This window comes from Juglans microcarpa x Juglans regia, chromosome 8S (genome assembly GCF_004785595.1).
Source record: "Juglans microcarpa x Juglans regia isolate MS1-56 chromosome 8S, Jm3101_v1.0, whole genome shotgun sequence".
Taxonomy (NCBI): domain Eukaryota; kingdom Viridiplantae; phylum Streptophyta; class Magnoliopsida; order Fagales; family Juglandaceae; genus Juglans; species Juglans microcarpa x Juglans regia.
In genome coordinates this window covers 4,005,988-4,066,935 of record NC_054609.1, presented here as the reverse complement: position 1 = coordinate 4,066,935, position 60,948 = coordinate 4,005,988, and the positions used below count along the sequence as shown (strand labels likewise).

General features: G+C 35.1%; 6 protein-coding genes and 1 long non-coding RNA gene across 8 annotated transcripts; 2 read left to right on the top strand and 5 right to left on the bottom strand.

Moving 5' to 3' along the window:
* Positions 1 to 1,626: 1,626 nt before the first annotated feature.
* LOC121244089 lies at positions 1,627 to 20,505 on the top strand. Its single transcript, XR_005936376.1, has 3 exons — positions 1,627 to 1,637; positions 14,940 to 14,947; positions 20,094 to 20,505. It is a non-coding gene; the product is annotated as an uncharacterized LOC121244089 (long non-coding RNA).
* On the top strand, positions 3,801 to 4,661 carry LOC121244088 (peamaclein-like). Its single transcript, XM_041142132.1, has 2 exons — positions 3,801 to 3,994; positions 4,161 to 4,661. Exons 1-2 carry the CDS (start codon positions 3,910 to 3,912, stop codon positions 4,343 to 4,345), a joined length of 270 nt encoding a protein of 89 aa, XP_040998066.1. The 5' UTR covers positions 3,801 to 3,909; the 3' UTR covers positions 4,346 to 4,661.
* On the bottom strand, positions 7,250 to 14,725 carry LOC121244086 (aspartic proteinase 36-like). Of its 2 annotated transcripts, none has more exons than XM_041142129.1 (12): positions 14,342 to 14,725; positions 14,112 to 14,232; positions 13,154 to 13,581; positions 12,901 to 13,057; positions 11,765 to 11,847; positions 11,534 to 11,630; positions 11,318 to 11,390; positions 10,874 to 11,107; positions 10,369 to 10,496; positions 9,729 to 9,830; positions 9,538 to 9,635; positions 7,250 to 7,720 (listed from the first exon to the last, which is right to left on the bottom strand). In XM_041142129.1, exons 1-12 carry the CDS (start codon positions 14,584 to 14,586, stop codon positions 7,525 to 7,527), a joined length of 1,962 nt encoding a protein of 653 aa, XP_040998063.1. In that variant the 5' UTR covers positions 14,587 to 14,725; the 3' UTR covers positions 7,250 to 7,524. The 2 variants fall into 2 exon arrangements, with proteins under 2 accessions (XP_040998063.1, XP_040998064.1); XM_041142130.1 differs by having other exon boundaries at positions 10,369 to 10,493.
* LOC121244087 (thylakoid lumenal 29 kDa protein, chloroplastic) lies at positions 16,454 to 22,950 on the bottom strand. The gene is made up of 11 exons (XM_041142131.1): positions 22,711 to 22,950; positions 22,419 to 22,529; positions 21,681 to 21,765; positions 21,573 to 21,607; positions 21,370 to 21,435; positions 21,218 to 21,258; positions 18,862 to 18,992; positions 18,594 to 18,700; positions 17,546 to 17,683; positions 16,918 to 17,052; positions 16,454 to 16,737 (listed from the first exon to the last, which is right to left on the bottom strand). Exons 1-11 carry the CDS (start codon positions 22,819 to 22,821, stop codon positions 16,627 to 16,629), a joined length of 1,071 nt encoding a protein of 356 aa, XP_040998065.1. The 5' UTR covers positions 22,822 to 22,950; the 3' UTR covers positions 16,454 to 16,626.
* Positions 22,951 to 24,000: 1,050 nt separating this feature from the next.
* On the bottom strand, positions 24,001 to 29,910 carry LOC121244924 (O-fucosyltransferase 7-like). The gene is made up of 12 exons (XM_041143170.1): positions 29,405 to 29,910; positions 28,878 to 28,976; positions 28,291 to 28,390; positions 28,138 to 28,205; positions 27,523 to 27,611; positions 27,227 to 27,407; positions 26,965 to 27,093; positions 26,731 to 26,864; positions 26,389 to 26,602; positions 24,991 to 25,175; positions 24,781 to 24,876; positions 24,001 to 24,559 (listed from the first exon to the last, which is right to left on the bottom strand). Exons 1-12 carry the CDS (start codon positions 29,561 to 29,563, stop codon positions 24,406 to 24,408), a joined length of 1,608 nt encoding a protein of 535 aa, XP_040999104.1. The 5' UTR covers positions 29,564 to 29,910; the 3' UTR covers positions 24,001 to 24,405.
* Positions 29,911 to 43,525: 13,615 nt separating this feature from the next.
* LOC121244056 lies at positions 43,526 to 44,637 on the bottom strand. Its single transcript, XM_041142099.1, has one exon. It carries the CDS (start codon positions 44,406 to 44,408, stop codon positions 43,782 to 43,784), a length of 627 nt encoding a protein of 208 aa, XP_040998033.1. The 5' UTR covers positions 44,409 to 44,637; the 3' UTR covers positions 43,526 to 43,781.
* A 6,485-nt stretch (positions 44,638 to 51,122) lies between these two features.
* Positions 51,123 to 52,744, bottom strand: LOC121243843 (homeobox-leucine zipper protein ATHB-6-like). Its single transcript, XM_041141910.1, has 3 exons — positions 52,489 to 52,744; positions 51,783 to 52,156; positions 51,123 to 51,677 (listed from the first exon to the last, which is right to left on the bottom strand). The coding sequence occupies exons 1-3, from the start codon at positions 52,550 to 52,552 to the stop codon at positions 51,327 to 51,329; spliced, it is 789 nt and encodes a 262-aa protein (XP_040997844.1). The 5' UTR covers positions 52,553 to 52,744; the 3' UTR covers positions 51,123 to 51,326.
* Between the last annotated feature and the right edge of the window lie 8,204 nt (positions 52,745 to 60,948).

Here is a 60,948-nt window from a genome sequence, read left to right as displayed (position 1 = left end):
CAAACGGGATACAACCGGTTTGTAAGTGGCAAAACTTATGTGAAAAAAAATTAATAAAGAAAAAAACAAAAAGTTAAAAAGCTGCAAAAGAGTAAAAAAGAAAAAGCAAATGGACATGAAGAAAAGTCTTCGTGGGTCTTCTTTGTGGGACTTGTATTAAAAAGCTGCTAATTTCTTAGAAGACCAACGGATGCCCAAATGAAATTAGCAGAGGGGTCATCTTCGTGGGTCTCAACTCCGTGCTTGTTCGTGGGTAGGAGAAAAATCAGAGCTTTGGGACTTCTTTTGATTCTTATTCTGAGATTCTACTAGGTTCTTGAGATTCCCACTCGGTTCTTGAGATTCTACTGTCAGATTCGGTGCTTCAAGAAGGGTGGAGGTGGAGGTTCATGGATCTCGTTGGTGCTGAGGATTTTTCCCGTTTTATTTTTTTTTCTCTGCCATATACACACAAGAAAAGAAAAATAAAAATCAATTTACTTCCAAAAACTTAGCCTTCTTCACTACCGTTGCTCATAGTTTTCTTCGAAGTGGAGTTTTTTGCAGAGTTCATCTTCCATTGTCCACTGGGAGTTAGCTCAAATCCGAGCTCAAACTTTCACCGAATTGAACTTCGAGGAGATGTGAATACAGGTGTCGAATTGCGGTGATTTTTTGTGTTCTTGGTAGAGGCAACGTGTGGAGGAGTTAGGGTATGGACAATCTGGAGAAAAGCCTCATACGTCATCGGTGGAGAAGACGATAGCAACTAGAGAGAAGCCTCAAACGTCCTCGTCTTTGGCAAACGTGGGGGCGTTGCATTCGTCGATGGAGAAGACTTGGGAATTTCAGAAATAGCATAGACGAAGACTCATGGGATGGAGGCATCTGCACTTTCAAACAAAACCGAAACGGCATCTTTTTTTTTAATGCCACGTCGGACGCGATGCTGTGGGGTTTCCCCAGGCCGGTTGCATCCATTATTTTTTTATTTATAAAGAACTCAACTTATCTAAACTGAGTTCATCCAGAACAAACTCCTCTTACAAAGACATGGCAGATGTAAAATCCATTTCTTGGTTGGAAATTCGGATTTTGCGAGACTGAGCCTAGTTCTGTTGCTAAATCGGGCCCATGAAGAGATACTGTATGCCTAGTCCATGTGTAAGGCATGCATGCAGAAGGGCCCATGAAGAAATAGTACTGTCCAGTCCATATATACGTTGGCCTACTTCATGATCCTCTAATTGTTTTATTCTCGTTCTTTCTAGTGTTGTCGTCTCTTGGTATTCCATACATGAAATTTTGTTGGAAGATCGGGAGGTATATAAACTGTATAGTGTATACATATATATATATATATATATATATATATACATACTTCTGCTATATGAAAAGGGGGAAGTTTAATTAATTCAGCATTTTGATAAGCAGTAGTTTTTCTTTGTTAATGATAATTGTTTGAAGTCAAATCGATGGGAGCATGCAGGTAGGTGAGACTCATGGAATTCGAATGCAGTGCTGTCTTAGGTAGAGATCGATTTCCTGGAAAGTGTGTTTTGGTTAATTAACGACTTTTTCCTTTGTTTTTTTGGGTAAAAGCGATCGAAGGTCCCCTCCAACGACGACGTTAGTGCATGCCACTTGACTTCATCAACGTTGAATTAATAGTGAATGGTGACTCAGATTACTGTAATGAAATGAAACATACATGCATGCATTATATGCTTCCTTTGAGGTCGAGAAACCTAAATTAAAGAAGCAGATTCCCTCCAAATTTCCCACCAAAAACACATGACCTAGCTTGCTTGCTCTTACCAACTAATCGTCCCTACGGTAGTACTGCAAGTTGGCAGATATTGGATTTTCAATTCTTTTTTTTCTTTTTTTTAATGGTGCATTTGACCATTAATGGATCAAGTTGCAAGTTATAAAAAGCTGGAACGCAAGATTCCGGTTTTGGAAGAGCGTTTTCTAGCTAGCTCGCTTCCTTCACAATATAATTGCCTGCAAGTTGCAACTTATATTTATTAATACATCTTTTTTTTATGACATTGTCAACAAGATTCGCAAGTGACTGAGGGTGGTCTTACTTGCATAAATTATAACCAATATAATTAAATATCCTTCAAAAAGATATTGTGAAATTTGTGTTAAATGAATAAATTGATGCATGATCTAACTCATTTCATAAAACTAGTTCTATAAAAGATGATGATTCATTCTTTATAAACATATTTAAAATATTATCTACAGGCAATGTAAAATTATTCCTTAACATTAAACACGACTCCCGGCCGGCAAACCCCTCTATCGGTAAAGTGGAAGTTAGCAATACTTGCTGCTGTCATCCATACCCAGTTTGGAATTAATAGCATCATGATTGAAGGAGACAGCTGATCTCTCAATGTCACCACCTAATTAATTTGCACTCTTGCTCTCACAAAGGATTTCATCACTCTTTCACGAGATGACTTCTCCTCTAGTTGAGCTTCAACTCACATGCAAATTTATAAGTACCCGAAAGTGTCAGCTATTCAAACACTTCCCACACAGTTTTCAACCTAGCTCTCTTCGAACATTTCACGTGCACTCCCTTAATCTCAAGGTAAAAAGGACAAAAAATAAAAAATAAAAGGAACCAGTGCCAACACAAGACCAATTCATCTTTTTAAAAGGGTCGGGGTATATCGAGGCCGAGAGTTAACAGAGGCCATGCCAGGAAGGTGCTTTGCACCACAACAGGAGAGATGGCCTCTATTATTTTTTTAATCACCCTTAGTATATCTATATATATTGGAGGACAGGTCATGTGAGCCAGCACGTACACTTTATTAGGCAAAACGACAGATTAACGTCACAGCAATATCCATGCAAAAGCTGTATAGCCTGGCCTCCTTTCTTGTCTTCCTTAAGTGAATTCCAGATCATGCTTAAAATGAATCCAATGAACTAACAACTAAACAAAGGCCCCCATGCCTACTTAATTACGAACAGCTAGCTAGCTAGCAATCAGCCCTATGGCCGGTGGTCAATGGTCATGAGTGTAGTGGTCTAGGAGTCCAGTAAAAATTAGATCGACGTACTTGATTCGAAATTTTGCATTCGCATTTTTGCGATCCTGATAATTTTTATTAAATCTGAAGTGAAAATCTTTACCTAGAACATGTTATGGGCTCCTGAAATTAGTCGAGAGTCCAGATATTTTATGAAGAAATTTATAGATCTAATTTATCTTATAAAATTATAAAATTATTTTTATAAGAGAGAATTATTTATTCCTCATAAATATATTTAAGATTTTATCTACGGATAATGTGATATTATTCTTCAATACCGATGTGATATTATTCTTCAATACCTTTTTTCAACTATATGCCAATATTTTTTCTAATCCTTGTCACAAGATAAGTAGTGTGAGCCTCATTTGTTTTGTGGTAGATTCTGATATTATGAAGAAATTTATGAATCTAACTCATCTTGTAAAATTAGTTCTACAAGAGAAGACTGTCCATTCTTTATAAACGTGCTTAAGACTTTATCTATAGATAATGTGAGATTATTTCTCAACATTATGTGCCAATGACGGAAAAAAAAAAAAAAAAAACCAACTAGCAATTGCTGTCGGAGTTGCTGGACATGTCATCAAAAGTTTACCAAATGTCATTGCTAAAAGATGCATGTCTAGGCCGGTGCGGATTGTGAAAACCGAGTGTAATCCAGAAGAAGGTGATATTTTTTTTTTTATTTAGCTTTCCTAATGACACCCTCCTAACACTTCACCTAGAATTCCTAGTTTTTCCACTATAAATACCCCCAACACTCCCAACTCTCTCCACCATCCTTGTAAACACTCTCTTGCTAAACTATCTTTCCAGACATCTCTCTACTCCATTTTGTTGCTGTACATTCTCCCAAAACCGTCAGAAAATGAAGCTCGTCTTTGCAACTTTCCTGCTTGTGTGTTTTGCCCTCATCAGCTCCTCTTTCTTTCAGACCACAGAAGCTGGTTCAAGTAAGAAGCCTTGATCAACTTCTCATCCACGCTTTCTTTCTTTTGCAGCACTCTTTCTTCCAAAAAACAAAAAAAACAAATTTTTTCTATAAAATTTGCTGGGTTTAGTTTGATAATGTGCTATGCTAACTGATAATATTTTTATCATTCTTCTTAAAAATAAAAGGCTTCTGTGACTCAAAGTGCGGGGATCGGTGCGCAAAGGCAGGAGTGCAGGATCGGTGCTTGAAATACTGCGGGATTTGCTGTGAGAAGTGCCAGTGCGTGCCATCTGGGACATATGGCAACAAGCATGAGTGCGCTTGCTACAAAGACCTCAAGAACTCCAAGGGCAAGTCCAAGTGCCCTTGAAATCGATCTCTCTGCAATGTCTGCATGCATGCACCCCCTGCTATATAGCTTGATTATTAATGTTTATTTCTTGGTGGGATTTTGAGTGATGGAACCGTTCGTTCAAACCATTAATCACTGTTAATATCCAGAGCCAGAGGGAGAGAAAAATGCAGTACTGTTTTTACAGAGATTTAGGTCATAGAAATTGGAATAATATGGAAGGAATTAAATAAATATAGGGTCCCATGCATGCAGCTTGGTCATTTGTGTCTTTGTTAATTAACGTGATTTGTCCCATTATGCTTGTTGGAATATTATCATGTATTTTGTGCTACTTTTCCCATTAGATTTTTAATATAAATAAATTGATTTCAATTTGCTAAAAATAGTAAGCAATTACCATATATTTATATATATATATATATATATATATATATATATGCAGATATATGATCTCTGCTAGATCAATATATATATATATATACATATGAGAAAAGATATTTGCAACAGTGAATTGTGCAACCGCCGCGTAATCGTTTTAAAAAAAATGAATAAAATATATGACTTATATGAAAAAAAGTAATTTTTTAATAGTAGACTGTACTATTTTTCAAAACGATTACGCGGCGTTTATCCGCTTCATGCGGGTTATATGTAGAATTTCTCTCTCTCTCTATATATATATATATAAAATATAATAGAAAAGAATATGAACAAAAGAAAGTGAGAGGAAAGATAGACAATTTGAGGATTACATTTTTATTATTCTCAAATACTGTTGTTGAATACAAGGTCACATAAATTACATTGATCAAATGGGATAAGATAAATATTTCATTATGAAAATCAAATCACTAAAGTGATTTGATAGTTGTGAAAATCAAATCAAGATCATAATATCGAATTAAATTCGTGATTGGATATTACCTCCTATTGAGGAGTCCCACGCAGTTTAGGGACGAACTCATCTCGAATTTTATAAGGAGTTACCACACTTCTCCTATTAGGCCTTTTATGAGAAAAAATAAGTATTTCTATATGATATCAGAGCAGGTTAACTTATGACTGATGATAGACTCTTACGACTTACCCACGATGATGGTACTAGAAAAACTGATCCACACGTGAGGGGACGTAATTGAGAAGTCACACACAGCTTATGGACAAACTCATCGTGGGTTTTATAAGGAGTTATCCCACTCTTCCTATTAGGTCTTTTATGGAGAGAAATTAATGTTTTTATATCTCCAACAATTTGAAGTGAGCCATCATGTAAACCTTATAATTATTTACATGTACATGATCAATACCTTCAAAAGTGATCAATTTTTACGTACCTGCTACATACATTAATTCAATAAATCTTGCGATAAACTTTATAAAAAAAATAAAGGTTTTTAATTGCAACTTAGTCAAGGTCCATTAGATCAATTGATAACACTTTGATTTTTCAATAAGAGAATTAAGGATTGAATCCCCTCCTTCGTGTATAAAAAAAATAACATTAATTAAGGTGAATCCATGGCTGGCTGGCTGGCTGGCTACCCCCAGGGCAAAGAGAGACATTTTTTCCTCCTTTTTTTTCCTCTTCTTTTTTTTTTTTTTTTTTTTTTTTTTTTTTCAAGGTTTTAAGCAAGCGGGATTAATTGCGTTTCATTCATCAGGGTACAAGCTGGTAGCTAGCTCAGCGTCTTAAATGTTTTTCATCAATTCATGTAGGTGGAAAGAGTTATGGAGTTGACAATTATCCGGCGGTAATTAACAATAGAGTAATGTTAGGTTGGTCTCAAATAGAGAAGTTTTGTATAAAAATGCAAGTCTTGTTAATAAAAAAATAATTTTTACACTTTTTAAATTGGAATCCACTTTTTATAAAGACTTGTGACTTGTCTATTTAAAATTTATACAAATAATTTCTTAATAATATATAAGAGAGCCCAGCTTATTATAATATTATTTCTTTTATAAAAATTACGTCTCAAATTATTATTCTCATGACAAATTATATTTGCAATCTGTAAAGCTCACGCACCTCTTTTAAAAAAAATGAATAAATATGAAATTCAAGTAAAAAATTAATTTTTTAATAGTAAACTTCACTCTTTTTAAAAAAGAGTATACAAGATCACTTGCATACTCTAAGACTGTATCTAACGTTACTCTATTATCATTGTTATAGTTTATCCATCATTAAAATTTAACCGTTAAAATGAATTTAAAAAAATGGATGACTTGACATGAAGCACTATATATGTCTGTGATCTAAACATTTAGGGCTTGTTTGTTTTCGGATATGAGATGAGATGAGTTAAGATTAAAGTTAAAAAGTTGAATAAAATGTTATTAGAATATATGTTTTAATATTATTTTTATTTTAGAATTTAAAAAAATTGAATTGTTCATTTTATTTTGTATTGGAAGTTGGAAAGTTGTAATGATTAGGTGAGATGAGATGAGATGTTTTTTGAAAACAAACTAAATCTTAATTAATTGTAAAAGACTTGAGAGTTGGGTCTTTTCCCCAGTTTTTTAGGTTCTATTTAGTTTAAATTCAATAAACTAAGCAGCATGCCTAAAATATTAGAACCTAAATTTAATTAATTAATTAGATTAGATTAGTGATACCTTCGTACAAATCATCATGTCCCTGAACTTGGAAGGGCACATAATATAAAGTTCTGAATGGATTGTTTTGTCACAAGGGGAAATGACAAAATACTAACTAATCATTATAACTTGTAAGAGCCCCTCACGGCCAGCTTCGAATCATTCGACCACAAAATAAAAAGTTAGCTTGAAATCATATGATTACAATCTCATTCAGAATGTGTGGAATGTATCACATGCATGCAGCAAATGAGTTCGAGGTTGGTGCTTGACCTCAGAGATAAAGAGGGGATAGTAAATATCACATGGCAAAGATGCATGGGAAGGCTCAATAGTTACCATATGTTGTAATGTTTTGGCCAATGAAAATGTAGCTTTCTAGGTACATTGATATCTAATACTATGGGTATTCCATACACTTTCTACATTTTCTTTCTGCTTTTTCGTTTTTCATTTTCGTCGTACATGGACGGAGGGATTGCAGATTTCATCCTCTCAAAATCATTAGGCTGAAGGGTGATTATTCAGATTTGAAGGTACATACCACACGATTTCCTCATAAATCAACTAAAATTTAAGAAAACTTTACGCTATAAATCGTCAGGCCCTGGTGAAGTTTGAAGTGGTTGAAGCTCTTGCTCTGGAACAACAGCATCAACAGGTTCATATGATACATTCTCTTGTCTAGATCTCCAAATCAACCATGCCCCAGAAATTGATAGTCCAAGAACTAGGGTAGCCAAAACTCCAACAGCCAATACCCAATAATTTTGTTTCCACCATGTTCTGCAATGCTCCAAAGGATTCCAATTGTGAATATGAAAGGAAAATGCAGGAAAGATTTATTAAAACGCAAACTCGTCAAAAGAAAGGGGAACGAACATAGTATTCCAGAAAGAATGTCAATATAATTGCAAATATGGATAAGTAAATAGAAGACTAGTTACCAAAAGCTTGATTAAACAAATTACTATATACTTAAAAAATATAAGACTACTCAAGAAATACACATCAACATACAACAAGTTAAGCTAGATCAGGGCGCTTGGCCTGGAGAGTACTTCCACATTTTAAGTATATGACAACCACAGACAGATTTTTTTATTGATAAGTGACATTCACATATAGATATTTGCAGAGAAGAACAATGTTTGTGTGGGTGGCCAGGGTGGGTGCATGCGTGTGTGAAGCAGAAGGAAATCTAGAAGATTTGTGAAGCCAGCATTGGGGTGGAAGACCAAAGGAAAAAAACATATATTTTACGGATAGTACTCACAACCCTGGACAGCACCTTAGAGAAGGCAATCTTGAAGATATGTGACACAACATTGAGGAAGGAGCCAAAATTTGGGTAGCAACCTAAAGAACACAAAATTACAATTCAACAAATAGTACTCACAACTATGGAGAGCACCTAAGAATCTTGCTTCCATCATTATTTCAATCAATACAGCCTCTGATCCAAGTAACCGGTTTCAGTCCCCACCTATATTGGGAACCTATGCTGCTTCCCCATCTTCAAGTTCAAGGACTGACCGATATCACTCTCTGACCTTCCCTTCTCTTCTCTTCTACCACAAACCCAAAGGCTATTTCCTTTGTTTCTACATAAACCCGCATTATAGTTTACAATTTGGCCTCATCAACTTCGTTTAGGCTACAACGTCCCAATCTTCAAGTTCAAGGACTGACCGATATCACTCTCTATCACTCCCTTCTCCTCTTCTCTTCTACCACAAACCCAAAGGCTACTTCCTTTGTTTCTACATAAATCATTAAAGTTTACTACTTGGCCTCATCAACTTTGTTCAGGCTACAAAACTTTCAGTGATGATAGTATTACAAAATTAAAAGAAACTAGATGAGGAAAAAGAAAAAGCAAATAACGCGAGCCATCTGTATTCCTTTCTCGGTATTGACTTTCCTAGGACAGGTCATGGAATGGGAATGAATGGGAGAATGTCATAAGGGTCTAAATTGTTCTCAGAGGATTTATAATTTCCCTGAAAGTTCTCTTGGATTTCAACTTGATAGGATAAAGCTGCAAATAACTTACCCAAAAAAAGAAAAGGGTGAAGTGGGAAATCTAGGAGGAGCCTTAAATCCCTTCCATACGGATTGTTATTCCTGGCTTGAACTATAAAGTGGCTGATATTGAATATGCTTTTTATACAGATAGAAGTACTTGAAGGACTTCGATTTACTTTGCTCGACTGTCAAGAGGTGTTCCTAGAAAGATGAGAGCCATAATAATACAGGAATCTTGAGGGACTTTTGATTTAATTTGCATGAATGTTAGAGGCATTACTAGAAAGATAAGAGGCATAATAACATGCACACACAAACTCAGTATGATTTAGGTTCATTCGCCAAATAATTTTCTCAGGGAAGACACACACACACAGTGCCATTTCAGGTTAACTCACATAATGATTTTCTCAGAGGAAAAGCTTCTATCTTTTTTCAATGTCGCTCCATCTTACTAAGAAGTATATATCTTAACATTTTGTTAACATATAAATCTGGGTCCAGCAGAGTGTGAAAAAAACCCATGTATACAAGTCAAGAGAAAATAATACGTAGAGAGAAGGAAAAGTACATACAACTTCACTGGAGGCTTGACATTCAACTCAACTAACTGATAACTTCCAAATTTCTCAGGAAGCTGCAGACGATGATCTCTTAAACGATGAATTATGCTCTGCACAAAAGCAAATAATTATTAGGTCAAGCAAAATATTAATTGATGGAATGGCTCCAGTATAACATACTTCAGCATCATGAATAGCATTACCGTTGCCATGGCATTAGAAATGTAATCAGCAGATTCATCTGGGAAGATTGCCCACTTGATAAGGGAAGCATTTGCTGTATAACTGAAGTTCAAGAAATGAACCTGAAATTAAACAGTCAGCATTACTAATTGATCAATTTATTTGACTTAATAACTGCCAAAGCAGTGAAACATTAACTGATACTGACACACTGCATTAGTGGCATTAGTGGCTTTAGAAGCACAAATGGTGAAACTGAGGTAGCAATAGGTTTGGTTAGATCAGGTTGAGCACCTACCTTAATGCTATCACCCCAGATCCATTGCATTTTTTTATTATTATTTATAAGTAGATCCAGAGCATTTATTAAGAATAAAAGCTGTAAACCACAGAATCAATACTAAATACATTCCCAACAAACCAGGCCTGTATTTTCCTAGCACATTCAATTGATTTTCCTTCTGCAAGTATAACATATATACAGATTTTTAACTTGCAAATCATTCATATATTCTCCATAAAATATTTACAACAACTTAATGATGGCATAGATACAAACTTATACTTGAGGGTCTGTTAAGCTAACTGTCACCAACTGCTAACCTAAACTGAGATACGGTAAAATCTTAAACCATTAAAGCAAAAATAGCTCAACTATACCTGAGAAACTTTAACATCCAGCGCATGAGCAATAAACTCTGTAAGCTCAGTGAAATTGGGCTTCATAGAAGAGTTGTTGATGATAAGCATCATGTCAAATGTTATTAGTCCAATCTGAAATTCACCTACTACAATATATGGTAAACATAACATCAGAGATAACAGTCCAAGCAGCAACACAATCGACTGCATAATAACAGCAAGAATTTCAAAAACACATTCAACAACCAAAACGAAATTCTTGCTCAAAATTTTTTGATAAGTGATTCTTGCTCATAATAACAGAAGAGAAGTACTAACATACATGCAGAAGAATCTTCTCTTCAACATTCTAAAAATAAATGTGTCGATCTAGTTTTATATTGCAAAAATAGAAGATCAACACATTGCAAATCATAACAGACAGTTATATCTCCAGCAAGAAACCTGAGAAAAGTAATTGAGGATGACATCAAATTTGAAAATACAGCATAAAAGGAATGTATTCTCTTGAAACTCATTCTACCTGGAAAATCAGCGTGAGGCAATCCAACTGGGGCCATGATAGGAGGCAATCCACCTGGAGCTATGGTAGGAGGAATTCCTACACTTGTATTTTGGCTACGTAAATCCAAAGGAGGCGGGGCAGCGGGACTAGGGTAATGCAAGCCCTTCCATAGTTCAGAACAATTAGTTTTCCAGAAGCCTATCTTATCGTTCTCCCGATCATAAGTCACAAGGGTATTACGAACAATAATCCCTGTAACATATGATGAAAAATTAACTGAGACATCCCTTGTGTGCTGATGCACATGCATGCCAGATGTTTGGGGAGAGAAGGGAATTATTTCTTAGACTTCATACTGACATGCACAAGGCAGGCTTGAGCATAATGCAGCTTTTGGTCAGAACAAATGCAAGAACTGACTACAGAGTAAACATGGCAAATCCCATAAACAATTTAGCGTACCTCCTAAAAGAGTAGTTGGATCATCTGCATTTTGAAAAATTCCCAGGCAATATGCACCACTAGCCTTCGTATGCTTTAAGAAAGAACAGAACGAGTAAATATACAACACTGTGTGCTTAACACCATTGAAACAAGAATAGATTATGAAAAAATTCCATATTCTCCATTTAGGAGCCAAAAAAAAAAAAACTCAAGAAGGGTAACTTGTCAACTTACCCGGAACAAGTAGTTCTCTGGAGACAGTGACAATTTGTGTCCATTACTGAATACCATATCAACCTGAGGAAAAACTGCTGATAGTTGGGAAACATTCCTATGCAAAATACAAGCAAAGACAATCAGATGTAACTTCAAGACAACCAATCAGGCAATGGGTGCTTAAATTCAGCTTATAACCATCAGGTTAGCCAAAAAAAAAAATTCATGTCGGTGTGGTTTAGCCAGTACCTTCCAGCACCAGAAAAACAAATATCATGAAAATTTGGGTCTGGACCATGGATTTGCTTGAGTGAACGGATTTTATTGATCACCTACATATCACATATAATTCCCATAAACTGAGAGTTCAATACAACAGAATCAAAAAAGTAAAGATAAATTTTTTCTTTATAGGTAAACAAAATTTCATAGAAAACATGAATAGGAAAGAGCCCAAGTACATGGGACATATACAAGAGCATCAGCAATGCATGAAAATCTAGTGATACAAGAAACTCATGATTGGTCACCTGTGTGATTGCTTGACCTTAAGAAAGCCCAAGCCACATCTAGACTTATACTCAAAAAGTGTCAAGGTTACATGTGAAGCTTGTTAAAATCATACTCATTCACCTCTATTTTTCTTAACCCACTCAATCTGGGAAATAATGGAGATTACACTCAGTGATATTAAATAGCCAAACTATGTATTGAATCACCAATTGTACCAAAAGTTTAAGCTTTTGGGAAGAGGCAAGTTCAATGATTAAAATGCATATTCTAATACTTCCCCACATATATGAGCAAACTCCTGTAATAAGCAAACTTAACATGTAAGACATTTAAACGAAATTGGGTATAAATTGCGAACTTAGGGCTTCAGGGGCACTACTTTGATATCATATAAATCACCAATTATCCTAAATACTTGAATTCTTGGAATTGGCAAGCTTAATTATTTAATTTACATTCTAATACTATATTATAATGATTCCAACATTTTTTTTTCTGATAAGTCTATAATGATTCCAACATTCACTATTCAAGTTATCTCAAAATCCTAAATGCTTAACAATCTTGTAGTAGTTCCACACTTGGTGGGGTTTGAACCCATGGCCTTAGCCTCCATTCCATTCTTATAGAGAGAAGTTTAATGAGAACTATAGTTCATTGGATAAAGTAAAGAACGGAGGCAAGCATATATGTGTTTGAGCATCAAACACATAAACCAATATTCAAACAAATTAAATTAGTTACTATAACTCATTTTAACCTCAAATTGAAACATAAAAACATTCATCCTTTTCTTTGTGATGCAAATGAATTTGACTATAAAAGTAAATGGACTATAGGAGAAGATGAAACTTAGAGGAACAAAGTCTTACAGCATTCTTGAATGCAAGAAAAGCTTCTTTTGGAAGGTAAGCATATGTAGTACCACTATCTAAGACTGTTCCGTGCCTTCCGTCAAAGATACTTGGCTTTAACTTCAATGGCTTCCCAGCAACATGTATTTCCTTCAACTCAATATTATAATATGGACTGTTGACATCCCAAGACTAAAGCATATGTGTGAGATGCACTAAATGTAGTCTTACTAAAAACCAATACACATAAAGCATTTTAAAAGTGCTTTACCTGCGAAAAGGATCTGAATTGGTATATACCATATCAGGGGGAGAAGAAATACCACCAAGAACCATAGCACCCCCGCCTACATCCATCCCACCATAACATAACGAAAATGAGTCACTAATAGCACCCTTGTCGACAAGTTGATCCATCACACTAAGCCGACCTCGACCCAAACCAATTATGCCATCAGCATGTTGAGTGTAAAGATCACCAGTTTCCATGTCTTCACAACCAAAAACAGCACGCTGGGGAATAAGCTTGCTTTCATTGCCAAAGGAAATTGTGTCCTCACCAAGCACGCCACTGCTAGAGCTCATCTCAGCATACCGTCTCTCGTAAGTGCATTGAGCTCCAGCCTCATCGCAGTTGCAACTAATACTGCACTTCATTGGTTGATATGTGCTAGACAATTCTGGCTGGAACCTTGGGTCCTGGATGTCATCAACATAACATTAGCTTCAATCAATCCTCTGCTAAATCTTGAGTGAGAAAAATGTCACTTTTTTTATTGGCACTGGATGTCCGAGAACAGCAACTAATCCCGGGGCTATATCTCATCGGCAAGGAGTTTCGTGCTTGCACGCCTCGGGTAATTCAAAGAGAACTATATCATTGAATCCATCATTCACCAGATATAGAAAAATGGGAATCATACAGACATCAGCGACCTTCCATTTCCACAGTAATTAATAGCAGAAATACTAAAAGTCCCAATTTTTATTTTTGTTTAGCCGACATTCTCAGCAACCAACAATCTTGATATTAAACGTTATTCTCCGGTATATTAACCAGTTATAGGTATTCGTAAGCGCCTCTCAGAGTTCCTGATTTGCTAGTCTATGAAGATTGAGATACTGTTGATATGACTTAAAAAAAAGGACGATGCATAATTAACTATAGATTGCAAGCTGCCCAAACAATAATTGCAAGCTCTAGAGAACAATCAAAAGCGAAGCCGAACCTGATGCTTCCCACAGTGTCCACAGTTAGAGCAGGGAACGTAGGTCACAGTACTACCCGTATCTACAATAAGCGCGAATTCCTGCGGGGGTGTCCCGATCCATAACCGCGTCGTATAGTAACTACCAGAAACCCGAAAGAACTTCAATTACGATAAAATACTTAAAAAAAAGTCATGCAAGAAAAGTTAGATAAAAAACAAAAAAGAGCGAAAGCGTCAGGAAGAGCAACCCATGGGAGAGGAGATCGTCGTAGAGTCTCATGCGAGCGTTTGGGGGGGCCGAATTCTGGAGATGGCGACGAAGATTACGATGACGGGAAATATTAGGGTTAGGGGAAGAGAGATAAAGAGGAAGAATCATCATCGGCGGCCGGAGGGAAGGATCGGAGTCGTCGAGGGCAGAGGAGAGAGCGATTAAGGAGGAAGAAAAGATGAGGAGCGCAGAGGCTAGTAGGTGAGCCAAGGTCCGAGCCATAGGGTTTCACGGCGAAGACGAAGACGGAGAAGAAGAAGAAGAAGAAGAAGAAGAAGAAGCTGGTGCCTGTTGGGTGGGGTCGAAGAGAGGACCGAAAGGAAAGTCTTCTGTGCCTTTCCCAACGATTAACGGGTGAGCTTCATCTCACTTTGGTAAAAACGATTGCTTTTTTTTTTTAGTCAACGGATAATTAAATTCAACTATAATAATTTGACCCTCTTCTTCTTCTTCTTCTTCTTCTTCTTTCTTGATTTTCCTTTGAGATATTTAAATTTTTCTTTCATTAGAAGAAAAAAAAAATTAAAGAAAAATAAATCATGTTTACAAAAATATTAGAGGGATTATTAAGAGAGAAAATTTAGTTATAAGCTTTATTTTTTTTTTTTACGTACTCAACACATTGTTGATGTGAAAGTTTTTCATATTAATTATACTTAAAAAGTATTGATGTTTTAATTTTTTTTAATTATAATGAATCTCACTATAAATGATGCGTTAACATATCAACTTACGTATAGCAAAACTCTTAATAAATAAGTTTAACATGTAAAAATTCAATATATAAATATTAAATTCTATAGGGACATGATTTATTTCATCGTTATAAGAGTTCAACATGATTAAAAAGAGTATTACGAAGAGGATTGAATGGAGGAAGAAAATACATAGGTGAACAGCATTTGAGGAGATAAAAGAGACAAATGCAAACTTCCAATACAAAGGATGAATGCTTTAGATGCACTAGGTTTATACTCTTCCTCGTTTACAAACATCTATGCTAAGTAATAGGCACGTAGGTTCAAAGTTAGATCGATTAATTCAAGATAACTAATTCATAAGTGATGTTGGATACAGTTTTAAAGTATGTATATCTCACACCCTCTCTTTAAAAAAAAGTAGAGTCTAATATTAAAAAAATCTTTTTTTCACGCGGGTTTCAAATTTTTCTATTTTCTTAAAAGGAAGTATGCAGAACTTGCATAACTTAGAAGTACAAATATCATTTCTCTATAAATAATTAATTTAATTTAATTCGATGGACCAAATTTGGAGCAACCTTTTTCCTTAACCAATGTAACCATTTTTAAAAGAGTAACTAAAACAAAGACGACACATTCTAAAAAAAAAAGGACACAAATCAAATATTGTCGAGTCACGGTTTGAATACAATTCATTTAATAATTAAGTTGATTGTTCATATTAAGGTTCAAACACTAAACAAGTCAAATTTATATACGTTTTGACAAGGGGCAAGATGATTTATATGTAAAAAATTATATTTGTAAGCTGGTGTGAAAGATACGCTTTCCTCACTATTGACGAAAAATTATTTGAGTTGTAATAATTATTTAAGCCGTCAAATACTATAAATTAAATATCATCGAGTTAATGAAATGAATGACGTGTCCTCCACATCGATTTGCAAATATAAATACTTTTCCCATATATTACCTTTACAAATTAACGTAAGTTATCTACTGCATTGGGGCTTTGATTTGCTAAATGGCTTGCTTAAGACTTGATAGGAATAGATTGTTAATAAATCCCAACCTCCATATTTATAGCTAACTTTTAAAGAGAATATGAGAAATGAAAAAGTTTTGATCAACATCTTGTTAAGTTCTTGAGAGCTTTAGGTGGATAGAGAAACCCGCGAAGTAGATCTTACAGTATTTATTGATATTCGTGCTTAAGTACTCAATCAATATCGTAAAACCAACTTCGTATATCTATTTCTCTCGTATTTAAGATGCTAAAATTCATGTAAGAACTTGAGAGATCGTTTTCTGAAAAGTTCTGGCAGAAGTCGGAACAGGAAAGAGAATATAAAGTGCAATGTTGGGGATTGAACAAGAAGAAAATTCGATACACTGAAGTTCCTAAGTTTTCATTGATCTTAGAAGCAAACCACTCTGCAGAAGTCCTCACAAAAACTGCAAGCAGGCGCATGTTTCAGTGAAATATCGTTCGAAGAAATAAGTCTCGAAGCAGCAGTTGAGACTGCTGCTTTTGCCATGCAAAGGCTATTCTTTGCTTCCTCTACAATTTGAGTTTGCTCAGATCAACTTTTTGGACAGGATAAGTATATGCCTCATAATTGATTTGCTGACCCAAAGTACTTAGTTTTGTGAGAGCCGTTATCAGATCCACCTGAAAAAGAATCAAGAACCCATGTTAAAATCCTTTTTATTTTCCTCCTGCAAAAGTATGTAAGAAAAATGTGAAAAAAAAATCCCTCAAGTTCTTGCCCGAACTTGAGTCTTGAGAGGGAGAGAAATAGACACATGACTTGAGGCCCTCAAGTTTTTGATCCAAGAAAATGACTCTGACCTCATAATCCGTCTGAGATACTGTTTCTCGGCTACGTTGATATTTCTGAACCCATGGAGAAACATCTGGATCAGTGGCCAGAAAGGTCTCGGTTGCAGCCTGATCTGGCCCCAAAAATGCAGACATCACAGCTAGCTGGCCAAACAAGCAAATAAACATCAGCTACTATGATCAAAATGAATAAACTCCCTCAAGCTAGCTTTAACTTGAATGTTACAATACCCTTCGATTTTACTCTTACTATTTCCTTCACTTTTAGCCCTTCCAGTATCATTTGAATTGTTTATTGAATGGAAAGCTTAAACCAATATGAACTGTTCACGTATAAGGAAAGTATAATGCATCCAAGATGCCACTCTAGCACGGAACCTATAATACCGAGAAGTTCAAGTAAGATGAAGAACTCCTACAAGTTGCAGGTCAGGATATACAGCAAGGCTTACACCATGATTTCAACAAGGAAAGAACCTTTTTCACTTTATTTGATTGTTTCACATTTCACTGAGGGCTGCATCTCTGAGGATCTTTGTTTTGGGTCACAGATTATAAATAGACACATTATTGGATAAAGAAAAAAGACCTGAAGAACACTCAGCAGCAGCAAAGGCATCATTGTTTCATATAATACCTGGCGGGGACCAAGGCCAATAGCTGAGAACTTGTCCTTCATTTCCTTAACACTTGCTTTGTCCCATTGGGGAACCCTCCCCTCTGGATCTGGCTCTTGGGTATCTGCCCTTCCAAACTGCCTGTCGAACAAGCCCCACTGTACCCAATAACAGTTGTATGAAAAAACTATCAATTTGCATTCCAGCTCTGTCTATTGCATATCCAGTTGCTTGATGTTTCACCAAAGATTATAATGGCAGAAAACAACGAGATTGCACAAGTATTCAGTGATAAATTAAAGCGACTGCAACAAGAATTACGCGTACATTCAGTAACTTATGAGTATTATAACATCCTTTAAATTCTCATGATCTAAAACTATGCATGCGAGAATGAAACTCAAAGACGCACTTGAAGATAAGCAGAATTGGAACTTCAATGAGGAACACCAGGGATTTGCAAAGCTTCCGTGTACTTTTGGTTACACTATTCAATATTTGCCTCAAAGAAGTGAGGCAGATACTTAGTTTCTCTTTCAAGCCTTCACGTCAACTTAAGTAAAATTGCTCTCATTGTAAACTACATGAGTATAAAAGCAAAACAGAAAAAGAGAGAGAGAGAGGGAGGGAGTTAGCTTGTTATGTAAGAAAATGTGGTGAATCAATTAGTGAAGAAATCCCTTGGCTGGCGTAGCTGCAGACTTCCTGTTATGCTTTGCAGACAAATTCTTCTATTCCAAGGCCTATCTCTGCATAAACAGAGAGTTAAGACTAGAATCCCTAGGAAAATACAGGTTTTTCTACTAGCACAAATTGAAAAGATAAGCATTTTTTCTGCAGTATCATCATCATATTAACAGCTACTCAAGGGTAAATATTGGCCACGAATATGAAATCTCCAGTTTATGCTTCACCAAGCGGCATTTAGAAATTTAATGAATCATAAAGTTGATTATGGTAAAATAAAGTAACTGAATATCATGAATTGCCCCTTTAAGCAATATGTAGCGCAAAAATTATTAATGACATTGAGTATGACAGCAATGACACAAGTAGTAAGTAACAAACCTGCCCATTTGAACCATATGCAGAATACAATAAGCTCCCTTTCTCTTCATTCCCACCACATTTGCGAATGGCAGAAGCTAGAAATGTAGCTTTAGTGGCACTTTGGGCTACATGGAATGAAGGTATCTTAGTCGGGCAGAAGCAAGAGATATAATGAAAAGTATGTTTAGGAACCTATTTATTGGCCATTGCACTGGGCCACACTACAAGCATGATGGTCATGTATATAGTTCATAGTTTGAACTTGGTGATATTTAAAATATTGAACCTGCATATTGGATGAGATCTGCATATGAAATGGGTCCACCCTTGGAAAATGAATCTATCTCTTTCTTTGCTTCTTCTAATAAATTTAAAGCAGCAGAAAGCCCTTTGTTTTCAGGCCTGCTTAACTCTGAACTTCAAGCAAGAAAAAACACAGAAAAGAAAATTAAGATGAGTTTTCAAGAAGAAAAATTAAGAATGTTTAAAGTGAAGCAAAAGAAGAGCGATGAATCTTAAAGTGACAAGTTCAGGTGTGGTAGAGGGAGGTTTCATATCAGGATTCTCAGTGGGAGAGGCAAGTTCAGGTCCGCTTAACATTTCTCATCTATTGTTTGCGGATGATACACTAATCTTTTGTGAAGCCAGACATGAACAAATTCGAGCTTTGAGGGCTCTTCTATTATGCTTTGAAGCTGTGTCAGGGTTGAAGGTAAATTTGGCTAAATCAGAGGTAGTGCCAGTTGGGCATGTACCCAATGTGGAGAGTCTGGTGTCCATCTTGGAGTGCAAGATTGCTCAGTTGCCCGTGAAATATCTCGAGCTTCCGCTGGGCGCGGCGTTCAAATCGAACTCCATATGGGATGATGTACTAGAAAAAATGGAGAGGAAATTAATTGGTTGGAAGCGGATGTACTTATCCAAAGGGGGCCGGGTAACTCTCATAAAAAGCACTCTCTCTAACTTACCAACTTATTTTCTCTCATTATTTCCGCTTCCCGCTAAGGTGGCCCATCGCATGGAGAAAATCCAACGTGATTTCCTTTGGGGAGGAATCAAGGATGAGTTTAAATTTCACCTGGTGAAATGGGCCACAATATGCTCCCCTATCAAAGAAGGAGGTTTGGGTATACGTAATTTGAGATCTTTCAACCAAGCTTTACTAGGTAAATGGTTATAGAGATATCACCAAGAACGGGAGGCATTGTGGCGAACCGTCATTGCTTTGAAGCATGGGGATTCATGGGGTGGGTGGTGTTCTAATAAGGTGAGTGGTCCTCATGGAGTTGGGCTTTGGAAACATATTAGAAGCGGGTGGGACAAGTACGCAGCACATACTTGTTTCAAAGTTGGCAACGGAGTTAAGGTAAGATTTTGGCACGACTTATGGTGTGGTGACCGGGCACTCAAGGATGTTTATCCACAAGTTTATAGCTTAGCAAGAAGGAAAGAAGTAGCTATAGTAGATTTAGTTATTGTCCAATGGCTTTTCCCATTGGAACCTCTCTTTCCATAGAGATGCACAAGATTGGGAGATGGATGACTTCTCGGCCTTTTTTGACCTTGTGTACTCCACTCGTGTGTCGGGAGAAGGTGAAGACAAGATATATTAGCGTCCCTCTAAGAAGGGAGTTTTTACGGCCCGCTCTTTTTATCATTCTTTGAACTTGCACAATTATGTCCCATTCCCATGGAAAAGTATTTGGAAGACAAAGGCACCTCTAAAGGCCGCTTTTTTTGTATGCACAACTTCTTTGGGGAAGATTCTTACAATAGATAACCTCAGGAAACGTGTCATTATAGCTATGAATTGGTGTTACATGTGCAAGAAGAGTGGTGAGTCTGCTAACCATCTATTACTACATTGTAAGGTTGCCAGGACCTTGTGGACCGAAGTCTTAGCACGTGTAGGGTTGGTGTGGGTGATGCCGGAAAGGGTATGTGATTTTTTAGCCTCTTGGAGAGGTATTAGGAGCAACTCTCAAATAGCAACCATATGGAAGATGTTACCTATTTGTCTATGGTGGTGCATTTGGAGGGAGCGGAACGCAAGATGTTTTGAAGATCAAGAGAGATCAATGGAAGAACTTACATTTTTATTTTTCAAAACTTTACTCCATTGGTCGATTGTAATTGATTTTCATGGCAGGTCTTTTCATGATTTCTTTGTATCTCTAAACTAGACATAGATGTGCCCATGTATATGTCCTGTATACTTGGGCTCTTTTTGTCTCTCTTTTGATCAATAAAAATTTGTTTACCGATCAAAAAAAAAAAAAGTGACAATATCTAACATAACTAAATAAGACATTTAACAACTTAGAATTATATGCACATTACTCTTCCCATCCATGTCAGGCCCCATCCACTAAAATCTTAAGACACTTCAGTAACCAGGTAAAAGAGACCCAAACTGGAAAGAGCAAGCATTCTAAACATCTTATATTTTCAGCTGACAGGTAGGCTCAGAAAGAGCATATATTTCTGACTTTTAAGCAGGTAATCACACTTGGACCGATTTAAACTTGAATATAGGAACTCATGGCCCCAAAATTTTAAATTAAGATTTCAGGAGGCAGAACTCAGAAGTCTTAAGGTTTATGCTTTTACTTAAAAGGAGTAATGTCATAAGTGACATGTACCTGAACCGGATGGATCCATTTGGCCCCCCGGATTTTGTAGCCTACAAAGTTAATCAGACCCAAATCAGCACTGTCCTTTCCTTTTCTCGTTTAACAAAGCAAACGACTTATCCAGAATTCGTAAATTTCAACAATTAGGGATTTTGTCTGACCTTATCATAAGTCAGGGCATCATTCAGTGCCAAAGTTAATAGGGGTGAGATAAGGTCTAGATTTCCCTGAAACAATACATGGAAAGGTGACAAGATCTAATAAGAAAGCATGAAAGCATCTTATTCAAGCTTTAAATACAACATAATTGTAAAGTACACCAAGACTATTCAACATAATAGGAGTGCATGTTGACAGGATTTACCTTTATACGGGTATAAAGGGTTCCCTTGATACTTGCTGTAAAGAAGGAGATGTGAATATGGATCAATAGCTCATTCCAGAATAAAAAAGTAGTGTTTGAAGAACTCACATTGAAACTCAGAACGCTGTCTCCTTTGTATCAAATCAGCAGCACTAGCATTTTTGACAAATGATCCTGAGCTTGCCATCAATTCCTAAAAAGAGATCACAACCGGTAAAAATTAATCAAAACATCATTTTAGGTCAAAGCATTGTGTATCCGTCTCAACATGTGTTTCTTGTATACCTACACATCATCGATTCATCTAAGAAAAGAGTATCCAATTCAGATTTTTTTTATAGCTATTAGAGTCATCATTGTTTTTGGCAATTCTATTTTTTAAACTGCAATTCACTGAGTAAGGATTTATCGTGTTCAACTAAATTTCTGGAAAACCATAGAAACGGCTATACTGGCTTCCCTTAGCAAAGTGAGTATAACGGCTATACGGCTATACTGGCTAAGGGAAGCCAGTATAGCCGTTACGTATCAAAAAAAAAAAAGCGAGTATTTGTTAGAGCTCTTAATAAGTAGATGTGAAGGTAAAGTGGTCTCAGACCCAGATTTATGGAATAATGGTCAGTATAACAATTCTGGCGAGTTAGTATGCATACATCATGCAATTCACAATCCACAAAAATATATCATAAATAATTCTCATTCTTTCCAAAGATCTCATTCGAATAGACTGCTAAGTTCAAAAGTTTCTATTTTAAGGATCTGAGACTACTTAAGGCCAAAGAACTCGAAAGAATCAAAAAGTAAATTGATTAAAAAAAAGTTATAAGTAGAGGAAGGGTCTCTAACCATGCCAATCGTAACACCAACACACTTAAGAATGTCTCTTCGACGGAACCGATCATCATCCTCAGCGGCAACATCAGTTTCCATTTTATTACAACGAATTACAATCTGAGGCTGGACAAGCAAATGGTAGTTGTCAGACAATCTGATTCAAACATAGCTACGAACCAAGAATCATGTTTAAGTGATTCAACTGTATCCCATTTCTCAATTCTCCCAAGAATGAGAACGCTGCATTCCCATTTCTTTTCTCTTTTTTAAACGCTCAAGTCCCAGATAAGTATGGCAAACTTACTGCATGAGAGGGGTATCTGGGGGCAACAGGAGCAGTGCTGGTTGTGGTTAGAGATGGGGCAGGAACAATTGGAAGCAGACGAGGGAAAGTAGAGAGGAAGGAGAACCCCATTGCCTGATCAGCTTATCTCTCTTTGTTCTACTCTTTTGACAGAATTGTTGGAACAGATTAATGATGCGTCTTTGAAGTAGGATAGTGTTGTGTGGATCGGAGAGCGCGAGATCATGGCATTATTTATCCTCCCTATCTTTTGTTGTCCAACTAAGCTGGCCATGTCTAGTTGGATCCGGATCCTTCTCCGTTCGTGACTCCCTGTTCTCCTCTGACTGAGCTAACCCGACCCGTGTGCTACCGCAACCAATCCAACACACCACAACGCATGATTTTCTATTTTTTTGTTTTATTCTTATTAAACTAAAAGAATTCTTTTACTTATTATTCATACACCGTACATTTGAAAAGGAAAAAAAAATTAAGAGTAGAATTTTCCCGGATAACCAATAAAAAGTAGAAAAAATTTATTTACAACTGCGTTTGGACTATGTAGAACACACCATATTTACCGATAACGTAATAAAATTTTATTTGTAAAACTTAAAATTTCTCAATTTATGAATATAATTTTTCTATCTAATTTTATAAATCAAATCTTATCATGTCAACGTTTTAGATGGTGTGCTCTCTATACTAATTTACAAATAGAAGCTTATAGAAATATAGGGGAGCTGGACAATCCAAATATTACTTTAGACAAAGTGTGATTTTCTAAGAAAATTGGAAAATAAATGAAAAATCAAAACCAATATAATGATCTGGTCTCATGATATCTTCACTTCATGCGTAAGAAAAATATTTACAAGCTCGCTTATTAACGTATCAAATATATTACTAATGTATAAGCCTATCACATCACTAACATAAATAATATATATATATATAGATATTTATATTAGAAGTGGGCAGTGAGAGCCGGCCCAAGGGAAACCCTCACCCACATGGTGCGAGGCACGGTGCGGATAGCACCCCTAATTTATATTCTGAGTTTTTTATAATAGTAATCGGCCATAGGAAGGATCACACAAAAGGTTATATATGTTAGCAGGCCACTCCTCTCTCAAACGAAACCCTTCGTCTTTTTGGGGTTAAGGAATATATGGTAGGACGAAACTATAGGTGAAGACCAGAAGAGGGTCATGTCCTGTCCTACTCTAATCCCTCATTTTTCCCATCACCTGAACAAAGGGTCAAAGATACCTGAGTGCCAAGAAATAAGAAAACAAATGTGGGCAGTGAAACAAAAAAATGTAATTCTTTTGACTTTTATTGCATTCGATGACCATGAGTGAAATACAACATATATGGAAGTTGTCAACTATTCAAAATATTGTATCCCTGATGAACTCCCTATGCAGCTCTTTCAAACCAGGCTAACTCCTCCAAGGGGAAAACAAATGTACATTGGAGGCCCGTCTTTGGTGATCCCAATTCTGCCGTGCACCCTAATGCAGTTGTCTTTTTCCGACCGAACTTCCTATATCGGCCCCGGCTTTCTTCAGGGTCAGAATATACACACTGCATCCCATGGCAGCAGAACACCAGCTTGTATTGCTTCAACAACTTGAATGGAATGCAATGCACCACCAACCCACCGGCACAGGAATCGTTTTCAAGAGCAATTGCTCAGCATCATCTGATCTACCAAGTTATGAAAGAAGTGTTCCTATTTCGTGATTCCCTCTGACATAAACAATCTGGTAAAGGGTTTACGTAAAAGGCTTCTTCTGAGCGAAACCTATCCATGCCCTTTGTTCCTGAAATGGGGCCTTTTCTCTTCCTTGGAGACCCTTGCCTGTGCATTCAATGTAACAATCAAGAACCAAATCAATTCTCCACCATCAGAAGAAGAAGAGAGAGAGGGAGGGAGAAGAACTACACACGTTAATTGTGAAACGTGTGTGCTGCACAGTCATGAAATTTTGCCCCAGCAGGAGACCAAAACAACAAATTGTAAAATGTCCAACGTGTAGATACTACTAGCTGCAAACGCTACAACTCATCACTTTCACATACCGTCTCCGATGTATTTCAATAATTCGATTTGATAAATTTTTGCCTTCTTTCAGAGTTCCCCGCTCAATTTTGTCAAACAGACGAACAAGAGCTTTCCTGATGGACAGAGAAGCACAAAACTACATTAATATTGGCAATTGATGGGAGCATGCGTGATCGAGAGAATAGTCATTTAATCCAAGATTAACTATCAACGAGAAATTGTCTTGCCTGTCAGGAGCTATAGTTTTCCTATGTCCAAGAAAACGGCGATGACCTTCAACTGCCCTTGCCATGTTCCCAGAGTACGATGGAATAAATACATCACTTTCGACAGAAACAATGTAGTCAAGTGCAGCAAGTTGAGAGGCATGATCAATAAAAGGCTCCAGCTCCTCCACAGAAGCCAATTTTTCCTGCCAGGTGATCGCAAGAAGCAAATCAATTTTATATATTTCTTCTGTTGTTCATGTTTCTGGTCCTTAGCAGCCCTCCCTCTCCCCAAAATAACAATACATGAATATAAAAAGGGAAGCTGAAATAGTAGACATTTTAAAAATATTTAACACAGAGAGAGAGAGAGAGAGAGAGAGAGAGAGCAAAATTGAGCATGATTTTCAACTTCAATTTCTCACAAGTTGAGTTTAATTCATTAATGATTCAAGTAAGCTAGATTAGGTCTCTCCATAATGCTTAGTAGCAAGTATCTAATTTCTATGCGTCTTTTTATATTTAGGAATTTGAGCTTGTTTTGCTTTGGGTTTTTTCCCTTGCAGCATCTTTCATGCATTTAAGTAAGTCACCCAAATTGCTTCTGTCGTGAGAAATTCATCCAATTATCACTTCCTTGCTTTTCTCTTTTTAGGGAAAAATACACTTCGCACACTCTAACTACTATACATTTTACACTTTGTATCCCAGGCACTAGTTAATTTGATCAGATGATGCTACCTAACACTAGTGTTTTTAACTATACATTTTATGTAATTATTAAAATTCAAACATCAGATATAGGTAGAGCTAACAATCCAATCAAATTAAGATCTAACTCTAGTTAAAAACAAAACATAAAATGCATTCTGTAGGCCATATGCTTCTTAAGGAGAACCCACTAATTTGTCAAGATGATGTTCCATGTTCTTGGAGCTTGCCTTTAATACATACGTCCAAAATTTTTATTTCTAAGCAGACACCCAGCTTCAATTATCTTGAAGTCATATATTTGCCGATGAAACCAGACCTAGTACACATTACACATAAATGTTGAATCAGGCTCAAACTACTTGACCTCCCGAGCCAAGTCCAATGGATTCAGCAATTTAAAAGTCATATACAGGGTACCAGAGCGTGCACTGGGAGAAGGCTCACAAGAGCCTGGAGGTTTCCATTTGCATCATCTATCACTATAACAATAAACTTTTGTTAACGTTTTCAATCTGTAAAGCATAACTAGTGAAATCCCATGATGCTGTTCAAAATTGGAGGTCCGGCTAATAAAGAGGGTTATTCAGCATCTCTACGAGTACTTTGAAAAGACAATAGAATTTGATAAACCTGTATGGCTTCTTTAATTACCCCATTTGATCTCCTTAAGATGAGATAATCAAACAAAAGAATGCAGTTTAATACCTTGCTCATTAATATGGGATAGCGGGATCGCAGGTCAGCCATATGAGAATCACCTCCATATATCTCTCCAGCAGCGATGTATATAGGAGTGTTTGATGGGTATCCAAGAGCAGAAAGAAAAATTCCAACTTCTTTAGGAGTTAAGGGGCAGTAACCTTTGGATCTCTGTTGCCCAGAATCAATGTCCTTTATTTTCCAGTGTGCAGTGTTCTCCCTAAAAGTTCAGAATAAAATTAATATGTATAAAAGATGTTGGTATCACAGATGAACTGTTCTACAAATGAATTAAGGAAACTTAACTTATTATCCAGGATAACAACTATAACTATAAGTATTTCATACCGGATCATCTCCAGTTCATCAGCTTCAGCTGGAGACAGATCATGTGTGCAACCACTAAAGGCAAGCATGTCCTTCTCATAGCGTAAATGCAGAGCAATGTAATGACCAAAGTACCTCATCCGATCGACCAACAACTACAACATTAATAAAAAAAAAGTTAATACTAGTCATTGCACGGGACACAAGGGAGATAAAGCCACTCCAGATGGCAGATGAGCATTTAGGTCAGATTACTTTTCCCATTGCTTCAATTCTAGGTGAGAAACGGAGGGCTTCGTAACAAGCACGGCAGCGCAATTTCTGAATGTTTGGAGGTAGATTATTATTTGCTAAGCGAGAATCAGATTTGGCAGCACGAATAACCTGAGAATAAATATTATACAATAAGATTGCATCGAAAGGCAAAAGTAACCTGACAAAATAGGTGAATAATAAGAGGATTGAATTGAAAAAAAAGTCCAATTTCCAGGGACCTGACACATTTAAATAAACAAACCTGATAATCTTCATACATGCTAGCTATCTCCTCCTGGTAGTAATCCATACCAGACCAACTCCTAAAATGCTTGACTGCTTTAGTAGCAGTAGCCAGTTCCTTAGGCAGCTTTTTTACAACTTTCACATCATTAGCCAGAGCATTCATAAAATGATCTTCATCAAAAACATCTGAGAAGTTGCTGCAGATTGAGCAAAGAAATGTAATTCTCACATCATTTTAGTAACTAGTCAGAATATATTTTTTTTCCTTTTTTTGGTTTGGGGGGGAGGGGGGATTAGAGTCAAGATTTCTACCTAGAGTCCTGCCAAAATGACTGCTTATCGAGTTCTGGAATTACAAGAGTGGCATCTATGATGCGGGCTACAGCTACCATGTCGCATATCTGCAATTTAATGAGAAACCTAACTGAGATATAAAAAGTAGCCATAAACATTATTCACCAAAACCTAATTTAGCAAGAAAGAAATTTGAGGCCAATACTCATGGAAATTAGCAACCAACAATCAAAGGTTGTCTAAAATGTTGGAAGTGGACCTCCATTTTCAGTTCGGTGTCATAGCACAAAGCTTTTGGGACTAATTTCATGTATTATTTAATCAATCATACTCTCAGAAGGAGTCTGTTCAAATAGTACAAGAGGATTCCATGCACCATCATTCCATAGCTTGCAAAAGATGTAGAAGTGTATGGTTGCTTGGAGTGACATTATAAAAAAATTAGTTGGGACTGGTTGTATTCTAAGTCTTCCACTTTGCAACAATCATAGATAGAACTGTAAGATGACTAGGATGTATGCAATTCAAGAAGAATGTAAAATCGTAAATGTAATATATATATATATGGCTGTATACAACTATCAAGCTTATCGCATGAAACTAAAAAAGGGATAGTGGGAGTGTGGTACAAACCCCAGCACGCATCTGGTTGAGCCCACCATTCGTATGGACTAGAAGGTAACCTCGAGACTCAACAGGAGCTGAATAAACAAAAACGAATCAAGAAGTAAGTGAACAGGGATTTCATTAATGCCAAAACGGATGTGAGACCAGCCACTTCCTTACCTGTATAATTAGCGCTAGGCTTTATGCAGGGCACAAAATCACGATTTGACGGAGGCTTCCATAGCTTGTACAACTCCAATGTCCCACTAGCACCAGCCAACTGTCAAATCTAAGGGAGTGAAAACATGAAAGATGCATGACTACTTCATATCAATATGCACACCTAAATCTAAGAGACTCAAACCAGTGGTAACCACAGGCACGAAGCAACTCAAAGAACGAATCAAACCCACATATTAGAAAGGAATATTAAAACCTTTTCCTCTTTCATGGCAACAAAAAAACTTTCATGGCAACAAAAAAAATCAATAGAACCATTTTGGTTTAGTAGACTAAAAAGTTGATATTTTGAGTGTTAAGTTTTACATTGAATTTACCTTCTTGATAAAATCTTCGTTCAACTCTAAACCAAATTATTTATCAATAACAATAACTTCAATTTCGTTTTGATAAGTAAGAAGAGAGTTATTAGTAACAATAACTTAAAAATTGACAATTGGAATTTCTTTTTATTAGCCGAATCCCATCATCAACCAAACATAGTAAATAAAAAATTAAATCATGGGATGAATGGGAGAAACAGAAACCTGGAGAGAAGATTGAGGCGCTTTGGATAAATGGGGCGGAGCAAGTTCTCGCGTCCAGCTTCGCTCGGTGCCAAATCTCTGATGTTTGAATTCATGTTGCTACAAATAATTCACAAGATATTACCTTAGATCAGTGAAACCTCTATTCCACAAACCAAATACAAATTCAAAAATAACAATGATGATGATGATGACAGTATAACAAATATTAAACCACATGTAAAAACTTTCCACATTGGAAGACGATACAGTAACGTTCACAAGTCAATGAATAGGCATGATCAATCTCAACAATAGACAAAAGAATATCTACCAAAAACGAGAACTTTCAAAAAATAATAATAATACAAGTTTTCGGACACGGCGACTGAGCGGTTGGAGATCACGAAAGTTTCTAGAAAAAAAGCGAAAACCCACGATCAGAAATGGAAAGCCCTAGAATCTTTTTTTTTTTTTTTTTTATTTTTGGCAACAAAGAGACGATATGGCAGGATATAAGAGAGAGTGGATTGGAGGGGAGTTGTTACCGTTGGAAGCTTGTAGGGATCAGGGAATAAGTTTGGAACTTGGGATGAAGAGAAAACGTGGACGTGGAAAGAGAGGAGAGCCACAAGCCCAATTGCACAAATGGCGAAAGTTAGCATCTTCCGAAGTAGAAACAAAGGTCTCAATCTGCGCCTCTGCATCGTTTTCTTCCTTCCCTTCTTTCTAGAACTCTCTCCAGAGACTCTTATTCTCTATGTCTTTTATCTCACTCTCAATGACTAAAACAAACAATGGGAAACATCCATTTGCACCATCGAATTGCTCTGTGATTCGTTCGGCACCTGTCGCTCTCTCCGTCGTCGCTCACTCAGAGTCGGTCTCTGGTGCTGAGACTCGAGAGTTATTGAGCAAAGCGGCTAAGCTGTTTTTGGTTTTTGGGTTCCTAAACTTCCTCTCATTTGTTATTGCGGTTGTTGATGTTGTTGTGTGCTCCCCCCACGATGCCTTTGGATGGTATCAAAAGATTCTCTCAGTCGGCATTAAAAAACAAAGTGCTTGAATTCTCGTGGATATATTTTTATTATATAATTACAAACCATATCTGAAAACATAGTTAGATGTCTCTATCAACAGAATGTATCCAAAATATATACCTTATTATTAAGGTGGTAGGTGTGTGTACGTGAGAGACAGTAAAATATTAGAGTTATTATATTATCAAGTTCGTGCGGATAGTATATTATTTATATTATTTAAATAATAAAATTTAAATTTTAAAATCTATCTTTCAGATCAAATTATATCATATAAGTACTTTACTAAAACTGCATTTAGATATTAAACTGAATTGAGTTGAGTTGAGTTGAGTTGAGTTAATATTGTTAGAATATTATTTTTTAATATTATTATTATTTTAAAATTTGAAAAAATTGAATTATTTATTATATTTTATGTTAGAATTTGAAAAAATTATAATGATGAGTTGAGATGAGTTGAGATGGGTTGATGATTCAAACGTATCGTTAATGTCCTATATTCAAATTACTACTAGGTCTGGTTTGATTTTACAAACTTTTCAAACCATCTAATCTCAATATTCCAAGTATTATTCAAATATAAATATTTTAAATTTTAAAATTTTTACCTTTTTATCTAATCATTATAAATTTTCTAAACTTAAAAAAAAATACAAAAAATAATTCAATTTGTTAAAATTCAAAAATAAAAATTATATTAAAAAATTATATTATAACCCTCTTTTAATTTTATAATTTTTTATTCAACTTTTATTTTCTCATTTTTCAAAATCTCATAAAAAATTTAATTCAAATTATTTCACTAATATTTATAAGTTATATAATTACTATTTACAAATTTATCATCGCATCTCAACGATGAACTTAAAAGGGCACTATCTCTTCGCATTTATATTAAAAGGTAGAATGAAAGGTCATTGCAAATCTAAATGGTGGCATGGTAATCTTGGGACGAGCCGTATAAATCATCGGTCTTCGGATTGAAATAATGTATTTATAGTTTTTGATCATCTGACTAGAATTTTATCTTGAATTACCCTAATTTTATATATAGATTACATTTATCTTTTTCTAAATTGTAAAAGTGTTTGGATCATAAATGATAAGAAATCTCAATCCTCAAAAAACATGTATATTGATATATTGAATATCAAAAAAATATATACTATATTTTATAGATTAAAATCTCTTACATTTGTTATCTAAATTTTAAAATAAGAAAAAATACTTAAAGTTGATCCTATAATATTAAATGTTTGATCTTTTAAAAAAGTTTATACAAAAATAAATAAATATTATAAAACTTACTTTATCTCTATATCTATGTTAAAATAAAAAAACTAACCGTATGTCCTCATCCATAAGTTCAACAGCACAATATTTATCCGGTTTGAATTCAAGAATCATTCAATCTTATCCCATCTCATCTCATTATTATAAATTTTTTAAATTTTCATATAAAATATAATAAACAATTCAATTTTTCTAAATACTAAAATAATAATACTGTTAAAAAATAATATTCTAACAATATTTTATTTAACTTTCAACATTTATTTAAAATCATCTCATCTTATTTCACTATCTAAACCCCACCTTACACTTACAAAATGGAAAAGTTTAATGCTAAATACAGTCATAGATTTCATAAGTCCTGCACACTATTTTTTTTTTAAAAAAACAAAAAAAAGAAAAAAATAGAGTCTATAATTAAAAAATTAAATTTTTATATAAATTTTATATTTACTTATTTTTTTTTAAAAATGTGCGACATTTCTAGAGCAATAAATACCATTTCCCAACGTGGAAAGCTGTACCGAGATGTCGACCGTGTATCTATAGAACAGTCAAGACGAGTATCATTGATTAAAGGGGGGGAATGACAAGCATGTGCACAAGATTTCAATGCATATCATCACATTAAATGCTTCAATCGGTTCTAATTTAAATTCTTTTCAATCCGATGTTATTTATAAAATAAAGAATAATACTACCTATTGTAACTTTATTGCTAAGATAGTTTATTAAGAAAAATACAAACACAAAAAGATAGAGAAAATCTAGAATTTTAATCTTCCTTTTTGTGTTTTTGAACACCCTTTAGTTTTAGAGAAAATATATTTGCGACCGTAAATTGTGCAACCGCCACGTAATTATTTCGAAAAAAATGAATAAAACATGAGATCCAAATGAAAAAAATTAATTTTTTAATTGTGAACCTCACTATTTTTCAAAAAAATTACGTGACGTTTACGCACTTTACGATTGTATGTAAAATTACTTTTAGTTTTGAGTATGTTTATTTTTATAATAAATCATGTGTCACGTCAAGAGGGTCATCTGAGAGGAACTCTTTATAAGATTTACGTAGATAATAATAATTTTTAGAGAAATATTTTATTTATAAAGAGAAATTATAAAACATAATACTACAAATTAACGTAGTTTATTGTGTTACATCATATTATAACATTTTTTATATTTTTATAATGCAAAATGATTTAACGTAACATATATAACAATATCAATTACAAAAATGGTATCATATATAACAATATCAATTACAAAAATGGCATGAATCTTTATCCTCAGTTCCACCTTTCATTTTCTTCAAATTTTAAATATATGATTGTGAATTAAATCAAGACATTATGAAGTTATAATTGGAGTAAAAATACAGAAATTCTGCATCAGGAACTGTTTTGAATTGATGGTGAAAAGAACATTTGAAAAGATAAATATAAAAACACGATATCAAAGAGTTGGTGTGTGGGTGGAGATCATGGACTCCCACTCAAAAAAATACTTCATGAACATTGACTGAAAGATTATTATTATTATATCTCCCTGAATCTAATCAAAATATTTTGAAAGTTTTTGACTGATTTCATTATGTCAATGACTAAATTCTCTAACTATAGGTATGAATAAGGGATATTTAGGTCCTTTGATAAAAGCCCATGACTAGAGGACAAGTCTAGCATATGGGTTTAGGGAGACTCACTGTCTAAGAGCCCATGCAACCCACGGCTCTAACAGTGTTATATGATAACACTGATAGATTAAGATGGTTATCTCGTCCACTTATTACAACATAACTAGTTGCTATTTATGTCCTCAATACCTCTATAAATAATACATAAAGGTAACAAATAAGAGACTTTTGTTATATACTCATATTGAGATCACATTTCTCTAACTTAGACATCAGAACTCTCCTGGACGACCAGTGCTGCCCTCTTATCTGTTGCAGGTCATCCAAGCAGTTAGTAGTATGAAATACGTCATCTACAAGACCAATATATTTCTCTTATATAATCTTGCAAAACATGACAACTATATGACAACGAGCAACAAAAAATATTTTATTTTTACTCCAACCATAATATTTAACAAGCATAATTAGAAAGTCACTTTCAATTAAAGAAAATATAAAATTTGAACAAAAAAATATAGAAAAAATAATAATTTTTATTGATTGTTGTCAAATGTATAATCGGTGCGACGGTGGCGCATTCATGAGTTTATTTTTGGAGGGATGAATTAGTATTGGCAACATTAAATTTTTTTATTTATTTTCTTAATATTTTATTGTACTATATATAATATAAAGGTGTTATAAAAATGACTCGAGATACCAAAAAAAAATAAAATCTATTCATTATCCTAATTCTCATAATTAAAAAGTAAAATGTGAAGATAAATTAGAGATCTAAAAAAAAAGTAGAAAACTCCTGCGTAGAAAATTATATAAAATATAACAACAAAGAAAAATATTATAGAGAAATCCAAGAAGATTACAAAGAGATTGCATGCATTAAATTTTTTAATATGTTATAATTTTTACTTTCTAAGAATTTTTATAACCAAAATTTTAAATCTTTAATTTTTTTTGTTGCATTTGGGATTAGATTGCAACAAAAAAACTAAATGTGTATATATATATATATAATATATTTAACATCTTTATTAAAATAAATAAATTATTTTAAATGGATAATATGGGATCAGTTATTTAATTGTTTAGGTGTGATAGTGAAATTTCAAACTCGATGGATATTGATATGTCGTACGTACATTAATGTGTCTCGACTCTCACCATTAATTACCGATACTTGCAATAAAGTCGACGCACATGGCTGAATATGGACGCCTTACTGCCCTGGGAATTTTGAGTACGAAGAGTTGAGGGAAGTTTGAAAGAGAGAAGAAAAAGATGGAAATAAATTAAATTTGAGCCTTAAAAGTAGTACTTGACTCTCTCCCACCCATCCTTTTTTTTTTTAACAACAGATCTCATTCCATTCAGTATATATAAAGTTAACTTAAAAAATAAATTAATTACAAACGTTAGTAATTTTTCAATACATTTTCATAATTGATATAGTCTAGTCTAGATAATAAATCTCTAAAGATCGAAGTCTAAGAGATACCACAACTCTGTCCACGATAGTAGTTGTAATAACCAAGTAACAAAACTTCATACCTGACTAATCGGAATATGAAGAAAAACCAACCCCATCATCACCACCTAAGCGGAGGGGGGGGACAACATCCTTCGGACCTTAGTCCAAACTCAAAGGCACTACATTTTTGGTTTTTTGTTTTCTTGAAAATAAAGACATAGCATAAAATAAACTAAATTATGAAAACACTATAAAAAAGGAGAAAAATAGTGTACAAAAAGACTGCTGGAGGGAAAACTGACAGTTGATCTCGAGAGACCTAGAGTCGCTAGTTCTAGAGTAGTCGCGCGTTACAGTGGCATAGGGCTCCTTAGTGGCGCGTGAGGGCCACACGCCTACGAACTCTGAATTTTTCGACCCATGCGCGCGAGCTTCGAATTTTTGAGAGTAGTACTTGACTCTCAAACCAGTATACACGATATCATGAAAGAGATAAGAGTAACGCAGAGTTATGCTATCTACAAGTCGATCAATACAAAAATACCTCATTATCATAGTATGACTATTGTACATCAAACTTCAGGATTTTTTTTAAAAATAAAATAAAAGATGACCCAAGAATAATATAATTTGTAAATATATTTTATTATAAAATAGATCTAATAGATTTTAAAAAATTACGTTAATTTATAAATTTATTTTTATATAATCTATTACCGTTAGTAACAGATTGCAAACTAATTCCAAATCCTCCTTTCAACAATGCTGTTTCAAACTTTCAATCCCCTCACCACCCACATTTATCTCGCTCTTCTTCTTCTTCTTATATATATATATATATATATATATATATATATATATATATATATATATATATATATATTTAAGTACTTGTTCATGAAGTCGATCATATTTTTGAAAATAGAAACACCAAATAGATTGTTTTTAAACTTTTATTATTTTCAATGGACACCGCTTTTTCGGAGATTCAGATTTTCTAAAATTGCTATTCGAATTTTAAAATTCAAAACGAAAGATAGATAAACACATAAATCTCAACATATAAATCTTGTGTTTAGACCAACGTGAAAAACCAACTTTCTTATGGTGGACTTTATTTTTTTAAAGAGAGTGTGTAAAATTTGTATATTTTAAAACTGTATATATCATCATTCTAAAGACTTATTTGGGGTTGCATTAGGAGTCATAAAAATACTTAAATAGCCCTAAAAGCACTTTAATAAAAAAATTATGTTATTTGAGTGTTATATATTAAAATAATTTTTAATGTCAAATAAGTTAAAAAGTATGTTTAAATTTAAAAAGATTGCCAATAGCTGAAAATATCCATGTAATTTTCAAATTTTTAAGAAAATAATCATAATCTTTAAAAAATCAAATATTCATCATTTTGATCTCAGAAAGTATTTTTTTAATTTGTTTTCAAACGAATATAATATGTTTAAAAGTAAACATATAGTTACCAAACAGTAAATAATTTTTTAATAGTAAAACTTATTACTTAAGTTATAAGGTAGAAGTTCTAAAGTTATAAGTTATATTTTACACTGCAATTCCAATATTTTGAGATATATTTTAGATATTTATTATTTTTCTCTCTACCTAAGTTTTAAAAATCCCAACAAAAACTCTAGAAAATTCAAATTATTTCAAATCCAAATTATTACGAGTCTTGTTTATGTCATGCATACCCAATCCTTTTGTGTAGAGGATTAATGGCATGATTATGTGGCAGTGGATCAGGGACCCTTTATCCTTTTACACTTGGCGATCTGCTCTTAATTCTTAGGGGAAATGATTCCCATCAAAGACTAAGATCAGAAGCACGAGTTGGCACATGCATTTGCTGCACAAAATCGTATACAGATGCAGTTCATGTCGAAGCTAAATAAATCAAAACCACATTTACTATCACATGTGAAAGGGCTGCAAAGATCAGAGACTTTCGTCAGGAAAATTAGCAAGAAATGTCGGCAGGCATGCTAGCTTTTAGATCAACTCATGTCTGCATGCATGCTGCTCTCATCTGGTTTAAACATTTCTTCATGGAATTAAAGCAAATATTTAATATTTCTTTTGATGCCATATGAAAGTTGGGTGGCAATTAATTACAAACCAATTCCGAGCTTTGATGCTCAACAAAATTCATTTCCCACTGTATATATGTACACAATAGCCTTTCATAATGTTATTTTTTTGAATTTGCTTCTTCAATTCAATTAGTGTGTAAGCTAATTTGGGGTCCTTTTTCTAAAAAATAAGTTCAAATTTGCATAAAAAATCTTGAGACTATCTCCTTTGTAAAGAGTTTTATAGAAGAGAAATATTTTAGTCATAAAAGAATTACACAAAAAGTAAATCTACAAATTGATGTAAGTTGATACAGTACGTCAGATTGTAAAGTTACTTTTAATATAAAGTAGATCTAATGCATCAAATGAAGTCACGTCAGTTTATGAATTTACTTTTATGTAATCTCTTTGTATCTATGACAGTTCTCATTATAGAATACTCAGAACTCAGAAGTTACACCTATTGTCTCCCTTTTAAGTTTATATGGTCTTAAGGTCAAACAAGCTAATTAATTTCACAAGTGATCACTGAACCTTACGAACCTTTCTTTTTTTTTATTAATACATGACTTAATAATATTTAAAAAAAATAAATATAAATACTTTTTATACTAATTTATGTAATACTTTGAATGGTAATTTTGAAGCCAAATATGGGCTGCGGGAACGACAATTTCAGTACTATTGCTCTTTACGCCCTTGATGCGAAGGACATGCATCAATGTGGTTGACACTGTTATCTTGGTGGAATAGTTGGTATTGACAACGATTTAAACAAATGAGAAAAGGCCAAGGGTTTTGGTTCCAAATCAGCCACTAAAGTCATGAAATCAACAAGACTTGGAAATTTTTAAGTCCAACACTCACTTAGTGCATGCGCACGATATATAAGTACTTGATCAACAACATCAACCTCTAGATTTTTCTCATGTTTTCATAATGGTTAGTCTGTGTTAAAATTTAATATCATTATTATTTTAAAATTTAAAAAAATTGAATTATTTATTATATTTTGTGTTAGAATTTGAAAAAATTGTAATTATGAGTTGAGATGAGTTTATGAACCAAACAAAGCTTAAGTTTTTTTTTTATTGAATCATCAAGCATGCACACTATTAATGTAGAAGCCTATCACATTAGACTTTTCAATAAAAAATACTGATATTTTGACTCATTTTATAAATGTAATGAATTTCAGAGTAAGTAGTGTGTCACAGTAAGTAATTAGGCTTATAATGATCAATATATATTTGATTAAGGCTTTCATTTCTTTTCATTTATTTATTTTTAATTAGGAATGTTGGTTACCAAGCATTCCTATTTTATGTACACTAGTCCCACAAAGATAAGGCTTTCACTTAAACAATGAGCAATATATATTGATGTTCATTTCACTTATTGTTTCTATCATCTCATGGAAAGGTAGGAAAAGATAATGGAGTTTCTAAATGGGCTGTATGATAAGTTTATGTTAGTGGAAGTTATAACAAGTGTAATGTTTACAACTTTTAATTTTATATATATATATATATATATATATATATTTGTGGAAGTTCTCATTATTTGATGTGACAAAATCAATTTAATTAATAATCTTACAGTTTGATAATATTTGTTCTCCCCTCTCGTTAATTTAGGACATGATTTGGGGACGGACTTTCTATATATACCCCAACCTTCTTTATAAATAAAAAATAAAAAACCCCTTCAAAAATAAATAAAAATAAAAAAACAACAGTACTAGTGATTAGAATCAAATAAAGCTATATGGTAGAATATTTTAAGAATGAGTAATGTTAGATATAATTTTAAAATATGTAAGGTCCGAGTACTCTGCCTTAAAAAAAGTGGGACCTACCATTAATAAATAATTTTTTTATGTGAGTTCTAGATTTACTTACTTTTTTTTAAAGAAAATATGCGAGACTTGCATACCTTAAGACTACAACTATTATTTATCTTTAAGACTTTTAAAAGATATCAATTGGAGGGAAATAACAAATTAAAAGAAAAAGAAAATCAGAACCACTTGAGTGGAAGGCATTAGTTTTTGAAACCAACCAGTCATCCCATTAACAAAATAAATAAAACACGGACCGCTCTTATTAAGCTGCCCTAAATAACTAAGCAATGAGGCCAACTTAGAAAGTTGGATTAACTCATTTATTTGCTACCATCATGAGTGTGGCTAGGATTCTTGTTCAGACAAAATGCTTGTCAACCCTATGCAAGCAAGAGATTGTTGGTGGTAAATTGAGTCATTAGACATGATCATCATTATTACAACTAACATAATCAAAATGCTAGCTAAAATATTTACTTTCTTCAAGTGAATTATCGTGGAAAGTTTTTATATTTTTTTTATTGGTATCAAGTGTCTGAGAACAGCGTTCTGACTATCTCAGTAGTACACAGATCTCTCTGTAAGGGATTTTTCGCAAGTGTACTTCGAATAATTCAACAAAAAAACTCCTCAATCCGATTACTCTTAGAGATTATTTATCCTAAAAAGGATTTGAACCTTACGCCTTAGAGGAAGGATACCACAAAGAGTCCAAGACCAAGGCCTTTACTCTTGAGCCAACCCCTAGGAGTTGTGGAAAGTTTTCATGTGCTACAATAATCGTCTCCATTGAAGTGGATAGCATCTATATATTTAATATTAAACACGAGACATTATGATATTTTGACTAATAGTAGGCAATAAAAACCTAACTCACCTAACTCCGAAAGATCCATAAACAAAGGCAAAGAAAGAAAAATTCTCAAAAAGAGTGTTCAAAACACAAATGGAAGGAAACATGGTTTCTTTTTGTGGGGTTTGAGATTAGGACATGGGAAGTGGGGTTGGTTAGTTTCCTTTTCAGATGAAATTCAGCATCAAACTTAATTTCCAAAGTGTTTCCTGTGTCTTGTATATACTGAAACTGACCTCTTGAGGAAACTTATTTATTTATTTAATAAGAAAGTTTAACACAGGGCATAATTGGAGGAGGCCCAAAGCCACTTATGGATCGGAATAATAATAATAATAATAATAAACAGCAAGCTCATGTTCCTATATATAGTTGATGTTCTAATATTTTTGTAAATATTATATTATCATCCTTGTCATCTCAGAAATGGGCTAGGGTCTCTGTATTATTGGTTCTATTTTTGTACTATACATACGTCATTACAAGAAAAAAATGAGTATTTATGATAGATTATTTGCGATGAGAATAATTATTTACGACAAAAAAACTAATTTTGGCATAAAATAATCATTTTCGTAAGAAATAACTAGATAAATTAAACAAATTTCTTCTAAAGTGTAGCCTCTTTGTGACTCACTTGTTTTTTGGGTGTGCTTTACATATACTTATAAAATTAAGTATGCAATGATTAACCCTTGCTTTTTTATTTTTTTAAAGAAAATGTATTTTTGGAAAAACTACATTTTATATCTTTAAATTATGGTTATTATTTGAATTCATACGATCTGTCGGAATTTAGTGTTAATTTAAATTGATGGAAAATATAACACATGGTATAATCGTAATGGACAAATTTTAATCAAAACTTTAGAATGTCAAACTTGATAATTTAGGATGAAAATTATTAATAATAATAATTTGAAGGTAAAAAATAAATATGTTCTTTCATTTCTTTTTAATTTTTATTGGGTTACCCAATGTCTATCACTGTTTACAGGCGAAGGGCCATGTTGGGCTGAGACCATTGATACTTTTATAGTAAGATTGGAACAGATTGTTTTGCAAATAGCAACGAGCAAGAAGCCAACCCAAGAAGGCCCATTTGGTTAATGTTAATTCTAATGGATTAATGATAAAATGGACGACATCTCGAAATTGAGAAAATATATTTATAATTGTGAATTGTGTAACTATCGCGTAATCATTTTAAAAAAAATGAATAAAATATAGAATCTACATAAAAAAATTAATTTTTTAATAGTGGACCCCGCTCTTTTTTAAAACGATTATGCGTAGGGCTGTACAGAAACTGATGCCATTGGCTGCCACCGACGCGAACTGACCGGCCGCGTCAGGAACCTGCCAGAACCGGTGGAGAATCGGTCGGCATGCAGTGGAAATTTCAAGAAACCAACGTTCAGTAGTTCGGTCTCGGTTCAAAGGTGGACCAGACCGTTGAACCGACCGATATAATAATTTTTTTTAATATACCCTTATCGCGTCATTTTAGTTAATAAGTATTACAACAAATAATGGAAACGACGTCGTTTTATTAAGGACGTAAGAAAAAAATAATAAGTCTGAAACGACGCCGTTCCACTTAAACTTAAATAGAACGGCATCCTTTAGAGATGAGTCTTCTTCTTCTCGAATTCGATCTCTGCAACTCTCTTTTTCTATCTCTCCTCTGTAACTCTCTCTCTCTCCTCTATGCAACTCTCTCTCTCTCAGTCTCTCTTATTATTCTCTCAGTAGAATCACCAGAGAATCGACGCAGACCAAGAACCGCCTCGATCGGTGTCCTCCTCCCCATCGACCAATTACGGTCAGTGCCTCTCCCATTTTTCCAAACGTCGATCGGCATCGGTTTTGTCCAAAAACTACGCCAACGACGTCGGTTTTCACCCCTAATTACACGGCGTTTACGCACTTTATGATTGTATGTAGAATTTCTTCTCGAAATTTTAATGCTATATTTATCATATTCATATTTTAATTTTATGTGATCCTATTATGCCGCCCAGTTTTAACAGTTGGGTTTGCCCTTAGTGTAAATTGTATTTTTTTCAAATGGGCCTTCTTGCATTCCCTAATAATCGTTACAACATTTTCAAACTAATCATTACAACTTTTTCAAATTTTCAAACAAAAAATAATTCAAATTTTTTAAAACTCAAAACAAAAATAATGTTAAAAAATTATATTCTAATAATATTTTAAATTTATAATATTTTTTATTTAAAATTTTCTCTCTTTACCCAAAATAAAATAAATACTTAACTCAAAATATCTCATTACTATTCACAAACTATTTTACTATTATTTACAAAATTTTCATCTTATCCCATTCCCTAAGCATCCCCTAAGGCCATGTTTGGTTACACAAATCATCTAATTTCATCTCATCTAAACATTACAACCTTTCCAAACTCCAACACAAAATACAATAAAGAATTCAACTTTTTCAAATCTCAAAACAAAAATAGTATTAAAAAATTATATCCTAACAATATTTTATTCAATTTTCAACTTTAATATCATTTCATCTCGTATGTGTAATTAAACGAGACTTAATAGTCACTTTCTTAACCATTAAGCAAATAAATAAAATTGAAAAAAAAAAAGAAGCAAAGTCAAGCAACATAATATCATTTTCCTTCACTTTTATTTGATTATATAAAATGTGACATTTTTATCATTCTTAAAATATCCTTTATTTTCTTTATATTTTAAAAGAAAGATTCAAAGGTTGATAGGTTATGAGACACCTCTAAAAAGGGGAGTAAAGGTCATATGAGAATGTAACGGGTAAAACATTCTTTACGTTATATTTATTTTATAATAAAAATAATTTTACAATCTAATATACATATCACATGATAAAGGCACGTTAATTTATATATTTATATGATATTTTATGTTAATTACACATAATTAACGTACATACCACATGATAAACGCACGTTAATTTTATATTAATTTATATGATATGAAATAGTGTTTTCTTGAATAAAGATATTAATCTATGTTTCACTGAAAACGAATAACATTCTTTTTTAGTATAAATACGCAGTGTTATGATCAATTTACCTATCAAACCAATCATTCTTAATTAAAAGGATATTTATTAAAATACTTCACATTGATCATATTGAATCAACAAACATTAGGTACTTCTGTAGATTGAATTAATTAAATGAACACATGATAATAATAGGTATGTTTTATATTTCTTTATTTTTCTTTTGTGTTCACAATTAATTAAGGGAATATATATATAATGAGAAATTATATATTGTTTGAATTCGTAAAGTGCGTAAATATGAAATCTCTTTAAAAAAAAATAAATAAATATATAACCCATATATAAATAATAATAATAATAATAATAATAATAATGCCAGCTTATCTGTCAAAAGAATTTTCAAAAGGTGATCCGAAACTTTAATATATATATAATATATATATATATATATATATATATATATATATATTATAGTACTCTTACCTCATTTTTCTATTACGTAAACAACCAGCTAGCTCTAGTATCTGTATTAATTAAGTACTGACGGATCGAGTACTTTGAATCGATCCACTCGGGGAGTTGTAAGAATTTTTATATATATACACACTTCGTGGTCGGGTATAGTTCTTACTTTTGTATCTGTCAAAAGAATTTTCAATTTTGTAATGCCAGCTTATCAATTTGAACTTTACAACCCATCATGTAGGAAATTGCCTGGAATTTGGAATATTTAATGTCATGATGATTTTATTACGTACCAACTACTACTGTCACGTACGTATAGCCCTTTTCCATTGGTGTTTGTCAAATGGAATTTGTGAAAAACTCGTGAACTGGCCATGTAATTTCTAAACCTCATGTTGAATTTTCTTGGATATATATGGAGATTCATGCATTAAGAATATCAATCATTTTTATAATACTATATATGATTATGTTTTAAGTTGATATTGAGGATATTTATGTAAAGATAAATGTTATAAACACAAAAAAAAAAAAAAACACACACACATAAAAATAAATTTACAAACTTATATGACTTTATGCAATCTTTACAATCTGATATATTATATCGATTAAACCACGTTAATTTATGAATTTTTATTTATATAATTATTTTGTAACTAAAGTATTTCTCTTATATAAAACGATGTTTGTTTTATAAATTCTTTTATAAAATACTCATTGTTTAAAATTGAATTGTGAAAATAATTGTATGTGTATTATTTTCCATTAAATTAGATCAGCTTAGAGCCAACTCATGCCACCATTGATTTTTCTTGGCTTTTCACATATATACTTATGATGAATCATTGTCTTATAAAAAATATACAGAGACAAAATTATATGAAGTAAGACAAATCTAAAAATAAAGAACCAAATGATCATCTGGATCGAATTTTCTGAACCTGAAAATCAATATATAGAACTGCACAAATATAATCGTATACATAAAAAAATTGAATATATTTCTTGTCTTACTGCATTATTGTACGTATATCTCTTCATTTCATTGATCTCTCTCTCTCTCTCTTTTTCTTCTCTGTTTCTGTAAAACCTAATAGATACAGTTCTCATTTAAGAAGAGAGAAAAATTAAGCAATGCATATGACAAACAAAGCAAGAAGCTGGTCTCCATGGATGTATTCGAAGAATATCCTATCATTCATCAGTAGTCATGACGATCTCTCTCATGGTCCTAGAGTGCATCAAAGTTTCCTCCGTCTGCCTCTTACTTGTTGCACGAAGAATCTTCGACCAAAACCCACCTTTCTTCTTATAGTTCCTCATATCATCGTCATCATCCCCACGCGGCCTGTTCACTCTTGGAAAGAAAACCAAGGATCTGCTCTTAGTGAGCCCATTCTTGCTATTCAACAGAAACGATAATGAACTGATGATCTTTCCCTCCATGTTGGTCAAATGCACAGGAGAAGAACAAGAAGAAGCCGAAGAAGAAGAATAATAAGATGATAACGAAGAAGGAGAAGAAGAACAGGATCCGGAACCAGAAGGGGAAGAGGTTCTTCGTGAACCAGAACTGGATGAGAGCTGAGATAGTTTTTCGTTCAGACAACGTGAGCAAACGCCCGGCGACTGCCGGTGTTTTGGGTGCTTCTTGCACTTAACAACAGATTTGGAGGACTTGCCCATGGGGTCCAGCTTATTCAGTCTCCTCAGGCTCGCCATTTGAGCATTTTCTCGATCACTCCGTGGGCGTGTCGGAGGGTTTATATAGAGCTGTATTAAGTATGGAGGTGTGCGTTCGCACTTTCCACGACACTTCATGCGAGCTTCTTCGGCTGTTTCTTAAAATATTTGCTTTTTTGACGGGTTGGGAAAATATGACAGCTTACCTAATGGACGGCTGTGATCTATTCACAAATTCTGTGGGCTCTACCTTTGAGATTGAGTCGGTGGTTGTGATTTTTCTTTGAGATCGTAGAAGAGTGGAAAGGGACACAGCTTTCTGTGGGGGCGGCGGGGAAAATCTTATAGGCCCCAAGACGCGATCGACGTAATAAGAAAGACTACTGCTACTTCTATCCCATGCGTATCCCAAAATAAATTTTAAAATTTTAATTTTACAAATAAGTCTTATCTTATGTAGATGGTATGCATACTGAATTTTTTTTTTTTTTTTTTTCAGTTCGATCCGAAATCCATAAATCCAAGAATTCTGACGATATCCGCCTAAATTCAATTATTTAACCAGTTACCCATAATATTTTATTTAAAATAGAATTTTTGTTTCAAAACGACATCACTTTTATACATGCATGTACAAAAATTAGAGTTAAAAAAAAGTAGAGTTGAAACCAAATACCAATTACAATCTGAGTATCAGTAAAATTGGATACTTGCTCAGGTTGTAACCGGTTTTACCTGGACGGGATATTCACCCGGTTTTAAAAATTTGGGTGCAGATCCCAATATTTTTAAATATCCAAATCCGTATTCGAATGCATAACTCTAATAAATTGTGTGCTTTATATACTAACTTGAGAATATATTATTTCTTGAAACGCGACGTTTCATGAGGAAAATGTTTAAGAAAAAGTGTTTCATCCATGGAGTGGTTTTACAAAATTGAAACTTAAAATTAATATAAGTTAAGATAAATACTTCAACCACAAAAGAGTTTCATAAAATTAAATTTATAAACTAATGTGGTTTGATGTAGTACTTTAAATTGTAAAATTACTTTTTATTATAAAATAGATATAATATATAATATAAAATTACGTTATTTTGTGAGTTTATTTTTATTATTATTATTTTTTTTTTTTTTTTTGTGGTTGTAGTTACATAAGTTAATGTACTTGAATTGAAATAAAAAGGATCAATTCATTGAAATAATGTAATTGAATTGATAAGAAAGTAATACATTCCCCATTTTGTGGACATAATAAAAAGAATAATTCTAATAAAAAGGATATTAAACGCTATAAATTTATGAAGATGTTTTATATTTTTATGACTTCTTCAACTAGCCTAGTGAGTGGACGACTTTTATTTTTTTCAATATATATATAATTAATTATTGCTCTCTTTTTATTAATCTTTTGTTTTAATCTATTAATTCTTGCTCTTAATAAACAAATAGAGGTTTTTTAAAGGAAGAAAAACTAATAAGCACGAAATCAAAAGATTCCCTGAAATGATTTCTTAGTTGGTTTCTGTCAGTGAAGCCAATAATATGTGGCCACGTACGCCTTGCCCCAAAAGTTATGTTCATCAACATAAAATATAAGAAAAATAACTATTCTAAGCAGTGTACGGCTACTGAATATTGCCATGCCCCCTTTTGCCCAAACTAATATTTTATGCCTAAAATTAATATTTATTTAATACAGAGTTCTTATAAAATAAAATTAGTAACTAATATGATTTGATTTGGTATATTTGTTTGTAAAATGTTTTTTTATTATAAAATATATGTAACATTCAAACCATACTATTTTATAAAATAAATTTTATAAAATAAGTAATGTTAGATATAATCATAAGTTATGTAAACGTTATATATATATTTTTTAAAAAAGAATAAAATTTACTATTAAAAATTTAATTTTCTTATATAAATCACGTATTTAATCATTCTTTTAAAAAAAATAAAAAATAAATACACACGCTTGCTTATTTTATGAGTGCAAATGTCATATTTGATGTACGAAAACTTGAACCAGAAGTAACTATGGAAGTGCAACATGTCAAAAGGACAGAACCCAAAGGTAGGTGGAATTAAAAAACCAGTTTTAGGTTGTACAAAATTGGGACATGAGTTAAATATAGGAACGTGGAAAACCAGGTTAGAACACCAAAGATTGAACTGGCCTGGATTCCTGAATTCCTTACAGCCAGCAAAGCCCCATGTCCTCACGTCTCATCGTATTCCCTCTGCCCTCAACGACTTTCTTGAGTATTCATATTCGGTATTCCCCATGCCCTACTTACTGCATTTTATATGCATTCCATTAAAGGAGGGGCAGATTCTGTGTTCTGCCATTTTGACATAAATAATAAACAGAAGCAACGGTATTTTTGGCCTTCAATTTTATCTATTAATATATAATGTTAATGTGATATTTTTTATAAGTTACTTTTACTGTTTAAAACTTTAAAGAACTATATGAACGAAGTTTGTTACCAACGATAAAATAAAAAGTAAAGTAAAGTAAAAAATAGAATCAATCATATACGACACAAATTTTATATAGTTTAGCAATATCTCTATATATATATACACGGAACTGCTGAGGACTTTATTCAGATGAAAATCAAAGATGCAGTGCGGCTGTACAATAATTTAATATATAGTAAATCCTAGTCAGCAGATTGGGTTGGACCTGGATGAAGCTTGTTCATGTTCGTTTCGGCCTAACTCTCATTGAAAATCCACAAAAAAGCGACAACGACTCCTTGTCAAGTCAGGTCAGCAAACTGAATTGTACACAAACAGAACCAGGTTCCACACAAAGAAGCCCAACAAAGTTTTGGGTTAGATCTCTTCTCGTGATGGACCACCCTTCCTTAAGGCATTTTTTTTCCTATCAATCCAAAATCAGAAAGATCTAGTTGGGAGGTCTTTGCTCGAGCATTTGAAACTAGGTTGTTGTGAAAAATAATGATGACAAACAAGTGAAAGTAAATGCAAGCAAATCAGTCACACGACACGAAATTAACATATTTTGGCAATGTGCTACGTTCACAAAACTGTAGACGATCATATTATATTAAGGAATTACAAAATATACTTTGAGGCAAAATCTCACTGTTCAGAACACTCGGGGTGTACTAAGTTGTTCATTAAGTATATATTTATAGTGTCACATGATGGAAACCTTAATTTTTACTTTTCTGCATTATTCGCTCGAGCGGTGTGTCAAGCGTGCCTCGAGCAAAATCTCTATTCAAGATTCGCTCGAGCGACCTATTGAGGAAGTATCGAGCAAACTTTCTACATGCGCTTTTTTCGATCGCAAATAGTGCCAAAAATATTAGCCCAAACCTATGCTCCATGACCCAAGCCTCCTTGAAAATTCACCAAAAAATCATAATACATCATTATCAGATTGAGTCATCAAATCGAGCTGACAGACCAATAAAAGCAAGTTCCACAAACCCATTACAAGTATGGTCCAAGTGACAATTTGGCTGCATCTCTCACCAAACTTATACAACTCTCTTTGGCTGGAGAGGTCTATCACGGTATGAGGTGCTAGCAATAGTAATAAAATAATGGTAAAACATAATGATTAAATATTAAATAGTAGTGGAGTGATCTCAGCTTAAGACGTACAAACCCACAAAGTTGTGTGTTGCCTTAGGTTTGGCAAGAAGATTAATAATATACCCATAATTTTTTATAATTATTTTACGACTCATTTTATAATTAATAATGTAATTGTGCAATTCAATCAGAAAAAAAAATAAGCTTTTTCCATAGCTACCATTTATTTAAAATAAAGTTATAAATAATTATAAAAGCGTTGATAAGTTTATTATTTCTTAACAAGAATTCAAGAGAAAACTCAAGATAATCGCCGATTTATAAATGGCTCAGGGGACGGGCTTGGGGCTCAGGCTCTCGAGCCTTGTCCCAAAATAACAAAGAGACTCAGGGCATTGCCTTTGAGTTTTGCTTTAATGTATGTTTGTCATATTCTTTGAGCTCTCTAGCCTATTGGAGACGGCCCTTTTGGTATTTGGGTATCAAAGAAAGAGGCTCGAAGAACAAGCTTTTTTTCTCTTAACATTTTTTAGAATAAAAGCCAAGCAAATGGAAGAAGACAGAAACCTTTCACAATTCTACTGCACGCGCGCGCGCGCACACACTCTCTCTAATCTCTCTCTACAACTACATGCTTGATTGCTTTCTTGTGTGTTCCTTCTCAAAGAAAAAGCAAGGCTCGATACTCTTATTTTCGTTCAGGACTTATTTGGATACAGAGATAACTTCATCTCATTTCATCTTATTTAATTTTAATTAATAATTTTATTACTATTTACAAATCATCCCATCTCACTATCTAAACTAATTTTAAATTATAAATGTTTTTCTACAATTAAAAAGGAGAAAAAAAATTGTGGGTGTTGTATATGTTGTGAAATGAAGATCTATGATCTATATCCAAAGAATCCCTATGTCACTGGCATATACCTTTCAATTGGAGTAGTGGCCAACCATTGAAATCAATGTGACTTTGACAGGAACGTACACTGCTTTGTCACCATCAACCTCCCCCACATATTCACCTTTTTTTCATCCATTTTTATATATTGATTTATTATCCCTCAGCAGCTCTGTTCTCTCCTTTTTGCCACTTGGGTGACATAAAGATATGATAATATTATCTCTTCTTGTCCTTAAAAAAAAAAAAAAAAAAAGAGAGAGAGAGAGACAGAAAAGAATATGGATGTCTCCTGAAATTTTGATCTACAATCTATACTAAGATGTTAAACCTGTTACTAGTACTCTCTGATGCAGAAATTAAAAGTCGGTGATTCTTTGAAAGAACTTGGCCAAATTAAGCAAAGTTAGAAGCAAATGCTGCCCTTCCCTCTCGTCTGAACATAAATGATCAACAAATTAAAGGGAAGAATAATTCTATTCTAAAGCCTTTATATTATTTACTATTTACATGATATAATTTAATTTAAAAGATAAATTTTAAAAATTAAATTATATGATATAAATGGTGTATAATGTAGAATGTTAGTATAAAGAATCGGAGGCTTTCACTGCATGGATTATCAAGCATGCATGCATGCTGTGATAATGGATACTAGCTAGATCCTATCTCTATATGGGGGGCATGGCTGACACGTAGGTTCCACACCTGACAACAACCAGACATGGAGCTAGTTGTTCGCAGCAGCTTTTTGATCCGTCTTTTTCTCACGTAAAGTGGTGTGTGTATGGAAAGGGACTCTCTACTCTCCACCTTCGTTAGCTCGAGATCTACTCTCTATGCTTTGCCAAGATGGTAAACCACGGTTCTACTACAGTCATTATAATTGCAATTGCCAATTGAGAAGTTTTAGATTTACAAATAGGATAAGGATAATACTAGAGCCACTGCGGCTAGGCTATTTTTTTTTGTGTGTTTTTTTTAATATTTTTAAAAATTAAAAAAATTAAAAAAATCATTAAAAAAAAATTTATTAATCACGAAAGAAAAAAAATCAGCGGGAAGACTACTATTTTTTTAATTTTTTATTTACTTCATAATTAAGAAAGTATTTTTTAATGATATTGTGATTTTTTTTAAATATTTTAAAAATGTTAAAAAAATCTATGTAAAAAAAAAGAAATAAAAAACACATAAAATAGCCTAGCGGGAGCCCTCAACGATGGCTCTAGTATTATCCATAAGATCATGACAGGCTTAGATCACTACCACCCAGTTACTATTCTTTTTTTTTTTTTTTTACTTAATGGTTAAGAAAGTGATTATTAGTCATGATGTTGTATTTTTTTTTAATTTTTTCTTAATGATTAATAATGTTAAAAAATACTTAAAAAGAAAATAAAAAAAATTAAAATTTCAAATACACTATAAAATAGTAAAAAGATGGTAGGAGGGTAGTAAGCCTGTGATCATTATCCAAATACATATATTTTTGGATAGATGTAGTACGTTACATATATTTTATACTAAAAAAAATTTTACAATCTAATATACCACCACAAATTACATCACTTTATAGCTTTATTTTTGTGAGATATTTTCTGTGAACCTAACATATCTCATTGCAATTTGCTAGCAATTTGTTAGATGGGACCAAAGAGGAAGCTGTACATCTAAATCTCCCTTCGTAGTTACAAGATTCAAGACAGTGAACAAGTGTGAGGATCATGAGACGAGAAAAAGGGTTGGTTTATATGTGCTGGAGGCAATGAAAGATGAGTTGAATAGACAACACTTTGCTCGTCCCAAAAACAACACCCAATTAGTCAAAACTCTAAAAGGGCTGCTAAAATGGACTCAAAACAGTTTTGAGGTATGGCTAGGAGCCCCCCCATCCCTTGGCACACTCAAACATTTTGCAGTAATTAGCTGTGCGTCGATATCTACTTTTCACCAACCACATGCGTTGCGGTGATGACGGGCGCCCATCATAACTCAATCAAAGCCGAGAGAAAGATGAAAACTTCTGCCATCCATCCGTGTTTTAAACAGAACGCATACATACGTGCAGGAATTTGGCTCTAAACCACCATATACTTTCCCTGGCTATTTCCAACTATCAGCTGTTGCTTTTTGAATTCCCAATAGAGATTCCTAGACTCATTTCAGATTCATGCTTCACCACTCTCAACACTCGCTTTTCACAAAAATTTATTATAAGGAAATTAGTTATTTGTGACTAGCTATTTCCTGTAAAAATGATTATTTTTTTGTTAAAATGAATCTATTTTTGTTACAAATAATTATTCTCGTCGTAAATAATCTATCATAAATACTCTTCTTTTTTTGTACTGATATATATTTACGCTGAATAACAACATTTCTCTTATACATAAACTCCAACACTTTAAACTAAGTAGCGTATAAGGATTAAACAGGGTATTGTATCACAGTACAAGTATATTAGATAAAACAAGACGTGCACCCTGCAAATATGCAACTCAAGAACTTCTCTAGAGCAACATAGTTAAACAGGATTAAAATTCAAAGTTGGAGGCTGATCAAACAGGCTTCACTGCTCAGGGAAGTACCAGTGGAGAGTAGGAGCTTGATCAACAGAAAAGAAATTACAATACATACTTTGCTCTTCCATCCTTGTAGGCTGAGGTTGGTATGCTTTACCTGGAACTTCTCTGGACTCGGAGTCTCGAAACCGATCTGCGAATGAGTTTGAAACGCAATCCGATGATCCATCTTTGGAATCAGAATACACTCTAACTGCCTTTTCGCCATTCTCGAATAAATCACTTGTTTGCCTTCGATCTGAAACATTGGTGTCAAACTCTGAGATTAGAGACTCTTCTTCTACAGAGTGATTGCCCTCTGCACTTCGTCTGCAGAGCTTCTCTTTCAACTCTCTCAGCTGCAATCCAAGAACCCAAAAAAAGGTACAAAATCAAGTTAAATATAAGGGAAACTTGAACGCTGATATGCAATCAAAATAAACCTCAATTAGATATATATATACCGTCGAAGTTAGAGCTTCGTTTTCTTGTTCAAGATTGTTGCAGTCAAGCTTTAGAGCATCATAACGATCTTTAAGGAGGCTGAAGTCTCTCTGCAGTTGCTTAGTCTTCAAACGGGTTCTCCGGTTTTGGAACCATATAGCTACTTGTCGTGGCTGCAATCCTAATTCTTCTGCTAAGTTCACCTTTCGATCCGGTTCTAGCCTGTTTTCCACCTCAAAGCTTCTCTCCAATTCCTTCACCTGATACAAGCTCAGTCGCCGTCTCTTTTCCAAAACATGGCTGGTTTCATAGCTCAAGTCTTCCCCGTTTATCCTATCCAGCATTGCCCGGAACTCCTCACTGTACCCATGCGTGTTCTGCTCGTCTTTCTTCTCTGCATAAAACAATGGTGGAAGTCTTATGTTAACAGAAGGAGAAAGACTTTGCAATATCAGAGAATTGGCAGTACATTCCAGCAAAATTTAAGGACCCCAAAAAAACTCAGAACTTGGGTAACATGAATTCAGGTTTTTCATTTCTTTGGAAATTGAAACAACCCAAAAACAATCGGCCAGTTCTATAACGTCATTAGGTCTTTTCCCCCCTTTAAGCTCTAACAGCAATCATGGGGAGAATCTTGTCATGGGTCTGAACTAATGAAAGCGATGTCTGGGTCTACATATATATATATATAATCACAAATATTTCTTCATAAATTTTGTATACCTTTAGGAGGACAAATGGAGATCAAAGCATCCAAGGAATCTGAGCTGTTCATGAACTGCTCCATTTCTGAAATGCTTAGACTCGTGTCTCGCTACTTTACAAAGCTGAAGAAAATGAGGGTCGGGAGCAAGTTCTTTAGTTTGAAAAAGCGGTGTGGAGAGAGGCTCTTTTATCTTTCACCATATGAGCCCAACAATACCGAATAAGGCCATACGGAAAGTCCAATGGATTGAAAGACCATGAGCGTACCGTGCGCATGCCACCATAAAATTGCATCACCAAATGGTCAATATAGTAACCGTCGTCGTCCGTGTCTAAAGATATTCTCTTATGAGAAAAAAAATTTGTAATCATGTAACCGTAACGTAATTATTTTTAAAAAATTGAATAAAATATAAAATTTACATAAAAAAAATTAATTTTTTAATAATAGGTCATACATTTTTTTTAAATAATTATATGATATTTACACACTTCACAATTATATGTAGAATTATTCTTCTCTTATAAATAAACAACGAGAGTTTTCATGCAATAAGGTAATCCTTTCCTTCTTTTAAATATCTCGAGAATGCATTAATTGAGTCTGAGATTTGAGGAAATGATTAAACTATCATTATCAGCAATAATCAATGCTTATATAAAGAGCTAACACTAACAATCTATGGTAATTTTTCCTGATCTCTCATCGTTGTGCAAAATATATATATATATATATATATATATATATATATTTCTAACTTAGTCATCAAAAGTACACCAGGCACGTTGAGCCATCATCAGTTTCTATTCCAGGTTATAGGACGAGATTAGTTGGTGGTGAAACACATATGAAATACCATGCAACCAAGACCACTATTCATAAAAGGAAAATACTCTAGTTACAAATGGATTATATAAAAATAATCATATAAATTTATGTAACTTGATATGATTCGTCAGATTATAAAGTTATTTTTATTATAAAATAGATGTAACGAATCACATGATCACATGTCAATTTATGAGATTAATACAAAGAATTGTTTTTGAAATGTACAAATATCAAGTTTTGGAGTAGCAGTTGATTTTTCCCTATCTTTTGAGTAAAATACATTTACTCTTATTACCGGGTGTTTTACATTCACTCTAAATTTTTACACAAAATAAAATAAATAATTCAATTTTTTTAAATTTTAAAATAAAAAATAATATTAAAAATATATATTCTCATAATATTTTATTCAATTTTTAATTTTAATCTCCACTTTATCTCATCTCATCTCCACTTTTTTCTCAAAGGGCTTGTAGTCTTCTATGCCCGTGAATTCCATAAATAATTTTCCTTGTGTCAAACTCTCTCTCTCTCTCTCTCTCTCTCTCTCTCTCTCTCTCTCTCTCTCTCTCTCTGTGTGTGTGTAAGGATATTTTTTTCCTTAGGAAAGGCCCACCAAGCCTCGGCCCAGAAACCTGGCCCAAAGGGGTTCCCTATCCAAGCAAGGAACAAAACGTCAACTAAGGAGGGACGTCGTCCAGTCGACAAAACATATTGACCTGACACATTGCATCTACCCTCGAAAACAATATATACACAGAACACACGGGAAACACGGAGGACCTTCGATTCATCAGCATCAGGTCATCTATGGTTCATTTAAATCGGACAAGGGATCAAGAAACTACACCACATTAATGACGCTGCCAATTAAGTCACACACCACATTTATCAAGCCGACGTAGAGCCACATCACATTAAATAAAGTCTGACAGCAAACACAAAAAGAGAAGTACAAAATTTGTGGGAAAAAAACTATCTGCACCCTCCCTAAACACGGTACAAATAGCGAGCTCCAGGTACCAAAAAACTCTCTCTAATCCCTAGACTCTCTTACTTATTTACTACACTCCAAGAATATTTATTAACTTTGGTATCGGAGGTTACCCGGCCCCAAGGCCGTCCTCTCAAAGCCACAGTCTTTTCTACGTTGTGCAAGGTACGTTTTCGAAGACCTGAGTTGTTAGAGCTTGGTCTATAAGTATGCGAAACACGACATTAACAATGGCGACGTCTATGCGATCCAGTTAGATCTTATGTGTCCTTCGTACATCTGAGGCAACCCATTTCAGGCGACTCAGAGGTTCGTTGAAGCAACTCAAGACATGAAGGTAGACCAGATGGAGAACCAGACATGCGGAAACGAAAAACTCGCGACATGAGAAGGCTAGGCATGCGTAAATGAAGCACGACACATGACAGAGGAGACTGGCATTTTGCCTCCTGCCCCCGACCGCGTGGAAGTTACAAGTAAAATTCTAGATGAACAGGAGCTCCTAAAGGTATAGACAATTGGACCACTAGAGCTTGTTATCCTCCACCCAAATCGACTAGAGGCTACAGTGACGATCAGCAACGAAATGACATAGGGAGCTCAAGACGCCATCCGTCAACTCCTCTTTGAACATCTGGATGTGTTTGCGTGGAATCACGGGGACATGCCCGGAATAGCACTTGAAATCATACATCACAGTTTAAGCGTGGACCTAAAAGCCGAAGGAGTGCAGCGGAAGCGTTGAAGTGTCAGTGCGGAAAAAAACACCGCTATAGTAAAAAGGTGGACCGACTACTGAAGGTGGGGTTCATTCGAGAAGCTCAATACCCAGAGTGGTTATCGAATGTGGTATTAGTAAAGAAGTCAAGCGACAAATGGAGAATGTGTGTCGACTTCACTGACCTCAACAAAAGTTGCTCGAAAGACAGCTCCCCACTCCCCCGCATTGACCTCATTGTCAACTCGACGGCAGATCATTGTATGCTCAGCTTCGTGGATGCCTACTCGGGGTATAACCAAATCCCTATGAAGCTTGAGGACGAGGAGAAGACTTCGTTCATCACAGATCTAGGCCTGTATTACTATAAGGTGATGCCTTTCGGTTTAAAAAACACGGGGGCCACCTACCAATGACTAGTTAACCGTATATGCAAAGATTAGATAGGAAGAAATATGGAAGTCTACGTGGACGACGTGCTGGTCAAAATCAGGACCTTAAAATAGCATTTGGACGACTTGAGAGAGGCTTTTGCGACACTGCAGTAGTACCAAATGAAGTTGAATTCGGCAAAATGCACTTTGGTGTCGGGTCAGGAAAGTTTATGGGGTTTATGGTGTCCAAACGGGGGAGTAAAATCAATCCGGAGAAGGTGGACACCATCCTATGCATAGCCCCACCACGCAACATAAATGAAGTACAGAGGCTGGTTGGGCGAGTTGCCGCCCTCAACAGGTTTGCCTTAAGATCAATCCACAAGTGCCTACCATTTTTCAAAATCTTGCGTAAGGCGAAGACAAGGGATGACGAGTGCAACCAGGCATTCGAAGCCCTTAAGAAGTACCTCGCGAGCCCTCCTCTCCTTAACCAACTGAGCATAAAGTAGTTAGCTTTTGTGTTGGTAGTGCCACGCGAAAGCTGTTCCCATATTTTCAGACTTACCCAGTACGAGTCCTAATAGAAACTCCACTAAAGAAGGTATTACAACGACCAGATGCTTCAGGATGTCTCATGAATTGGGCAGTGGAGTTGAGTGAGTTCAATATTGAGTACGCTCCTTGAAACACCATAAAGGGACAAGTGTTAGCGGATTTCATTGTTGAGTTCATCAGGTTCCCGGCAATGGACGATGGTGCACGCCTTACAAAGTCCTGACAAGTATTCGTTGATAGCTCGTTTTGTTGTGCTGGAGGGGGAGTGGGGGCGCACCTCGTGGCACCCGAAGGAGAAGAACACAATTACGCTGTTAAATTGCAAAACGACAAACAATGAAGTAGACTACAAAGCATTACTATCAGGTTTGCAGGTAGCCAGGGCTTTGGAAGCCACCAAAATCGAAGTATGGGCCGATTCCCAGGTGGTGTTGAATCAAGTATGAGGGGAGTTTTCTGTGAAGAGTGAAAAGCTAAGGAGATATCTGGCATTGGTAGAAGCTAAGCGCTCTCACCTCAAATATTTTCAAATTCAGCAAATACCGAGAACGGAGAATCAGAAAGGAGACAAACTGAAGCGTGCAACATCCGGACAGGAAGATTCTTCCTTACCGGAAACTACGGTGATTGGAATGGTGGAAGTACCTGTTATCGGGATCGAGATAATGGAAATACGACCCGGAACCCCAAACTGGGTAGAGGACATAGTCAGATATTTGGAAATTGGCGAGGTGCCTGAAAACCGACAAAAGGCGAGGAAAGTTAGGAATAGGACGACACATTATATTATGATCGAGGGAGTCCTATACAGGCAGGGCCACTTGGCTCCTCTCTTAAGATGCATCTCCCCGGAAGAGGCGCAGTATGTGTTAGCAAATATACACGAGAGAATTTGTGAGAACCATTAAGAGGACGGGCACTAGCCAGAAAAGTGACGAGAGCGGGTTACTACTGGCCTCAAGCCCTTCGAGATGCCAAAGGCTATGCGGGAAAGTGTCGAAAATGCCAGGAATACACCCAAATTCCCCATTGTTTGACAAAGAAGTTGACATCGATTACGTCATCTTGGCCGTTTGTCCAATGGGGGTTGATTTAGTCAGCCTACTCCCCCCGGGCAAAGGAGGAGTCAAATTCGTAGTGGTAGCCATCGACTATTATACCAAGTCGTTCAAAACTGAAGCCTTAGCCACTATCACTGCAAATAATATCACGTGATTCCTATGGAGATCAGTGGTTGCAGGTTCGGCGTCTCGCACACTATCATCTCAGACAACGGAAGGCAATTCAATTTCGATCATTATCAAAATTTGTGCTAGAGTTGGGGATCGAGTTCCGATACTTGTCCCCGGGGCACCCTCAGTCCAACGGGCAAGTCGAATCGACTAATAAGACGTTGATGAGAATACTCAAAAAATGACTTGACGACAGAAAAGGTGCATGGGCCAAGGACCTCCCCGTTGTGCTATGGGCCTACCGGGTCACAGTAAAGACGTTGATTGGGGAAACTTCCTTCACCCTCACCTACGGACACGAGGCAATGCCACCAGTCGAAATTAGACTTCCCACATACAGAGTTTAACACTTCAAATAAGAATCCAATAGCAAACAACTAGAAGAACAACTGGACCTACTAGAAGAAGTCCAACTAGAAGCATAGACAAATGTCGCATCCAACGAAAGAAGGACCGAGACGTGCTTTAACAAGAGCGTGCGGCCGAGAACATGCAAAGTAGGGGAACCGGTACTCAAGAAAACGGGAACAACAATGTGGGACGAAGGAAAACTGGGCCCCTGCTAGGAGGGCCCCTACGTAGTCACCGCCACAAATCGACCATCCTCCTATCGCCTCAAAGAATCCCAAGTAAATGAACTACCACACTCGTGGAATGCCAAGCATTTGTAGAAATATTACTGCTAAGCCGATTTTCTCGTCATAAATTTTATATTTTCATGTGCTACTTACCAGCCATAATAAAAAATATATATTTTGTCTTGTCTCGATGATTGATTTAAGGAGCATAGTATAAGTACGAAATTTGTGAATAAAAGACTATTTGTACCCTCTCCAGACACAGTATAAATAGCGAGCTTCAGGTACCAAAAAACTCTCTATGATTCCTAAACTTTCTTACTTAGTTACTAACTTTGACATAGGAGGTTACCCTAATAGGGGTGTGCAAAATTTTGAGAATTCCGACTCCGTCCGACCTCCGCTCCGACGCCGACTCCGACGGAGTCGGAGTTGTCAGAATTCGGAGTAGCTCCAAATAGTCATTCGGAGTCGGAATCGGAGTCGGAGCTCCTTGTAGCTCCGACTCCGACTCCGAATTTTTTTTTAAACCCAGCTGTAAAACGACGTCGTTTTACAGCTGGGTTTAAAAAAAAATTATTGAACAACACCTTTCCACTTAATATGGAACGGCATCGTTTCATATGTCTTCCTAAGGAAGACTTCCTTCATACGTTCCCCCCCTTCTTCTTCAGTTCTTCGGTTCTTCTTCTTTCTTCTTCAGTTCTTCTTCTTCCTTCTCCCTTCTCTCTCGTGTCTCCCGTCCCAGTGACTGAACCATCCCTTCTCTCTCGCGTCTTCCGTCCCAGTGCCAGTGTGCCGCCGTTCGTCGTTGCTCCTTCGTGCCGCCGTTCCTTGTTGCTCCTCTGTTCAGCTTCCACCTACGGTGAGCCCTAAATTTATGAGCCCTAAATTTAATTCAAGCACGTCTGTTATGAATTGGAGCCAGCAGTTGTGATTCTTGTGAATTGGTTGTATTGAATATTCAATATAGTCCCAACACGGCGCTCAAAACCCTGAATTTTACATTGTATTGCAGACTTGCGCTCGAGCGAGGTATCGAGCGCAAGTCGAGCGCATGTTGTATTGAACATTGGCTCGAGCGATATGTCGAGCGGAAGTCGAGCGAACCTCTCTGGATGGATTCTGCTCGAGCGCCATGTCGAGCGCACGTCGAGCGAACCTCTCTGTATGGGTTCTGCTCAAGCGCCACGTCGAGCGCACGTCGAGCGAACCTCTCTGGATGGGTTCTGCTCGAGCGCCACGTCGAGCGAACCTCTCTGGATGGATTCTGCTCGAGCGCCACGTCGAGCGCACGTCAAGCGAACCTCTCTGGATGGGTTCTACTCGAGCATCACGTCGAGCGCACGTCGAGCGAACCTCTCTGTATGGATTCTGCTCGAGCGCACGCCGAGCGCACGTCGAGCGAACCTCTCTGTATGGATTCTACTCGAGCGCACGTCGAGCGCACGTCGAGCGAACCTCCCTAGATGGGTTCTGCTCGAGCGAACGTCGAGCGCACGTCGAGCGAACCTCTTTGGATGGGTTCCGCTGAGTCGTGCGCAAGTCAACCGAACCTTGATGTAATAATACATCGATACAATAATATATTATGATACAATAATACATGTCCTATTGTATAATACAATAGCCTAGTTTATTTTTAAACTAATTTTTTGCTTCTAATTTAATTTTTTCAGCTTTATTGATTGTGATATGGATCCTAGACATAGTGGAGATGATCGTCCACAAGGGGATGTGGCGGATGCCAATGCTACAACTCTTACACCGGTGGGTACTTCCACCCCTAGAGCCACATCTAGGGCAGCTACATCTAGACCAGCTACATCTAGAGCAGCTACATCTTGTGCGAGTAGTCGACTCCCACTCCCAGTTGATATAGAGGATGAGGATATGTTCAACGAAGAGGATGAGATGCCCATTGAGCAAGATCAACCACCACGACCTTCTAAAAAGAGGTCATGGACATGGGAGCATTTCACCAAAATTTCTGGTGAAATTGCGAACCCAGTAGCAAGATGCCATTACTGTGGATCACTTTGTGGATGCCATTCGAAGAAGCAAGGTACCAGTGTGTTAATAGCACATCTAAATGGTTGTCAACGATATAAGATAGCGAAGGGATTGCAAGCCACTGATCAGACCAACCTCAGTTACCAAACTTCTACATCCACTGATGGTACACAAACTAAGAAATTGGTCATCCCTCAATACAATGAGAAGATGTTGAGGGACGTGCTTGTAGAGATGATAATTACTGATGAGATGCCATTTACCACAGTCGAGAAAAGAGGCTTTCGAAAGTTTCTAAATTTTGTTGAGCTACGATTTTCCATTCCATCACGGTATACAGTGATGCGAGATTGTATGAAGAGGCATGCGAAGGACAAGGAGGAGATGAGGAAGATGTTTATTACCACTAGCCAGAGAGTGACTTTTACGACTGACACATGGACTTCCATACAGAACGTCTGCTACATGTGTATCACAGCACACTACATTGACAGTGAGTGAATTTTGCATAAAAAAATTATTGGTTTTAAAGAAATTATGGATCATAAAGGTGCATCCATTGGGGCGAAGATGGATGATTGTTTAAAGGACTGGAGAATTCGAAAAGTGCTGTGTATTACAGTTGACAATGCCAGTGCGAATGAAACAGCAATTAATTGGTTTAAGAGGAACACGACGGTGAGAGATGATGTCATTCAGGCCCACGAGTTTATTCACGTTCGATGCTGTGCTCATATCATTAACCTCATTGTTGTTGAGGGATTAAAAGAGGTTCATGATTCCATAACCCGAGTCCGCAACATTGTACGATATGTGAGGGGTTCCCCTCAAAGGCTTGCCAAGTTTAAGGCGATAGCAGAAGATCTGAAGATTGAATGTTCTAGTATGCTGTGCTTGGACGTTCAGACTCGATGGGATTCTACATACATGATGTTGGATGTGGCATAGAAGTACCAAAAAGCATTCGAGCGGATGAAGGTAGAGGATGGGGGCCTGAGGTATGCTTTGTTGGAGCCAGCAGGACAGGGGCTCGTTGCGCCGAACGCACATGATTGGACCAGTGTGAGTTATTTTGTTGAATTTTTAAGAACTTTTTATGAGATAACCATGCGGCTATCTGGATCCAAATATACGACTACGAACTCATTTTTCAGCGAGCTCTAGGAGCTTCACTTCCAG

What these genes read in the sequence shown, in the direction of transcription:
- LOC121243843 (XM_041141910.1), bottom strand. Translation starts at nt 52,552, where the DNA reads ATGGAGCAGTTCATGAACAGCTCAGATTCCTTGGATGCTTTGATCTCC. An exon ending in CTCCATTTGTCCTCCTAAAG is followed by an intron (nt 52,157 to 52,488) that starts GTATACAAAATT and finishes TGTTTTATGCAG; the next exon opens with AGAAGAAAGACGAGCAGAAC. An exon ending in ACGAAGCTCTAACTTCGACG is followed by an intron (nt 51,678 to 51,782) that starts GTATATATATAT and finishes CTTGGATTGCAG; the next exon opens with CTGAGAGAGTTGAAAGAGAA.
- LOC121244088 (XM_041142132.1), top strand. Translation starts at nt 3,910, where the DNA reads ATGAAGCTCGTCTTTGCAACTTTCCTGCTTGTGTGTTTTGCCCTCATC. An exon ending in GACCACAGAAGCTGGTTCAA is followed by an intron (nt 3,995 to 4,160) that starts GTAAGAAGCCTT and finishes TAAAAATAAAAG; the next exon opens with GCTTCTGTGACTCAAAGTGC.
- LOC121244924 (XM_041143170.1), bottom strand. Translation starts at nt 29,563, where the DNA reads ATGCAGAGGCGCAGATTGAGACCTTTGTTTCTACTTCGGAAGATGCTA. An exon ending in ATCCCTACAAGCTTCCAACG is followed by an intron (nt 28,977 to 29,404) that starts GTAACAACTCCC and finishes AATTATTTGTAG; the next exon opens with CAACATGAATTCAAACATCA. An exon ending in GATGAACTGGAGATGATCCG is followed by an intron (nt 26,603 to 26,730) that starts GTATGAAATACT and finishes CTGAACTTTTAG; the next exon opens with GGAGAACACTGCACACTGGA.
- LOC121244086 (XM_041142129.1), bottom strand. Translation starts at nt 14,586, where the DNA reads ATGGCTCGGACCTTGGCTCACCTACTAGCCTCTGCGCTCCTCATCTTT. An exon ending in GACACTGTGGGAAGCATCAG is followed by an intron (nt 13,582 to 14,111) that starts GTTCGGCTTCGC and finishes GATGACATCCAG; the next exon opens with GACCCAAGGTTCCAGCCAGA. An exon ending in TGTTTTTCTGGTGCTGGAAG is followed by an intron (nt 11,631 to 11,764) that starts GTACTGGCTAAA and finishes TATTTTGCATAG; the next exon opens with GAATGTTTCCCAACTATCAG.
- LOC121244056 (XM_041142099.1), bottom strand. Translation starts at nt 44,408, where the DNA reads ATGAAGTGTCGTGGAAAGTGCGAACGCACACCTCCATACTTAATACAG.
- LOC121244087 (XM_041142131.1), bottom strand. Translation starts at nt 22,821, where the DNA reads ATGGGGTTCTCCTTCCTCTCTACTTTCCCTCGTCTGCTTCCAATTGTT. An exon ending in ACAGCGTTCTGAGTTTCAAT is followed by an intron (nt 21,608 to 21,680) that starts GTGAGTTCTTCA and finishes CCTTCTTTACAG; the next exon opens with CAAGTATCAAGGGAACCCTT. An exon ending in CCCTTTATACCCGTATAAAG is followed by an intron (nt 21,436 to 21,572) that starts GTAAATCCTGTC and finishes GTATTGTTTCAG; the next exon opens with GGAAATCTAGACCTTATCTC.